Here is a 71,610-nt window from a genome sequence, read left to right as displayed (position 1 = left end):
GCAAAGGAAAGTCCCATCCGGACACGGGACGGAGTCTTCTATCTTGTATCTTCATAACCCAACAGTCTGACATATGCATATAGTCCGGCTGTCCGAGGACAAAGGGCGCGCCCTACCCCCTGGGCGCGCCCCCCTGCCTCGTGGGCCACCTGGTAGGCCCCCGATGCCCATCTTCTGCTATATGGTTTCTTTTTCCCTGGAAAAAATCATAAGGAAGCTTTCGGGACGAAGCGCCGCCGTCTCAAGGCGGAACCTTGCCGGAACCAATCTAGGGCTCCGATGGAGCTGTTTTGCCGGGGAAACATCCCTCCGGGAGGGGGAAATCATCACCAGCGATCCTCTCATCGAGAGGGGGTCAATCTCCATCAACATCTTCACCAGCACCATCTCCTCTCAAACCCTAGTTCATCTCTTGTATCCGATCTTTGTCTCAAAACCTCAGATTGGTACCTGTGGGTTGCTAGTAGTGTTGATTACTCCTTGTAGTTGATGCTAGTTGGTTTATTCGATGGAAGATCATATGTTCAAATCCTTTATACATATTAATACCCCTCTGATTATGAACATGAATATGATTTGTGAGTAGTTACGTTTGTTCCTGAGGACATGGGAGAAGTCTTGTTATAAGTAGTCATGTGAATTTGGTATTCGTTCGATATTTTGATGGGATGTATGTTGTCTCTCCTCTAGTGGTGTTATGTGAACATCGACTACATGACACTTCACCATTGTTTGGGCCTAGGGGAAGGCATTGGGAAGTAATAAGTAGATGATGGGTTGCTAGAGTGACAGAAGCTTAAACCCTAGTTTATGCGTTGCTTCGTAAGGGGCTAATTTGGATCCATATGTTTCATGCTATGGTTAGGTTTACCTTAATTCTTCCTTCGTAGTTGCAGATGCTTGCGAGAGGGGTTGATCATAAGTGGGATGCTTGTCCAAGGAAGGGCAGTACCTAAGCACCGGTCCACCCACATATCAAATTATCAAAGTAACGAACGTGAATCATATGAGCATGATGAAAACTAGCTTGACGATAATTCCCATGTGTCCTCGGGAGCGCTTTGCTTTATATAAGAGTTTGTCTAGGCTTGTCCTTTGCTATAAAAAGAATTGGGCCACCTTGCTGCACTTTAGTTACTTTGTTACTTGTTACCTGTTATGAACTATCTTATCACAAAACTATCTGTTACCGATAATTTCAGTGCTTGCAGAGAATACCTTACTGAAACCGCTTGTCATTTCCTTCTGCTCGTCGGGTTCGACACTCTTACTTATAGAAAGGAATACGATAGATCCCCTATACTTGTGGGTCATCAACGACCGGTCGAATTGACATGCAGAACGATGCTGCCAAACACGAAAAGCTGGTCGGGGACGAAGATGTCCCCGATGTTGATGCCATCTCCGATGATCAGATGAGCCATCGGTCCTTTAGCGATCCAACATCGGAACTCTCAATGAAAGCAGTGCCAAAACCGGCGGATCTCGGGTAGGGGGTCCCGAGTTGTGGATCTTGGATCAATGGGGAACAGGGGACGAAGGACACAATGTTTACCCAGGTTCGGACCCTCTCTAAGAGGGCAAACTCTATGTCCTGCTCGATTATATTGAAGTGTATAGGATGGTTACATAGTCAATCTACCATGAGATCAGATGAACTAAACCATAAGCAAGTAGGATGATGGTTATTGTTCTAGCCTCTACAGACTAAACCCTCTAGTTTATATAAGCACCAGGGGTACTAGGGTCACACATGGTCGGTAAAGGGAAATAAACAAGCCGAATTTTCTATCTTGACTTGGAGGACACACCAAGACTCTGAGGGTTTCCTGTCCGGACACGCGGAGTCACCTTGTAGCTCATAAGAAATAGGTTGGCGGCCCGAGGACCCCCTAGTTCACGACTCCCTCACACTCTACTCATGTTTACCGAAAAAGGCTTTCGCCCTGCTTTATAAATAAAGCAAACCGCCACAGAACGCACATACACAGACTAGTCCACACGCACACACCCAAGTCTCACATAAAAGTACATAGGTTCTGCTGAGGGCACAACTCAACAAGCCCACAAAAAGAAAAAGGAAACAAGGCAGCCGCCAAAAGGCGAGGAAGGTGCCTAATCAGGCTCTGGCGGCGGCGGCGACAGGCGGACGGCCATCGATCAGAGGTCGGCGATGAAGGCGGAGATGGTGTCACGGTCCTGGGGGTGGCTAAGCGGCCGCCAAAGCTGCAAGAAACTAGAGAATTTGAAGATTGCGTCAGTAGCTCGTCGAAGAGGGGTGTGTTGGATCACAAGCTTATTGCGGACCGTCCAGAGGGTCCAGGCTAGGACCCCAATCTCAAGCCACCTAATGTGGCGAGACGACACGGGGGAGTTCTGGAGTTCGGCAAATAAGTCGGGGAAGTTGTTGTGGCACCAATCGCCACCAACCACTTCCCGAAAGCACCTCCAAACGAACTGAGCAGACACGCGGGACAAGAAGATGTGATTCGAGTCTTCGGGGACACCGCAGAGGGGGCATGTTGTAGGGTCAAACCCTAGGAAGGATCTTTTCACACTTGGAGGGGGAAAGGAGGAAAACACTCAAGAACACGAAGAACACCAAGAACAAATCTCTCAAACAAACCCAAGTATCACATCCACTAAAGTAGCACACATGAGTTCCTCAGGATTACAAGATCAATACAAGGAGAGTAGCACTAGGTAAATTCTTCCCACAAGGTGAGGTCTTGATGATCTTCTCCAAGAGGAGGCCTTGATAATCCAATGGATTCTTCCCTAGGTGGGGGCTTAAGCTCCTAAGAGGAGGGGATACAAGGAGCAAAGGCTCACAATGTTTAGTCTAATCTTTTCTAACCTTCCAAATGGCCTAGGAGATAAGTATAAATAGGCTAGGGACGAAACTTAGTGAAAGAGGGGTACAAAGGTGTTGGGGAAACTGATCCACGAACACCTATGGGGCCGGCGGACCGGGCCCCTTTCGGTTCGGCGGGGGGTGGAGATCGCACGAAGAGCAGATCGAGGCGAAGCACACGAGCAGTTTACCCAGCTTCGGAGCTCTCCGGAGAGATAATACTCCTACTGCTGCTTGTTTGATTATGTTCTCTTCTTGCTCGAGAGAGAGAGAGTTAAGTGTTTTCTGGGTTCCGAACGAGTCGAACCCCCTCTACGTTGCACATGGGCCTCCTTTTATACGCTAAAGGGGTCACCGACAGGTGGCAACGCAGAGAAGGGTACAAATGTAAAAAGCGAGGTGGTTAGTACAGTTATTTGTACAATACACTCTACCTAACCCTGACGGCAGGGGACAAGGGAATTAAATGCCCGTCTGAGTCGCCCAAACAGCGCAGAAAAGGACCGTCAGGGGCGCCACCGTTCGCCATGATGGCGATCTTGTCATCTTTGCATGCCACTGTGCACCGCTGGCTGCACAGCCATCCGCCACGCGCACCTGGAAAGGCCTATAGAGCGACACGTTGGTGGAAGCGCTGGAGCGTGGGCACAGAGTGGCCGCCTGCCGCGGCAAGCGCCTTGCCGCGGCCGTTGTCTTGCCGGGCCCGGAAGCTTGGCGCCCACCGGGCCTCGAGATACCTTGGTTGGTCTTCCCGGCAAGCTCCTCTTGCCGGGGCGCGTGGCGCGTCGCGGCAAGTTCCTTCGAATGCCTTGGTCGGTCTTCCCGTCAAGCTCCTCTTGCCGGGGCCTTGTCTCCTTGGCTTAAATACTTTGTTCTTGAATGGCTCCAAGGGAACCACGGAGGACCTTGGCGGTCGCCCGGTAAGCCTTGCCGCGGGGCGCTGCAACTGCCCATGCACAAGTTTGGGGTACTAGGGTACCCCTATTCTAGTACACCGACAGGAGCCCCCGGGCCTGGGCCATACACGGTGCCGAGCGCTATTGGGCCAGGTCCAAGACAGGGCACGGGCACACGCGGACTGGGCCACGCCGAATCTCGCTCTGTATCCACCGCGCTCTCCCCTAACGGCACGCGTTGAATGCGGCGTCGTGGGAGAGATCGTGGGTGGTTCTTTATTCGGAAGGGCGAAACGTCCGCCCCGTCCCTCTTTATAAGCAGAGGAAACAGGGGCAGTTCGTTCCCCCTTGCTGGTTGCTACTACTCCATCTCTACAAACCTCCGCCGTTCCCCCCTTCTTCTCGAAGCCGAGGGAGCAGCGCTCCGCCCCCCATTGCCACCAGCATCACCAACGCCGTCGACCTCCCCCACCACCTCCGCCATGGCTCCGAAAGCCGACAAGGGAAAGGGCGTGAAGTCGGCCGAGGCGCAGCGGCTCGCGCCACTGCGGAAGGAGCGGGCGATCTTCGCCCCTCAGCTCGGCGCGAAGGAGCTGAGGGAGTACTTCTACCTCTTTTGGGCGACGGAGACGCGTGCGCATCCGCGCACGAGGGTACTCCCGGCCGCTGCTTCTGAACTGGCTCCAAACGGGTACCCATTCTTCGCGCTGTTCTTCTATTGCAGGCTCTGCCCGCCCTTCTCGGAGTTCTTCTGCGATATCATGAACACCTACGGCCTCCGCCTCCTTGATTTCACCCCCAATGCCGTTCTGACCATGGCAGTTTTCGCACATTTGTGCGAAAACTTTGTCGGAGTCCATCCCAATGTTGCCCTTTTCCGCCACTTCTTCATGCCTCGGGTCGAGAGAGGAGAGCCGCTTGCCGGAGGGATCGCCTGGATCTCGAGAGTCGGCAAGAAGGAGGCGTACTTGGAGGGTGAGCTTTGTAGAAAGTGGGAGGAGTGGAGAGCGGAGTGGTGTTGGATCGTCGAGGAGAATCTGCAGCCCTTCACCGCCGTGCGCCAAGCCCCAATAGTGCGCGGCAATGACTGGAGCAACGTGGCCCCGGAAGACGAGAGGCTGAAGATCGCCATCACTAGGATCCTTCGCCTTAGGCTTGCCGGGCTCACTGTAGGTGCTATAGGCGCAGATTTCCTTCGCCGCCGCATTGCCCCTCTGCAGGAGAGGGGGAGGCCCGCCTGGGAGTTCAAGAACTCGGCGGACATCATGAGGCTGCGGCCGGGCCTCAACTACAACTTCACCGTCCTGGAGCTGGATGCAATGCTTCTGGAGTTGTTCAAACGCGATCCCCAGCACCCATTCACGCTACCGAGGGGCGTAGTTCCATTGTGCAATAATTCTTCGCTTGGCCGGATCCGCGCCATGATGCCGTTGTGCAATTCACACAGAATCGTTCCAACTTGGCAAGAGCCTGCGGATGACGTCGTGCAAGCGTTCTTCGACAATTTGGAAGAAGTGCCGGTCCGCGCTGACGAGCAGAAGAGCCTCACCCGCGACACCACCGACGAGGAGCTGCAGCGCATCGCCACTAGGGCGGAAGAGGTTGCGGCCGCAGCTGCCGCGGGCGCGTTCGGGTTCACCATGGAGGAGGCGGAGGCGGCAGAGGCGGCAAACCTTGCCGAGCGCGCGGACTTCATTGGCGAGGAAGATCTTGCCGGCTCTGAAGCTGAGCCGAGCGAGGCGGGCGAGGAAGAGCCCAAGCCTTCAGAAAGCCTGCCGCAGGCGGAGCCCCCGGCCCCGCTAAGAAGGCGTCTTCGCAGGGCCGCGGACGTGGCGGGGCGGCAGATGGGTCCACAGCCGCCGAGCCGTGCGACACGCTCCACCGCGGCAAGTAATGTTGCCGCGGGAGCGCCTCACGCTGCTGCGGCAACTGGAGGGGGATCTTCCCGGTCGATCGCCACCGCTCCCGCCAAGCGGGCAAGGGATCCTACTCCTCCGCCTCGCCGCACCGGAGGGGAGCCGGACTTCGGTCTTTCCGCGCTCAGCTCCGATGAGGAGGAAGAAGAGTAAGTTTCTTTGGTGCTCTTGTAGTTCTTCAATCTTGCTGTTTTTATCTTGTATCTGACTTGCTTCAATCTGAACCCCTTTCTTTTCAGGATGCTGGCCCAGATGGCGGCGAAGAGGGCCAAGGCCGCGGTGATCGTCATCGAAGATGACCCCATCGTGTCAGCAGGGGGTGGGTCCGAGACCACCTTGACGGACCCGGCAACCACTCCTCAAAGTAGCCCCCAGCGCAGCCCCCAGCGTAAGATCAGAGTTAGCTTCCTGCTGTCAGGCGCGCATGAGTGCTTTTTCCCTTGCTGATATCTTGCTTGTTAACTTGTGTAGGAGCAGAACAGCCTCACCAGGAGGGCCCGGAAGCCGCTCCCGAAGCGCCGTCTGCTTCAACTACGCCGCCAAGGGAGGAGACCCCGGCAAGGGAGCGCTCTCCGGCAAGGGAGAACTCTCCGGCAAGGGGCAGCTCTCTGGCAAGGGACAGCACCAACGACCCTGCGGCGGCTGAGACCACAACTGCAGATCTTGGTACAGGCAATCCACTCGTCTAAGAACTTCCCTTGGGTTCTTCTTCTTCTGATCTTCTTCTTGCATATTTTCTTGACTTTTTCTTCCTTCTTCGTTCTTCAGATCCATCTGCTGTGGAGCCAATGGAGACAGAGGACGCCGGCGAGGAAGGCGCGCGTGGCAGCAACGGCGACGCCGCCGTCAACGAAGAAGGGGCCGGTGCTGATGAGCCCGCCGGCGAAGAGGCCGCCAAGGCTGCCGCCGCAGAAGCCGGCGAGGGGTCCGGCGATCGCACTGTCGGCCCTGAGGCCGCAGGAGCGCCAGGCGCTGCACCGACCGCCGATCCCTCCGCCGCTGCCGCGGAGCCAGGCTCCAAAGAGCCCCAGCCCGGCGCCTACTTGAAGGCCGGCGACGATATCTTCATCAAGCTACCCTGGGCGTCGAGCTCCAGGGTGCCGGTCGAGGGGGAAACTTTCGATGAGGAGCAGCTCGCCTCCGCTGGGCTATCGTTGGTCGACGCGCCCAGCAGCAGCAGTGGCGAGCCTGAGGAGGAGCAGCTGCTGCGGAAGCTGCTGTCACTCTACCGTGCCCGACAAGCCAAACTGGCTTCCCGGGAAGCACTTGTCGCGAAGGCGGGAGTGGACATGGAGAAGCGCGCGGAGGAGCTGCGAGGCCTCAACCAGGAAGCTCTCCGGTCCCTGGCACAGGAGCGGGAGAGACTCACAGAGGAGCGTACGGCCTTCCTTCTCGAGAAGGCCGAAGCTGAGGAGGAACAAAGGCTCGCTGCCGAGAAGCAGTCCGCGCGAGAAGGTGAGTTGGTGCAGCGGAAGGCCAACCTCGACAGCTACGAGGAGGAGCTTGCCGAGCGCGAGCAGGCACTTGGCGGGGCGCTCAAGGAAGCAAAGGACGTTGCCGCAACTGCAGAGGCTACCAAGAAAGAGCTGGAGGCGAAGGTGGAGCAGTTGGCGGCCAATATCAGGAAGAGCGGCGTGGAGCTCGCTGCGCTCAAGCGCGAGCGCGCGAAGGATGCTGCCGCCCATGGTGAGCTGCAAGGTCTTCTCCCTGAGAGGAACAAGGATCTCAGCGCCGCCAAGGACTCCAACGCGGACCTGGAGATGAAGCTGGCCACACTAACTCAGACGCTGGATGATGCCAAGGAGCGGGAGAAGACCTTGTCGGAGAAGGTCAAGGCCGACAAGGCGCTGCTGGAGAGCATCGCCGTTACCCAGAACTCATTCAGAGAGACTGTGGAGCACTGGACCGAGGGTCTGGTGAATATCGACGCAGTCATCGACGACGAGCTGGCGCAGCTGGGGATGGAGGACTTTGGGTATCCCTCCGACGAGAATCTCCAACCCAGCGCCAAGCTCAGCCTGTTCTTCAAGGGCGTGGCGACGGCACTCCAGCGGCTCCGGGAGAGGATCCCAAAGCAGCTGGCCGGCGAGTCGCATAGGATCTGCGCAGGAGTTCTCCAGAAGGTGCTGATGAAGGTGGCCTTCCGCAATCCAGGCCTCAGCTTCACCAACGTCCTCAAGTCCTTGCCGCCAGACGCCGATCGGGACGCGCTCAAGGCCCTTGTCGCACCCATTGTGGACAAGGTGAGCGAGATCAAGAGGGTTGAAGGCGATCGCGTAGACTAGGCCGCCCATGTCTCTTTCTCCTTGTCGCTGCTGGCCACATTATGAGACCAATCTGTTAGGGCCGCGACAAGTTTATTTTGTAATATAACTCTATTTCTGTTATCAATTGCTATGTTATTTCCTCTACGAGGTTCCTTCCTTTGTATGTTTTTACCCTACGCTTTTAGGGAACTTGTCGGCGTAGGCACCCGAGCCGCGAGCGCTGAGTGCGGGACGTCAGCAGCCTGCTGGCGGTGCCACTTCTGACAAGAAACCTTGTTGCGACTAGATGCAGCACACTTAAGTTGTTGAGCGGACTCGAAACAAAGCAAGGGCGCAACTAGCTACGAGTTGGTTCCTCCGCGCATAGGTTTTCCATACAAAGCAGGGTCGTTCGAGGAAAATAACTTAAAATTTTAAAACTAATTGCTCAAACTTTGGCAACTTAGCTTTTTTGTCGTTTGCTTCCCGGCAAGGCGAAACTTTGCTTGAACGATGCCTGGTCCATACCACAATCTCCTCCTTCCACCCCCCCAGCAAACTTGTGTGCGAGGGAACCTTCCTTTCCTTTGTTGAGAAAAAGAAAGAAGAGAAAATAAAGATATGGAGCCTTTCGACTCGTTATCGCTTATCGGGTGTAGGTGCTGCACAAAGTGTCAGATAAGGCATGCAAGAAAGAAAATAATGCATGAAATCGACAAGATGTGCGGAGCACATGGGGTTTATTTATGCACGGGATCTGCGCCCGGCTTTGTACAAAGGATTACATGCAACAGTGGCACGACTTGTACAAAAGGTGGTTGCCGGAACGGATTCCGGCAACCGCGCCCTACGGGTAAAACTTATGAAGATGCTCTATGTTCCAGGAGTTGCTCACCGGAATGCCATCTTCGGCCTCAAGGCGGACAGCGCCAGGCCTAGTGACTCGTTTCACCCGATAAGGGCCTTCCCACTTCGGCGTCAACTTGTTGGAATTCTTGGCGGATTGAACGCGCCGAAGAACAAGGTCGCCTTCCTCGAAGCTTCTGGCATTAACTTTGCGGCTATGGTAGCGGCACAAAGCTTGCTGGTATCGAGCAGCTCGTACAGCAGCCTGAAGACGATCCTCCTCAAGGAGCAGCGCACCATCTTGTCGCAGCCGCCCTTGCTCAAGCTCATCATAGGCGAGCACTCGAGGTGATCCGTATACGAGTTCCGTGGGGAGAACTGCCTTTGCTCCATAGACTAGAGCGAGAGGTGTCTGGCCAGTGGCTCGATTTGGCGTCGTTCTGATCGACCAAAGAACCACCGACAACTCCTCGATCCAGTTTCTTCCGCACTTGCGTAGCCTGTCAAAAGTTCTGGTCTTGAGCCCGCGCAGCACTTCAGCATTTGCCCTCTCTGCTTGACCGTTGCTTCTCGGATGAGCAACAGAAGCGAAGCGGACCTTGGCGCCAAGGTCTTGGACATACTGCATGAAGGTGCGGCTCGTGAATTGCGTGCCGTTGTCGGTGATGATCCTGTTAGGGATCCCGAAACGGCAAACAATCGACCTGAAGAACTTGACTGCTGACTGTGCTGTCACCTTCCTCACTGGCTGCACTTCCGGTCACTTTGTGAACTTGTCGATTGCAACGTACAAGTACTCAAAGCCCCCGACAGCTCGGGGGAAGGGGCCGAGGATATCGATCCCCCAGACCGAAAATGGCCAGGATAAAGGGATCGTCTGGAGAGCTTGAGCCGGCTGGTGTATCTGTTTGGAGTGGAACTGGCACGCTTCACACTTGGTTACTTGTGCAGTTGCATCCTGGAGGGCTGTCGGCCAAAAGAAACCTTGCCGGAAAGCTTTGCCGGCAAGTGCTCTTGCGCCAATGTGGTGGCCGCATATGCCTCCATGTATCTCTGCCAACAGCTTTTGTCCGTCTTCCCGGCAAATGCACTTCAATTTCACACCATTGAGTCTTCTTCTGTACAGTATGCTATCGACAAACTGGTACATACTTGACTGCCGGGCTACTTTTTCCGCTTCTTCTTGCTCTTCGGGAAGTTCTCCTGTCTGAAGGAAACGGACAATTTGCTGCGCCCACGCTGGAGCTTGTGGCTCGACAACAAGGACAAAAGGCACATCTGCTGCTGCGGGAACATCCGCTTCTACGGCAAGGACTTGCGACCCTGCCGGAGCGTGATGCTCCCCGGCAAGCTTGCCGGAGCAAAACTTGTCGGGAGCGTCTGCTTCAACGAAACAAACCATAAGGCTTGCCGGAGCAGACTGCCCCTCAGCATCCTTGGAGTTGATCTTGGGGACTTTCTTGGCGGCGGCTTCGGGGAGCTCTGCCGGAAAGTAGTCACCGGAAACCAACTTCCTCTTCTTGTTCTGTCCAGTTGATGGTGTTACAGATGGTTGAGTCAGCTTGAGCACAAAGATCCCTGGTTCCACAGGTAGCTTAAGCGCGGCGCACTTTGACAGGCCATCAGCAATGTCATTCTGAGCTCTTGGGACATGCTCCATCTGTAGGCCGTCAAAGTGCTCTTCTAGCTTTCTCACTTCATCAACATATGCTTCCATCAACGGACTCTGATAATTCTTGTTCACTTGGCGGACGACAAGCTGTGAGTCACCCCTGACAATGAGCTTCTTGATCCCAAGGTTTGCTGCGATTCTGAGACCGGCAAGCAATCCTTCATACTCTGTAGTATTGTTGGTTGCTTGCTCCTTGGGAAAGTGCATCTGGACTACGTACTTGAGGTGCTCTCCGGTGGGCGCGACAAGCAACACGCCCGCACCGGCGCCTCGCAGCGAGAAGGCACCATCAAAGTACATCAGCCACTCCTTGCTCGCTTCCTTGATGGGGATGCTCGTCTCTGGAATTTCTTCATCTGGTGTTGGCGTCCACTCTTCTATGAACTCTGCCAATGCTCTACTTTGGATAGTTGAAGTGCTCTCAAATTTGAGGCCAAAGCTTGACAGTTCCAGCGCCCACTCGACAATCCTGCCTGTCGCTTCCGGATTCTGCAGTATCCTCTTCAGCGGAAAGCGAGTGACGACCATGATCTCATGTGCTTGGAAGTAATGGCGCAGCTTTCTCGAGGCCATGAGGAGGCCGAAAAGCAACTTCTGCACACCAGAGTACCTTGACCTAGCCCCCTGCAAAAGGGAACTGACAACGTAAACTGGGCGCTGCACCATTCTCTTCTGCATCTTATCATGCTCCTGCGCAGATTCATCCTTATCGGGACCAGAGCTTGTCGGCGAAGCCCCCTGCTTGTCGCTGGATGCATCTGCCATGGTTGTTGGCTCATCATCTGCCTCCCTCTCCGCCACCAACGCAGCACTAACCACTTGATTGGTTGCCGCTATATACAGCAGCAACTTCTCCTGTGGCTTAGGTGCGACAAGTGTTGGAGTGGAGGACAGGTATCTCTTCAAGTCCCGCAGCGCAGCCTCCGCCTCCGGAGTCCATTTCATTGGACCTGCCTTTTTCAATATTTTGAAAAATGGCAGGGCGCGTTCAGCAGATCTAGAGATAAACCTGCTGAGAGCAGCCACACAACCGGCAAGCCTTCGTACATCCTTGACGCGCTTTGGTGCTTCGATCTGCTCAATGGCCTTGATCTTGTCGGGATTGGCTTCAATTCCCCGCTGAGACACGAAGAACCCGAGAAGCTTGCCGGAAGGGACTCCAAACAAGCCCTTCTCGGGGTTAAGCTTGAGGTTGATCTTGCGCAGATTTGCAAATGTCTCGTCTAAATCTTGAATCAGGGTCGCCCTGTCCTTGCTCTTGACCACTATGTCATCCATGTAGGCTTCCACATTTCTGTGCATCTGAGGTTCAAAAGCGTGGTGGACTACCCTTGCAAATGTTGAACCAGCATTCTTCAAACCGAAAGGCATCCGTACGAAGCAGTACGTGCCACATGGGGTGATAAATGTGGTTTTCTCTTCATCCTCTTCTGCCATGAAGATCTGATGATATCCTGAGTATGCATCAAGAAATGAAAGCAAATCACATCCGGCCGTGGAGTCAACAATCTGGTCTATGCGCGGCAAGGGAAATGGGTCTTTGGGACAAGCTTTATTGACATCAGTGAAGTCGATACAAAGTCTCCACTTCCCGTTAGCCTTGCGCACGACAACAGGATTGGCCAGCCACGTGGGATGGAGCACTCCTCCGACAAGGCCTGCTGCTTCCAACTTCTTGATTTCTTCCATGATGAATTCTTGGCGCTCCACTGCCTGTTTCCTGACTTTCTGCTTGACGGGCCGTGCATGAGGACAGACGGCAAGGTGGTGCTCAATTACTTTCCTAGGAACACCGGGGATGTCAGACGGTTGCCATGCAAACACGTCGACATTCGCCCGCAGGAAAGCAACGAGCGTGCTTTCCTATTTGGGGTCGAGAGTGGCACTGATGGTGAAGGTACCACCAGTGCCATCCTCCTTGGCGGACACCTTCTTGGTCTCAGGTGGAGCTGCCATCGCCTTCTTACACTTGCCGGTGGAGCTCGATGGTGCGTCCTCGACGGTAGTGCAGCACTCCGAAGAGGTGCGCTTGCCGGAGTGGGCATCAGAGCTCTTGCCAGACTTGGTCTTCGGCGGAGGGGGGGAGATCGCACGCTCCTTCCGCAGTGCCGCGAGCCGCTGCGCCTCGGCCGACTTCACGCCCTTTCCCTTGTCGGCTTTCGGAGCCATGGCGGAGGTGGTGGGGGAGGTCGACGGCGTTGGTGATGCTGGTGGCAATGGGGGGCGGAGCGCTGCTCCCTCGGCTTTGAGAAGAAGGGGGGAGCGGCGGATGTTTGTAGAGATGGAGTAGTAGCAACCAGCAAGGGGGAACGAACTGCCCCTATTTCCTCTGCTTATAAAGAGGGACCGGGCGGACGTTTCGCCCTTCCGAATAAAGAACCACCCACGATCTCTCCCACGACGCCGCATTCAATGAGTGCCGTTAGGGGAGAGCGCGGTGGATGCGGAGCGAGATTCGGCGTGGCCCAGTCCGCGTGTGCCCGTGCCCTGTCTTGGGCCTGGCCCAACAGTGCTCGGCACCGTGTATGGCCCAGGCCTGGGGGCTCCTGTCGGTGTAATAGAATAGGGGTACCCTAGTACCCCGAACTTGTGCACGGGCAGTTGCAGCGCCCCGCGGCAAGGCTTACCGGGCGACCGCCAAGGTCCTCCGTGGTTCCCTTGGGGCCATTCAAGAACAAAGTATTTAAGCCAAGGAGACAAGGCCCCGGCAAGAGGAGCTTGCCGGGAAGACCGACCAAGGCATTCAAAGGAACTTGCCGCGACGCGCCACGCGCCCTGGCAAGGTAACAAGGCCCCGGCAAGAGGAGCTTGCCGGGAAGACCAACCAAGGTATCTCGAGGCCCGGTGGGCGACAAGCTTCCGGGCCCGGCAAGACAACGGCCGCGGCAAGGCGCTTGCCGCGGCAGGCGGCCACTCTGTGCCCATGCTCCAGCGCTTCCACCAACGTGTCGCTCTGTAGGCCTTTCCAGGCGCGTGTGGTGGATGGCTGTGCAGCCAGCGGTGCGCAGTGGCATGCAAAGCTGACAAGATCGCCATCGTGGCGAACGGTGGCGCCCCTGACGGTCCTTTTCTGCGCTGTTTGGGCGACTCAGACGGGCATTTAATGCCCTTGTCCCCTGCCGTCAGGGTTAGGTAGAGTGTACTGTACAAATAACTGTACCAACCACCTCGCTTTTTACATTTGTACCCTTCTCTGCGTTGCAACCTGTCGGTGACCCCTTTAGCGTATAAAAGGAGGCCCATGCGCAACGTAGAGGGGGTTCGACTCGTTCGGAACCCAGAAAACACTTAACTCTCTCTCTCTCGAGCAAGAAGAGAACATAATCAAACAAGCAGCAGTAGGAGTATTATCTCTCCGGAGATCTCCGAAGCTGGGTAAACTGCTCGTGTGCTTCGCCTCGATCTGCTCTTCGTGCGATCTCCGCCCCCCCGCCGAACCGAAAGGGGCCCGGTCCGCCAGACCACAGCAGGGTGGACGTCTGGGATGTTGTGCTGCACGCTACTGAATCTCTGAATGTACTTGCACAGGGGTTCTCCTTCCTTCTGGGCGAGCAGATGAAGATCACTCTCTTGGCCATGAGGCTTGTGGCCGCCTGTGAAGGCGCCGACAAACTGATGGCACAGATCGGCCCAAGAGGATATGGAGTTGTCCGGCAAGTGCATGAGCCAGGATCTGACGTTGGGCTTGAGTACCAGCGGGAAGTAGTTGGCAAGGATCTTGTCGTCCCGTCCCCCGGCAGCCTGCACCGCAATGGTGTAGATGCTGAGGAACTTGGACGGATGCGCCTTGCCGTCGTACTTCTCCGGTACGTCTGGCTTGAAGTTCTTCGTGCTGGGCCACTGGACTTGCCGCAGCTCACGAGTAAACGCAGGGCAACCTACCGCGTACGGCAGATCGCCTGGTTCCCCTGGCGCATGCATGTCAACAGAGGGCCCAGCGCGCTTGTCGGATTGACGTCGCGCTTCTCTTTGGTGCTCGATGCAAGTATGAACGTCTTCTTGTTGTCGATCATGAAGAACTTGGCGCTGCTCGCGACGAGCCCGTGGATCCGACGATGCGGTGGAGTCGCTGTCGAGGTGGATCCGGTGAGTCGGCGATCTTGGCCTTCGGGGTGGTGATTGCATGGTGGTTGCACCTCCACCAGTCTCGTCGCCACCGGCTCGCGCCCGGCAACCCTGCCACGGCGGCGACGCGCTCGGCTGCCGTGGGGTGTCACCGTTGGCATAGCTGATGAGACTCTGAATGGTGGCCCTCCATTCGTAGATCTTGTCCGACGTCGGAGGGTAATCCAGGAGCAGTTGAGCTCGCGCCAAAGCTTCTGCCGGAGTGGCGGGTGGCAGTGGCGGACGGTGCGAGGAGCGGGATGTGCTCGGACTCCTAACTATGTTAGAAGGAGCAGTATCCCGTCCAGGCGACCGTGCCTCGCTCGCGCCAGCACGCTGGCGCGCATGCTGGTCTTGAGCGTCCCGGGATCCACTAGCTTGGTCTTGGCCTATCATGCGTATGGCACTGCGAGTGCCATGACGCTGTTGGTCCTGCGCCTCCTGAGATGGGCGCGGAACATGCACGGTCGCCGAGGTTTGTGCAGCCTTGTCCTTGGACCTGGCAGCATCATAAGCTTCCTCGTCGACGTCCATTCTTCCGCCGGCGTCCATTCCACCACCTGTTTGCTCCAACGGTGGCGGAAGTGACATGGACGGAGCGGCTGCCGCCGAAGTCTTCTTCTTCGGTGGCATGTTGATGAAGGGAATGAAGATCTAGCTCGTGTGAACGCCGGATCAGGTTCACACAATCTCGACGCCCCCTACCTGGCACGCCAAAGATGTCGGGGAAACTGATCCACGAACACCTATGGGGCCGGCGGACCGGGCCCCTTTCGGTTCGGCGGGGGGCGGAGATCGCACAAAGAGCAGATCGAAGCGAAGCACACGAGCAGTTTACCCAGCTTCGGAGCTCTCCGGAGAGATAATACTCCTACTGCTGCTTGTTTGATTATGTTCTCTTCTTGCTCGAGAGAGAGAGTTAAGTGTTTTCTGGGTTCCGAACGAGTCGAACTCCCTCTACGTTGTGCATGGGCCTCCTTTTATACGCTAAAGGGGTCACCGACAGGTGGCAACGCAGAGAAGGGTACAAATATAAAAAGCGAGGTGGTTGGTACAGTTATTTGTACAGTACACTCTACCTAACCCTGACGGCAGGGGACAAGGGCATTAAATGCCCGTCTGAGTCGCCCAAACAGCGCAGAAAAGGACCGTCAGGGGCGCCACCGTTCGCCACGATGGCGATCTTGTCAGCTTTGCATGCCACTGCGCACCGCTGGCTGCACAGCCATCCGCCACGCGCGCCTGGAAAGGCCTACAGAGCGACACGTTGGTGGAAGCGCTGGAGCGTGGGCACAGAGTGGCCGCCTGCCGCGGCAAGCGCCTTGCCGCGGCCGTTGTCTTGCCGGGCCCGGAAGCTTGTCGCCCACCGGGCCTCGAGATACCTTGGTTGGTCTTCCCGGCAAGCTCCTCTTGCTGGGGCCTTGTTACCTTGCCGGGGCGCGTGGCGTGTCGCGGCAAGTTCATTTGAATGCCTTGGTCGGTCTTCCCGGCAAGCTCCTCTTGTCGGGGCCTTGTCTCCTTGGCTTAAATACTTTGTTCTTGAATGGCTCCAAGGGAACCACAGAGGACCTTGGTGGTCGCCCGGTAAGCCTTGCCGCGGGGCGCTGTAACTGCCCGTGCACAAGTTCGGGGTACTAGGGTACCCCTATTCTAGTACACTGACAAAAGGACTAAAATGTCCCTAAAGACCCGTAGCCACGGGGAAGGGTCCGGGCACCCGGGGTGAAACCGGCCGGGCACCCGGACCGGTCAGGGGGCCGCGCCCAGGCGGGACCGGGCACCCGGGGTGAAGTGGCTGGGCACTCGGCCAGGTCAGGAGCAGGCGGGCGAGGGGCCGGGCACCCGGGGCTCCAAGCTCGGGCACCCGGGGTGCCTTCCAGCGGCTGACTCGGCATGGGCCGGGCACCCGGGGCCGGCTGGGGTGCAGCTCAGGTGGAGGCTGGGCACCCGGGGCTGCCACGGCCGGGCACCCGGGATGTCCGGGTTTTTTGCCCCTTCTCCTCCTTCTTCCTTCTTATCGTTCTCTCCTTCCTTCTCTTCTTTCCCTTGCTTCGTGGTCACTTGAGTCTCCGTCTTCTCCTTCTCACTATCATCCTCTTGGTACCTAAGCATGCACAATGTTTCCGATGATGGTAGAATCCAATTCTCATGTGAAACCGAACAAAACTCAAAGAGGAGAGAGTCAACCTCGTTTTCGATGGCGCGTGCACGTGCTCTTGTCATTGGGCCACTTGGTGCTTGCGGTGGTGATGAAGTGTCGGTGCGAGTAGTGGAGGGATGCTCCGCATCATCTTCCCCCCTTGGGAAAGATCCGTCCACGGATCATGTTCTTCATCACCATGGTACTTGGCCAAGTCTTTGACGTTGAAGATGTCGCTAATGTTGTACTTGTCGCGTGGGATGTCGACCTTGTAGGCGTTGTCGTTGTAGCGTGCGATCACCTTGAATGGTCCGTCGGCTCTTGGAAGTAGCTTGGACTTGCGTTCCTTGGGGAAGCGGTCTTTACGGAGATGTATCCATACTTGATCACCCGGTTGGAACACCATAGGAGACTTGTTGAGGTTGAGCTTGGAAGTGAGTCGTTGTACTTGGCGCTCGATCGTGGAATGTGTTTTTTCATGCATCTTCTTGAGGTAGGCGGCTCTTGCACTGCGTCCATGTTTGCTCGTTCTTGAAGCGGTAGAGGAAGGATGTCCAATGGCGACAAAGGGTTGAAACCGTAGACGACCTCGAAGGAGGACTTGCCGGTTGTAGAGTGTCTTGCACGATTGTAGGCGTACTCGGTGATGTGTAGGCACTCCTCCCACTCCTTGATGTTCTTCTTGATCAACACACGTAGGAGAGTCGCAAGCGTCCGGTTGGTGACTTCCGTTTGGCCATCGGTTTGAGGATGATATGCCGTGGAGAATAGTAGCTTGATCCCGAGCTTGGCGCATAGTGTCTTCCAAAAGTAGCTTAAGAACTTGACGTCTCGATCCGACACAATTGTCTTTGGCACGCCGTGCAACCTCAAGATTTCCCTACAAAAGAGATTGGCAACATGTCAAGCATCGTCTATCTTATTGCATGGGATAAAATGAGCCATTTTAGAGAAATGGTCCACAACAACAAAAACCGAATCCTTGCCATTTTGAGTTCTAGGTAATCCAAGCACAAAATCCATGCTAATGTCTTCCCAAGGTTGATGTGGAATAGGTAAAGGCATATGTAACCCATGGGATTGAGAGTGTGACTTAGCTTTGCAACATGTAGAGCACCGGTTGGTGAAGCGGGCAACATCGTGAAACATCTTGAGCCAGTAATAGTTCTTGGAGAGCGTGGCAAAAGTCTTGTCGCGTCCAAAGTGTCCCATGAGTCCACCTCCACGAGCCTCTTGCAAAAGGAGCAAATGAAGAGAAGAATGACCATTGTCGATGAGTTGTTGTACTTGCCATTGAATCTCCTTTGTCTCTTCGGGGTTGATGCGGTAGGGAGCCTTGTTTGGAAGAGGAGCACCGGGGATGAGGTCGATTCGATGCTCAATGCCACGAAGAGGAGGGAGACCCGGAGGTAGCTCATCGGGGAAAACATCCTGAAATTCCTGCAAAAGAGATTGAAACACCAAAGGTAGCTCGTGAGCGGTGTTAGTGTTTGGTTCTCCATCCTTGCACACAAGGACAAAGTGCATCACACTCAATGGGTTCTCACACACTTCTCTCATCTCACTTTTTGTGGCAAATAGTATGAGGTTTTTCTCTCTAGGCAAAGAGGCGCTCAAGTTTGGTTTGTGGCTCTCACTCACGTTTGGGTGGCTCACTTTCTCACTCTTCTCTCCATGATGGGTGGCTTGCTTGTCGGCTATCACTTGACTAGGAGACATAGGTCGTAGCACATATTCCTTCCCTTTCATCTTGAACCTATAGTGATTGGTACGCCCATTGTGGATAACACCATGGTTGAATTGCCATGGTCGACCAAGAAGGAGGTGGCAAACGGTCATTGGGACCACATCACACTCCAAAGTGTCCTCATATGCACCAATTTTGAAGGAGACTTGGACCGTATGCTCAACTCGGATAGTGCCGGAGTCACTTAGCCATTGAACCTTGTAAGGGTGCGGATGCTTCCTCTTGACCAATTGAAGCTTGGAGCATAGTTCTTCACTTGCCAAATTGTGGCAACTACCTCCATCGATGATGACCTTGACGGACCTTCCATTGATGTCGGCCTTGGTGTGGAAGATGTGGCACCGTTGGTCTTCTTCTTGGTGGTGTTGGAGCGTCAAGACCTTGGAGACCACGAGAGAGGGACTTGAATCATTGTCACAAAAGACTTGGTCATCTTCATCTTCGTTCACGCGCCGATGCATGGCCACGTGCTCAATGGCTTCCATTTCTTCTTCACTCATTGAGTCATATGTTCCGTCATCGTTGAAGATCATTGTTCGCTTGTTGGTGCATTGGAAGGACTTGTGGCCTCGGCCGCCACATGTGAAGCACTTGATTGAACTTGTCTTGACGGGATCATCGGAGGCGCCGAAGATGAAGGAGTCTTGGATTTGTAGGTGCTTTCCAGAGAGGACGAGTCGAGGAAGGTGCCACTTGCTTGGAACTTGACTTGTCGCCAGTACTTGTGATGCTCGAGTTGATGTAGGAGGTGCCGAAGTCGCGGGAGCTTGAGAGTAGGAGCCGTAGGTATTGGATGAGTACTTGGCGTATTTGAAGTCATCTTGCACTTGTCGCTCGGCCTTGGTCACTTGATGAACTAGCTCAAGAAGGTTGGAGTATGGTTGGAAGTCGGCGATCCGCTTGATTGGGTGGTTGAGGCCATTCAAGAATCATGCCATTGTTTGCTCGTCATCTTCCTTGACATTGGCTCGTATCATGGCAATCTCCATTTCTTGGTAGTATTCTTCCACCGTCTTGGTGCCTTGCTTGAGGAGTTGCAACTTCTTGAAAAGATCTCGAGTCTAGTGAGTAGGCACAAAGCGGGCTCTCATGACTTCCTTCATGGCTTCCCAAGTTGTGATTGGTGGTTCGCCTCTTGTATGTTGTCGCTCGATCACTTGTTCCCACCAAATGAGGACGTAGTCTTAGAACTCGAGGGAGGCCATGGCTATCTTCTTTTCTTCATCGTAGTTGTGGAGGCGAAAAATCTTGTCCACCTTCAATTCCCAAGAGAGATATTCTTCGGGATCATTGCTTCCGGAGAACTTTGGCATGGTGAACTTGAGCTTGCCGTAGCGGAGTTCTTCATCTTGATAGCAGTTGTGATATCGCTCTTGCCTTGGAAAGTCCTTAAATGCTCGTTCCTCATGATGTCGCTCTTGGCGTGCAGGAGGGTCTTGAAGCACTTGTTCCACTTGGTGTCGCTCTTGTCTTGGAGGAGGGCGAGGAATGTGCGCTTGGTTGCGCCTTTCTTGTTGTTCTTCGCGTCGGGCGGCTTCTTCTTGTATCTCGCGTCGAAGAGCTTCCTCTTGTTCTCGCAGTTAGCAGTTGCGGACTTCAATGTCTCTAGTGGCCTTGCGTAGAGCTTGTTGTGCTTCAAGTGCTTGAGCTTCATGGTCGAGGGCTTGTGCTTCACGTTGCTCTTGTGCTTGTCGAAGTGCATCACCGTCTTGAGGGGCTTGAGGTGGTACTTGTGGAGGTATTTGCTCTTGCTCCATTGCTCCATGAGGGACTTGGTGTCGCATCCGTTCACGTGCTCGAACTCGGTATTGTAATCCATTGCCATGGAATGGATTTTCTTGAGCTTGGTGATGATCATGTCGAGGAGGGCGAGCTCGTGGTGGACTTGCATCATAAGAAGAGTACTCCGAAGATTGCTGACTTGTACGGTAACTTGAGTGGCGCCATCTTGAAGAAGCCGATGAGGAAGATGGGCATCGAACGATCATGTTGCGGAGCTCTTCCATTTGTGTGTTGAATTTGTCGTCGATGTTTTGACGAAGGTCGGAGGCGAGTTGTTCCAAGCATTCACCCAATGCGACGTTTTCTTGATGAAGCGCTCGTTGCGCGATGAAGAAGTGGTTCTTGGAGACATATCCGGAATCATCACCTTGCTCCTCGAAAAGTGGGTTTGACGACGCGCTTGGCCTATCCATCATAACCAAGTGGGGTGAGTAGGAAAGTGAGAGAACAATACCAAAGTTACCTTCTCCAAGGATTGAAGATGTAACAAGTGTCACTCAATGTAATGCCACAATAGGAGAATTGGAACCGGGTTTTTTTCTCACACCTACACGTAAGAGGCTTATGGAGTAGCTCGGTTAGGATGGTGGCAAAATTTTCAAGCAAATGTTAGTCAAGATATCGATAAGGTTGAGAAGGTTCACAAAAATGCAAGTAAAGCAAATTGATCAAACCCAAAGGTATCACTAGGTACACACGCACAGAAGATAGATGGGATCCACACAACCAAGGAGTGAGCTCAGAATGTGCAACCACGGAAAATGCTCTTGTTGTGCGAATGCTCGAGAGACACTAGCTCGATTGCTCAAATGGGCAAGATACGCTTGTGCACCTACCTATGAGAGAACCGTGCCGTCTTCAATCCCAACTATGGTATATATGCGATGACCAAGATGATATAGGTATGCAAATGGCTCAACTCTATTGCTTACAAGCTCTTTGTTTCTCCTTTTTTTTGCTTAAAAGCTTTCTTCTTTTTTTCTATGCTTGATGCTCGAGCTGAGTATGATATGAGACAAGTATGTATGATATGCATGGGAGAGACTTATGGCACTAAGATGATAACACGATCACTACGGTGCACAAAAAGCGTGGCCCGGCAATTCTCAACTTGCTAGTCTCAATGGGTAAGCGACGCAAAGTGGCTCGGGCTATCAATGCAAAAGCAAGGTAAGGAGTAAGTGTCGTCGAGGTTACCATCCTTTCTTACGGTTAGCGATGAAGATGACTCCAAGTCGATGATGGTGACGAAGATGTCACACGCTCCTAAGTAGCCGAAACACCTTAGGAAACGGAAATGTCAACACAAAATCGGGCAAATGCGGAAGGTTGGTGTTTTTGTGATGATTTTTTGGATGGGGGTTAACGGTGGTGGTAGTGGGATGAGTGGAAGGGGGGTGTCAAGAGGTTGTAAACGAGCTAAAGAACACGAAAAACGGACTTGGGAGGTGGAAATTATGGCCAAAAAGGTGTTGGAAGCGGGCTGATTTGGGGGGTGTGGGCACCCAGGGGTGTGAGGTGCGGGTGCCCGGGGGTGGCTGGGCGTGGTGCAGGTGCCCGTGGTTCGAGGTGCGGGCACCCGGTGGTGGCCAATTTGGGCGAAAATCTTTGGGGAAAGGCCAAATTCGGTGGATTTCATGGTGGGAAGGGTGGGGATTGTTGGGGAGGGGCTAGACCCACTTGCCAAACATCAAATCCATGGACAAAAACAACCAAATCTCACAAGATCCAACAAATTGCAAGAAAATTTTTTGGGGCTATTTTTGTGGGGATTTTCGGATTTGGACGAAAAACAACAAAATCAAGCTAGAAAATGGGGGGATGGGACTCCAAGATGTGAATAAACCTTGCTCATGATACCAAGATGTTGTAGGGTCAAACCCTAGGAAGGATCTTTTCACACTTGGAGGGGGGAAAGGAGGAAAACGCTCAAGAACACCAAGAACACCAAGAACAAATCTCTCAAACAAACCCAAGTATCACATCCACTAGAGTAGCACACATGAGTTCCTCAGGATTACAAGATCAATACAAGGAGAGTAGCACTAGGTAAATTCTTCCCACTAGGTGAGGTCTTGATGATCTTCTCCAAGAGGAGGCCTTGATAATCCAATGGATTCTTCCCTAGGTGGGGGCTTGAGCTCCTAAGAGGAGGGGATACAAGGAGCAAAGGCTCACAATGTTTAGTCTAATCTTTTCTAACCTTCCAAATGGCCTAGGAGATAAGTATAAATAGGCTAGGGACGAAACTTAGTGAAAGAGGGGTACAAAGGACTAAAATGTCCCTAAAAACGCGTAGCCACGGGGAAGGGTCTGGGCACCTGGGGTGGAACCGGCCGGGCACCCGGACCGGTCAGGGGGCCGCGCCCAGGCAGGACCGGGCACCCGGGGCGAAGTGGCCGGGCACCCGGCCAGGTCAGGAGCAGGCGGGCGAGGGGCCGGGCACCCGGGGTGCCTTCCAGCGGCCGGCTGGGCATGGGCCGGGCACCCGGGGCCGGTTGGTCAGGCACCCAAGGCCGGCTGGGAGAAGCCCAGGAGAGGGGCCGGGCACCCGAGGCCTTGGGGCCGGGCACCCAGGGCCGGCTGGGGTGCAGCCCAGGTGGAGGCCGGGCACCCGGGATGTCCAGGGGTTTTTGCCCCTTCTCCTCCTTCTTCCTTCTTCTCGTTCTCTCCTTCGTTCTCTTCTTTCCCTTGCTTCATGGTCACTTGAGTCTCTGTCTTCTCCTTCTCACTATCATCCTCTTGGTACCTAAGCATGCACAATGTTTCCGATGATGGTAGAATCCAATTCTCATGTGAAACCGAACGAAACTCAAAGAGGAGAGAGTCAACCTCGTTTTCGATGGCGCGTGCACGTGCTCTTGTCATTGGGCCACTTGGTGCTTGCCATGGTGATGAAGTGTCGGTGCGAGTAGTCGAGGGATGCTCCGCATCAGGGCAGATGCCCGAGCCCGGGACATTCCGTTTGCGGACCTCAACCCCGGACGGAACCCGACCGCGAATCCATTGCCACATGAAGATCCGGATTTTCAGAGGTAGGCGAATGGACCACACTATCGAGAGGAGAACATGCCAGAGGGCTCCAGGCGCCAACGCACCTGGTTGGGCCCACCGTCCACCCTAGGCTCGTGCAAGGCAACGCAATCCAGCAACTCGCGCCAAGCAACAGATTCCGGAGGCCCAAATGGCCTTCGGAAGGCGAGACACCCTAAGTCAATAAGGACCCTCTCGACAGAGATCACAGGGTCAACAGCGATGGAGAATAGGCCGAGAAAGCGCACCGCGAAGGGGGCGTCACCAGCCCAACGATCAAACCAGAACAAAGTCACTGCCCCGGAGCCAACCGAGATGGAAGTCCCGATGCGGAGAACCGAAAGGAGCTGGACGACCGACTGCCAGAACTGGGAGCCGCCAGTTCGCTGGCAGGAGGCGAGGGGCTGTCCACGCAGATATTTGTTTTGGATGATGTCAAGCCAAAGACCGCCCATGCCTTGCGAGATGCTCCAAAGCCAACGGGAGAGAAGAGCGATGTTCATCCACTTAGAACACATAATGCCCAGGCCACCCTGCTCCCTGGGCTTGCAAATGTCCGGCCAACTGACCATATGATACTTCTGCTTGTCATTCTCGCCAGCCCAGTAGAAGCGAGACTCGACTTTGGCAATCTCCTTGTGCAGAGTCTCGTGGAGGTTGTAGAAGCTCATAAGAAACAAGAGGAGGCTGGAGAGGGAAGAGTTGATGAGAATAGTCCTGGCCGCCTTAGATAGCCATCTCCCCTGCCAAGGCTCAATGCGCGTTTGAAGCTTGGCCACGGTCGGGCGCAAGTCCATGACGGTGAGCCGGGAGTCACTAATGGGCGTCCCCAAGTAAGTCGTGGGGAAGGAGCCCAGACGGCAGTTAAGCCGGTTGGCAATGGCGATGCATTCCTCGGGCGGGTAGCCCATCACCATAACATCACTCTTGTCGAAATTAATCTTGAGGCCAGACATTTGTTGGAAGCATAAGAGGAGGAACTTGAGGTTGGAGATGTCCACCTCAGAGCCTTCCACCATGATGATGGTGTCGTCCGCATACTGAAGGAGGGAAATCCCGGACCCTCCGACGAGATGGGGGGTGATACCACGAATAAGGCCAGCCGCCTTCGCCTTATCCAGGATGGCAGCAAGGGCGTCGACGACCATGTTGAACAGGAACCGGGAGAAGGGGTCGCCTTGTCTAACCCCACATAAGGTGGGGAAGAAAGGGTCGATCTCACCGTTAATGTTAACAGCCATTCGACCACAGGAGGTCATTTGCATAACTCTGGTGATTCAGCGGTCGTCGAAGCCATTCCGGAGTAACACTTCCCGAAGGAAGGACCAACTAACAGTATCATAGGCCTTATGGAAATCGATCTTCAAGAAGACCGCCTTGAGGTGTTTGACGCGGACCTCATGGAGTACTTCATGAAGGACAAGGACCCCATCCAGTATATACCGGCCCCGGATGAAGGCGGACTGGTTGGGGTGAGTAATGCGATCTGCAAGCAGGGTCACCCTATTGGCGTACCCTTTCGCAAGAATCTGGAAGATCACGTTGATGACCGTGATCGGGCGAAACTGGCGAATGTCAGACGCGCTAGGCATCTTGGGGGTGAGGGAGATTATCCCAAAGTTAAGGCGACCGAGGTCAATGGCCCCAACGTAGAACTTTTCGAAGATGGCCATGACCTCAGGTTTAATCACGTTCCAGAAGGTCTGGAAGAACTTCACCGGTAGGCCATCGGGACCCGGCGCCGAGGTGGGATTCATGCCCCTAATGGCAGCCCAAACCTCGCTCTCGAAGAAGGGGGCCGTAAGAGCCGCGTTCTCCGCGACAGAAACCAGCTGAGGGCCAGACCAGCAGTCGGAAGCTAGGGAGAGGCCTCTCCTAGGAGCGGCAGAGAACAGGGACCTATAGAACCCATCAACGTGGGTCCGGATGTCGCGCGGGTCTTGAAGGAGGGTGGCACCGTCCCACAAGAGGGGGATGGTGTTGCGACGGCGGCGGCCATTCGCGATCGCCTGAAAGTAAGCCGTGTCCGCGTCTCCCTTCAATACCCACTTTTGGGCACCACGGATGCGCCAGTAGGCTTCTTCATCCGTGTAGATAACGGAGAGCTGATCTTCCAAGTCATAGCGGGAAAGCCACTCATCAGGAGATAGCCCTACCGCATCCGCGCGCAAGTCGAGCGCCTGAATGGAGGCTAACCGGGCCTTCTTACGCTCACGGAGGTCACGCCCCAGGTTTACTCCCCATCCCTTCATGAACTATCGGCCACACTTGGCGCAGAAGTGCCATGAATCAATGGCCGAGGGGGGACAGGGGTGAGGGTGAGCGCGGGCCTCCACCCAACGCGCGCCAATGGCCTCCACGAACCCGGTTTGGGAAAGCCAGAAGGTCTCAAACCGAAATCTCGGGGTGATCGGCGGGTGCTCATCGGCAGAGGATAGAAGGAGCGGGACATGGTCAGAGCCAATCCGGGTGATGGCGCGAAGGGAAGCGAGGGGACAACGGAGGTCCCAATCCGGGGAAACTAGGACCCTGTCCAGGATGGACTGGGTCGGGGAAGCCTGCCGATTGGTCCAGGTGAACCTGGCACCAATCCTATCAATCTCACAGAGGCCGAGATCGGCAATACAGTCATTGAACATTTGCATCCGGGCAAAGTTCACATTAGCATTGCTCTTGTCCTCCACAACACGGAGGAGGTTAAAATCACCTCCTACCACCATCGGGAGGGAGGCCGCAGAAATCTTCCGGTAGAGCTCCTCAAGGAAGGCGGCAGACCTGCTATGGTCAGCCGGCCCGTAGACTATGATGGCCTCCCACTTGAAGTTGAGGGCTCGCTCGAACAGCTCCATGCTCACAAAGAATCCCCCCGATCCATGCTGCCCACCTCAAAGGTGGCATCCTTAACGCCTAAAAGGATGCCCCCCGAGTGGCCGGCGCTCCCACTAGAAGGGAGCCAATGCCACGCGAAGAGGTGGGAGCTCAGATGATCAAGCTCAGGGAAGGAGAATTCAGAGCGCATAGTTTCCTGGATGGCGACAATGTTAATGTGTTCATCACGCATGTACTCCACTAGCTGGCGGCGTTGGCCATCATGGCTGAAACAGCGGATGTTCCAGAAGAGGGCTCGCATTAAGGCGCCATTGGGGGGCTGCTTGACCCCAAGACACGGGAGGCACTTTGGGCACGGAGTGCCGCAGTGCGGGAGCGGGTACGTCCGCGGACATCCGCCCCATCGAGCGGGAGAAGGCCACCGGTCCGCCTCGACGGCGCAGGGGAGGGGATCTCCCCGGCCGTGGGGGAGGGGGACAGGGGGCAAAAGGAAGGCAGCACGGGCCTCCGCAAGCCTCCCATCCAGAATCTCGCGGGCTCTAATGGTCTCGATCTGGACTAAGGGGGGGGGGCAGCTTCCCCTCTAAAGATGATGGCAGAGTCCGATGCGACCTTCGGGAGGTGGCCGAGGGGAACCGACTCGAGAGCAGAGAAGGAACAAGACGAAGCAGAGGGGAGGACTGCAGGCGTACCTGGCTCCAGGTTCCGAGCAGCAGTGCGGAGCTCCGCCCGTGCGGGTACGGGCAAAGCCGGACTACCCTCGGGGTGAGCAGCGTCCAACCGAGCGCTCCGGCGTGACACGGTCATCGGGGAGGAGGCCGAGCGCCCGCGGCGAGCGCAGGAGGAGTGCGGAGGGGGAGGCGGGGCGGCCAGCGGGGTGGTCACCCGGGCCTCCCCATCCGCAGCAAAGTCCGGCGCAGGCGGAGCCGGAGAGGCAGGCCCAACGCAGACAAGGAGCACCGGGGTCGGGGTCGAGGTCGGAGATGAGCACATCAGAGGCGGAGCAGGGACGGCGACAAGCGAGGCCGGTGCCACCCGAGGCGGCAGCGGAGGGGGGCGAGCACGGCCGGGGGAGGCAGCACAAACGTTGGGGGAGGAGTCGGAGGAGACGGGACCGGCACGGGCATCACGGTCTCCTCGGGGTCCGACACCGGGGCCGACAGGAGCAGGGCAGGATCCGGAGTCACTGCCGGGGGGAGATCCGACTCCAAGGCCAGCGCGACAGGAGCAGGCGGAGCAGGAGAGCGCGGGAAGGAGGCCGGGCAGACGACCAGGCCAACACTGCAGATGTCACTTGCCTCGGATGACGTAGTCGTGGAGTCCGACGGGCTGTCGAGAAGCGAGCCGGGGGCGGCCTGCCGACCCTGCCCGCCAGCGACAGGAGGAGGGGGGAGGGGGATGGGGAGTGGGAGTGGGAGTCCTCCAAACCCCCGTCCTCCTCCGACCGGTGGGAGCGAGCTCGATGACGACCGCGGTAGTCCCCGTCGCCCCCCGCATTGCCGCCAGGAAGGCCAACGTCAAAAGAGCGGGAGTAGCCGACGTGGTTGGGTGGCTCGGGGGAGATCCTGAGGTCGAAGCCCTGGTCGTTGAAGAACACTCGGATGGTTGCACGGAGCTTGGAAGAGTCGAGGCACTTGACCTTGACCCGGACCTCCTCCTCCTTGAGGAGAGAGAGCTCGTCAACGACCACCACCTTGCCAAGAATCCGGGACATCTGGCGGATGACGAGCTCAGACCGGGCAATGTCAGGAAGGCCGGCCACGAGAATCCAGGCGGTGTCCAGGACGGCCACGACCTGGGCGTCAAGGATCGGCTCAGAGATGTCGACGACGAGCTGGTTGAGGGCGAGGGTGATCTGGCCACTGCGGGTGGCGTATCCGTAGCTGATGGAGTCAGGAAAGACGACGGTGAAGATGTGGCCAGCGGTGGGGGTGACCACCTAGTCCCACTGAGCGCGATAGAGGTGGTTGAGCTCGGCCTCGATCATCTCCGGGGAGGCCACCCCATCGACCATCGTGACGACTGCCTGGAGGGAGGGGGAGGGGGGCAGCACATCAGGGACCTCGAGGTGGAAGAAGCCCAGCCCCTCGATGCCGTGGCCGTACATCATGAGCTCGGACACCACCGGACGGTCCGGGCACAGGAGGGCGGGGTGCCCAGGGTCTTTGCATAGGTAACAACACTGGGGTTGACGCATTCGACTTGCGAGTGGCCCTCCACCCCGCAATTGAAGCACGAAGAGCGGGGAAGGCCGAAGATGGGACCCGGAGCGGAAGAAGAGCCCGGAGCTGGAGGGGGAGGGGCGGGCTGGGCGCCACGCCCCGCGCCACGGCGCTTCTTCTTCTTGGCAGTGCCGGAACGCCCACGGGCAGGGCCCCCGCCCGGGACAGCAGCCGCGGCCGGCGTCGCGGAGGCCACCGCATGAGGCGGCACGTACCTCCATGTGGGAGGAGCCAGAGGCTGGGCGGGGGCGCGCGGAGAGGCCGACGAGAGGTCCGGGGCGGAGTGGAAGATCAGGCACGGCGGGGAGCGAGGGAGGGAGAGCGGCGCCGGGGGCGCCAGTCGCCCGAAGCAGCCGGACGGGGGGAGCGGGAGCGTCCCGCGCGTCGCAGCGACCCCGGGGAGCGGCGGTCATCGCGACGGCCCTCACGGAGGTCCCGCAGCTCGCGGCGGATCGCATCCGGCGACGGCCGGGGAGGGTCGCGGCGGTCGGACCAGTCGTCGGCACGACGCTTGTGTCGCACGCCGCCGTCGTCCCACTCCCGAGGCATCGAAGGCCGAGGCGCGGGAGGGGAGGGAGGCGGGGAGGGCACCGCACCGGTCGCCGGTCGGGAGGGAGAGGAGGGGGTGGCGAGCCGCAAGGGAGCAGGGGGGCTCGAGGAAGCAGGGGCGTCCGAGGAGGGAGAGGTGGCGGCAGGCGAGGGAACTGGGGGCAATGGGAGTCCACCCGGGAGTCAGATCGAGGGCACCGGAGCGCTGGGCCTAGGGCACCCAGGCATCCCAGCTCCCGTGGGCCGGCCCAGCTGAGGGGGAGGGGGCCCAGCAGGCGGGCGTCGAGGATGGGCCGGGCCGGGGCCCGGCACACCCGGCGCGGAAGGGTCCCGACCAAGCAGGCGGCGTGGACTGATCCCGCGTAGGGTTTCCCCAGCCGCGAAAGGCGCCGCTGCCACCGCCGGCGAGGCACTGGATCGAGCCGGCGACCTGCGAGATGCAGGGAGATAGGACTGGAAACGGAGGGCGGAGGAGCCAAAGGCTGCGATGAAGGGCCGGAAGGGCGACAACCGCCGCACCGGAGGCGAGGGTGCGGGCCGCTGCGAGCCGCGGGCGGCGTCAGGGGAGCCACCGGGCCGGCACCGGACACCGGACGGCACCAGGAGGAGCGGGCGTTCGAAGCGGCTAGCCACACCCCAAGCCCGAGCGCACCGGCAGCGAGCAGCCCCGAGCCTCAAAACCGCGCCTTGGCTCCAACCGGCCCGAGGCGAGCTCAAGGGCAGCACCGGCAACCGCGGCGGCCGCGAGCCGGTGGCAGAACCCCGCTCCTGTGGGGCTGAGCCACCGGCCCGGCTGGGCAGCCCGGTGCGGCGCGTGGAGGTAACGACAGGGAAGGTAGGGGCAGCTGGCGGAGGGAACGACGGCTCGTCGGCGAAGTCCGCCCAGCGCAACCGGGGGGCGGGGGGGGGGGGAGAGGGGGATGGAGGGGGTGAACGGCATCGGGGGCCGCAGCCGCCGGCGACGGCGGAGAGGACGGGGCGGCGGGAGCCGGGAAGGCGCAGGCGACTGGAGCACTGGCGAGGGCATCGGACGCCGCGGCCGGGGGCGCGTCGCCACGGGCGTCGCCAGGGGCCGCCATCAGCAACGTTCTTTCAAAATTCTCAGACATCAATATCTAGAAAAACACCATCACAAGAGTAATCCCTGCATGGTTTATCATGAAACTAGCATGGAATCTAGATCAGTAGCATAAGATCATCAATGGCCTTACGGAGAAATAGCAGGAGACGAACAAAGAAGAGGCTCTTGCTCCCATTATATGGTTTTGCCCCTTGCAGCCGGAGTAGTTACGAAGTAGTTTGAGTCCCTACTCATGTTTTCTCAATGCATCTCGGTCTCATGCAGGATTACTACACCATCTACTATCTTCCGTCCTTGCATGAAGGCCGTTTGAAATGGACGGACAATATGACCAGCTATTGAGTTTAACCTACTCGTAGCCACTCTGATGAAAATCTTAGAGCTAACATTAAGGAGTGGCATATGGGTCGGAACCGCTGAATCCATTCAGCCTCCTTAATATGAGTAATATCATTATTGCGCCGTCTTATCTTTGATTCAGACTCGGGGACTCAAATACTCGTCCGGGTACATAAGATGGAATTATGCAATTGATAAATCGTGTTTTGTAAGAATAATATGCGTGTATCTAACCAGCTGATTCAGCAAATATAAGCACTGACAGCAGTAGCAGCATCTAAAGCACTGCACCTGCCAAATTTCCTACGACTTGCAGAACAAAGAAGGAAAATTGCATTCTCTTATTCATGTACTGCTGTGAAGAGAAGCGGGGAAACCTTTTTACCAAACGAAAACGAAAACGAAAACGAAAGCATGTGCCAAAAACCCTCTCTAAAACTCTTTAGTCCCACTCGTCGCCGACGATGATGTCTTCCTCGTCTTTGGGTGGCCGGACGACGGTCACCACCTCCGCTGCGGCCTGGCTAATGCCTTCCTCCAACAACTTCTTGCCCCTCTCCACCACCAGCTTCCCTCCCTTCTCCAGCACGTATATCCCCTCGTCCACCACCTCCTTCCGTTTCCGGTCGGCCACCACCAGCACTCTCTCGTTCTCCGCCGACCGCCACGGCATCACCCGCCCGTCCGCCAACTCGATCACCACCGCCTCGTCGGCCACCGCCATGACGGGGGCCCAGCCCGGCAGCACGGCCCAGCGCGCCCACCCCTTGTCCACCTCCACGATGCCGAGGTCCGCGTCCGTCTGGCTCCTCCTCGGCGCGAGGTCCACGGCCTTGACGCCGTCTGTTTCTTTTACCACCGGCAGCAGCAGCACGATGGACGCCTCAGAGATCTCGCCGTACATGAGCCGCACCACCGGCACCGCGGGCCGTGCGTCGACTTCGGCCTCGAGCTCCTCCACCTCCTCTCCGGCGGCCTTCTTGATGGCCTTCTCAATCTCGAGCTCCACCCGCGCCCTGGCCGACTCGGTCTCGACCACGTCGAGCGAGCGCTCGAGCTCGGGGATGCGGTCCTCGTTGGCGATGGCCTCCCGGGACAGCCGGAAGCGCGCGTACGCGAGGCAGTCGCCGGCGGAGTGCCTGTCGAAGGCGTCCCATCCTTCGTCGCCGCGGCGCTGCGGGAAGTCCTTCATGGAGCGCGCGAGCTCGCGCACGCCCTTGGACTCGAGGCGCCTCTCGATGGTGTGCTTGGTGGCGACGATGCGCTGGCGGGCGTTGAGGAAGCGGAGCTCGTACAGGAGGTCGGGCCCGCCGTAGGAGTCGAAGTAGTGTAGGAGATCGTCGGGGAAGTCGTCGGAGATGAGGGAGTCGCGGACCTGGGAGGCGACGACGAGGCGGTTTTGCTCGACGCCGGACATGCCGGTGGCCTCCTCGATGGAGGCCGGGGTGAAGCCCTCGCGGGAGAGGGAGGAGATGAGGGGCGCGTACTCGTACCAGCGGCCCATGCGGTCGCGGAGCACGGCGAGGCGCTCAGTGAGGTCGAGGTTGCGGTAGTTCTCCGGCAGGGGGTTAGGCGGCGGGTGGAAGGGCTGGTACAGCTGGCCCGGCGGGGCCGTCGGTGGCGGGGTGCGGGGGAGCATTCCACCGCCACCGCCACCGCCGCGGCCGCCGCCTCCGCCGCTGCCAGGGAGGATGAGCTTGCCGCCGTTCGGGGGGCTGCCCCGGGGCCCACCGCCTCCGGGGAGGATGAGTGCGGCGATGGTGTAGGTGCATCGACGGCGGCGGTGGTGGGCGGTGGAGAGGGGCTTGCGGTGGCGCGGGCCGGTAGAGGCCGCCGGGTGGGGGTGGGAGACGGAGAGCATGGTGGTGATAAGGTGAAGGGAGGAGCGCAGAGGAAGCAGGGGAGCTTATCTCATCTGCTCTCGTCTCGGGGAGGGAATGGCAGAGGAACGGGGTTCGGTTAAGTCGTTGATTCGGGCCTGAACGCGCCAAATTCAACCGGTCCGCGGACCATCGCACGGCTCTAACCACCAGAACGGAGCCGATTACCGCCATAACACCGGGTTTTGGGGTCACCAGCATCCGCCTGGGAAGGCATTAGATCCGTATAAACTAGCGCGACCAAGACTAGTGCTGTGTGGCACTGCTCGCCGTCGCTTTCCCCCACCTCCTTTTCCCCACGCGGTAGCGGTACAAGAAGAATAAAGGCCTTGTGGGAAAAAAAAGACACTGAAAGCCCAACCCTCCCATCCTCTCTTCTCCTCTTCCTCCAGTCTCCCGATCTCCGCAGCAGTCGCGAGGGTTTAGAGCTCGTAGGGTTCACGCCTTGCGTTGTGCACTGTGCTGTGGTGCCAGGTAGGTTGTGGACTTGGCGGGCCTGGTCGCGTGCAGTGCGCCGTCCCACTCCCATGGCGGCGCCGTGGTGGGCGGCGGCGCTGGTGACGCTGGGCGTCGTAGGGTTGGCGGCGGGTCCCCGGGGTTGCGCCGCGCAGCCGGTGGTGCTGACCAGCTACGCCCAGCCCAAGCTCTCGCTCAGGCCCTACGACTGGACCTACCTGCGCGGTGAGAGATTGAGTCGCTGCTGCTGCTTGCTTGGGTTTAACCTGTTGTTACTATACTACTACTAGTATATTACTACTATATTAAAATAGTGTGACCGATCTGTGTCGCAGAATCCCTCTCTTCTTCGTTTTTACCTTTCTCCGGAGATTAAATGCTCGTTTGATACCAGATTCTGTGTGGTTTACCATTTCCTCGCGCCCCGACCCTTGGGCTGGGAGAATTTTCATGTGCCACGTGCCACGTGTTTGGGTTACTTGAATTTCGAAATTCAACGCCTATGCCTCTGGTTTTACTTTGCCTGCTCCACTGAGTGTTTGCTTGTTAGTAAATACGTATTTCTTTCTCATTGAGGAACAATTGACGCATATAATTCGTATTTGTTTTGACTCATGTATCTAGTAACTATACCTGAATTTGTCCCACGTGGTTTGATTTTTTTTTATCTTTGCTTTCCTTACTAGCAGTTGACTTGCCGGCATCATTTTCTTCTATCACCATGAACTTTGCAACCGACAGAGATATTGTAAGTGAAAGACTCTGGTCTTCTTCTGTGAGTTATATTACTCTACTTTTTTTCCTCACAATAATAGTACTGTAATTTGTTTATGTGTGGGTGAGCTATGCTGGCTTGTCTTCTCAGAGTGGAGTGGCAATGTTGGTGACTTAAAAAATGCTTCATCACTAGCAGACAGCAATACTAGCTGAACAATCAAGACATTATGTTCTTTTCATGCTCATCCTAGTTCACGTTATACATACGTATTTCAAGATGTTGAGACCGCTTATGTATAAAGGGCCTTTGGAATGCAGAGATATGAATAACATAGGATCGAGATATAATGGCTTGTTTGTCTCAAAAAAAGAAGAAGATATAATGGCTTGTTGAATGCTGCAGAAACGCAAACACATAAATTTACAAATATGGTTATTTAGAAATATGCTAGATGTAAGATTCTTTCCATGAGGTCTATGTTCGAGTTAAAATCCCTCCAAAATTCCTGTGGATCGAGCCATTCTGTAGGTATTTCACTGGATTCCTGCATGCTCATTCCTTTGTTCTAAATTAAAATTTCCTACGCCATTCCAATCCTCCAAAATCTCTATAATCGAAAAATGCCTTAAGTGTCCATCTACAATTTGTACATAGTCCAAATTTTTTTTATATCATGCTTTCAAGACAATGCGATGATGGAAGGGTGATCAATATGTTTTTTACCCCCCCCCCCCCCCCTTCCCTGTATAACATCGTAAATATTTTGTACACCATTAAATATTTATACACTGCCGGAGTCTTCCATACTGGCCTGTCTGGAATGGACGTAATATTTGTGTGGGCATCGGTATTTAGTTCAAATTTGTATGAAATACCGATGGACACACAAATATTACATCAATTTCAAGTAGGTCCTACAGTTTTCCATAAAATAATTACTGGTTTGGTTTAGTTTTACATTTGATAGTTAGTAGAACCTGAATGGTAGAAAAACACTGTAGCTGGATGTTTTGTATGTGCGGTGGTGATCGAATGAAACAAAAACACCTCTATGCTTCAAATAAAGCTAGGTAGTGATGCATCATGCATTCATGCATGACATTGTGAGCTGAAAGATTCTGTTTTTTGAACCTTTTAAATTTTAACAGCATTACTTGTTTATTCCCTATTTTTGAGCATAGGTGCAAACCGACTTATGCACAGCTTGTGCAATGTTTCTTTAAATAATGCAGCCCAGGGAGCACTTAAAAGATCTTCCGAAAAGTGATCTTGCTATCATCTGTTTGATGATTGCCAACCCTCCTATTCCTGATACATCTGATTATTATTTGGACAATTTATGTGAGTGCCATATACATTTTCTCATGTGATGACATACTTTACTACTTTATCTATTTTAACAATCTTGTATACCTACACAATTGCGGTGAACTAGTTGAAGATGTGCTATATACGGTTCATGACCATAGTCTTCAAACTGAAAGTGATCTAACTTGTACTAAAATATTGTGAAGCCAATCATATTTGATGCTATTATTTTGCTTGAAAGTCCATCACGAATTTATTGCAATGAGTGAGAAAATTAAAACAATGATGTAACAGGTAGATAAAAATTTCAAGATACTGCAGTTATGAAAAGTGAAGGCTGAAGTAGCTAAGATGCTAATAAAGTGGTGTGTATTTTTCTTCCATCTGGATAGCTATATCTTGTGCTGCCATTTTTCTCGGGGAAAAAAAAAGAGGAGCATATTTGTGCTGCCATCTAGTCTGTAGTTTTTCTGAAACAGTAGCATGCCACTTGTTTCTTCTAGATGAGGAGTATATTTGTCAAAAAGACACTGATTTGTAAGCATTCTTCTAGCAGGTTAGCTTTATATGTTCTTTTGATCCTAGCCTAATATTTCGTTTTTACTTAACTTTCTGATTAAACTAATTTTGACAGGAAGGTTCTTTATTGCAGTATCAAACTTTCTTGCTGTTGGATCTTTTGGCAATACGAATAACCAATCAAATCTGGCTCAGTGCATACCATTTCAGAAGAACACAACTATAGTGTTAACAAATGGCCAGGTTAATTATCCTGATGCTCTGACAGTCTGACTTACAAAGCAATATGTCGCAGGCCCTTGTTTGTAGTAGCACAACAACTGCAGCAATGCTACCAAAGATGTAGGATTGGTAGTTCATGTTGGGTTACTTGTACTATTATATATATATATCGCCATCACATGTAAACTAATGGTGACATTTAGATGTTCACCTCTCCTAGTACAGAAACAGGTTAAATAATGAGGAATGCGAATTTTCAGTAGGATTTAATGGCACTTGATCCAATTCAAGTTTCAGTACCACCAAGTAATGCCTGCTCCTGCCATTCTTGTTGAATCCAGCCATGCTATGTGCTAGCGGTCCTGTGCTTTTTCAAGTCAAGTTTCAATTATCGCCTGTTGACACCATATTTAATATTTACTTGTGTTATCCGTTAGCATTGTATGAAAAATTCTCAAATTGCTTTATTTTCTAGAAATATTCACCTCCTAGACACACTGGTAGTCCGTTGGGGAACTAGAACTGAGTCTAGTATGATTACTCAATGTAGAACATAATCTTAAATAGAAATGTCAATAGTTTCTTGCATGCTTCCATTTGTTGAAGACTTGAAGTATTACCCAACAACAGATTAAAGCTTTTTACCTGCTTGGTGCATCTGGCTCATTATGGCATATGACATATTAGAACCATTAGGTCCTCTGACTTTGAGACCTAGTTTGTGCAAATTTAAGATCATAAATTGCAGCCCCCGTCAAGTCCACAGCATAGGCATGTGGAGCCTCCACCAGAGGGGGGATGTCGAAGTATGCTCACCTTTCCGTAATGGCTTAAGCTTTTGACTGAACTTCTTGGTGCATGAAGCAAAATACCATGGACCGGTAATCTGTAATCTCGTGTAACACTGCAGGGTCCAAATACATCTTAACTTTTGGTTTCTATCCTTGCTTTGCCCAAAAGGTTTAACCTTAGCATGGGTTGCTCCTTTGGCGTTACTTGCACATTATTCAGCAATAGGCTTAAGCTGGTGTAGCACCGAGTATCCTAATTTTAAGTGCAAGGGATTTACGTTATCTTCTGATGTATTAGCTATACACCATATTAAGAAATTATGAGGACTTCTAATGTACTGGCCTTCGGTATGTGCAGATATCGCCAGGGATTTGGTACATTGGTTACTTTAATGGCCTTGGACCTGCTCGCACACAATCAAAGATGGTACGTTCAGTCCAGATTAGGGCATGCCCTGTGCTGCATAATTATTAACTTTATAATTCCGCCATGTGGCATAATTACGTAATGCACAACTTGAATCTTGATAATTATACCTTTTCAGATTAGCCGAGGGAGAGCACTATCAGTGAGCACTAGCATTACGGTAGAAGGATGTCCTACTTCAGCACTATGGGGACCCTACTGCAGCCAAACTATTGAAACTATTGCTTGTTCTCAGTTTTCAAGATATAACAACTCAAGAGATCTTCTAGGTCTGACTATCAATACCCGCAAAATATTGAAAACTAAAGAAAATACTAGACGTACCAGCTTCTTATCAAGGTCGAACCATCCAATAGGACATCAACTCGAGTCCAATGGTACTAGCGTAATGGGAGTGGAGAATTTGATCACTTGTGCCATTTCAAATGACTCACTATGCCTCAGGCAAGGCGATATAAAGTTTTACTTCTTGGATATAGTCAACCAAGCACTGCAATTTGAAATTACAGCTACAAATTTTAGATTATCCCAAAGTGCATCCTTAATCTGTTATCTGCGCTGCAACGCCTTACCTCAGAGAGATTGGCACGATTATTCAGGTGATATTAGCAGTGCTCCCGTGGTTATAAAGCTGCCAAATATTGGACGATGGTATATCGCAATTGAGATTCTGAACAAAACACAGATGAGAAATACAACCGCACCTATGCTGGATACAATTTGTTTCTCATTTGATTGGCAAGTAACTGGATGTCTGAACGGAAAAACTGGAACCAACTGTTCATGGGAAGCATATGTGCTACAGGTAGGTTGAGTAATTGACAGAGATGCACATTCTGTATGATTTTTAGTGCATACACTTCCATCTTTTAACTGGATGTCTGAAGGGGAGCCTTGGCACAGCGGTAAAGCTGTTGCCTTGTGACCATGTGGTCATGGGTTCGAGTCCTGGAACCAGCCTCTCGCAGAAATGTAGGGAAAGGCTGCATGACGTGCACCGGGCTGCCCTTTTAGCCTTGTACCTAACTACCAAGATAAACATAGCCGTGGCAAAGACTGGGTCGATCTTTGTGTTGGCCAGTTAACGGTGTAGTGGCAGCTAAATAATGGTGCCTACCTTCTTTAAAACTGTAGTGGGTTTACCTCTTTCCCTTCTGTTACAGCATCTTTGAAATAAATGAAATTTTTAGTTTGCCTAGAATCTGTTTAATTACTGCCGTGCAGGCTGATGTGTTACTTTCATGGTAATTCCTGTCTTTTGGTCATGAAAATTATGCAGTAAATGAATCAAGGCAGAATGATTAGTTCGAGAAGCTAAACAAGAACAAAATAGTTACTTATCACCAACATTTGTGGGATTAGCCAATGTTGTAAATCTCACTGCTTAATATCAGATTAATGTTGAATTCGAAAATGTCATATATTTTTTAATGCAAGGAGTACTGGATATACATCCTGGACGTTATCCAATAATCTCATGTGCTTGCATTTATTTTTTGCAAAGTAGATTTTATTTATTATGGTGCTGCAAATCTCAACGTCTCCTGTTGAGATAAAGCCAGCATGTTGCACCCAAGGCGGGACACTAGATTGATCTCTTAATTTTAGTTATTACTGCAATTTAAGACTTTTGAGAGTGGTATGTGCACTCTTTGTTTTTATGAACTTCACTTCTTAGTAGGCGTCTTTATTAATTACATATTGTTTACATGCAGAGAGTTCCTAAAAGAAATCCTTCTGTTCCTTTTGAGTCATATTATGTTCCTACTGATGAGAGGGCATTGCTGGAATATAGTCACTTCTCGCTCGAAAAGTTCTTAACCAACTCATCCTTTGAGCAATTTTCATGGACTTATTTCTTTTTGGATGTTCCCCAAGGTTCAGCAGGTGCACTTATTCATGTCCAGCTAAAGTCAGATAAAGAATTGAATTATGAGCTGTACTCAAAATATGGTGGTCTACCATCAAATGATAGTTGGGATTATTACGCAAGCAGGACAAGCAGCAGTAACGGTTCAGTATTCTATTCGCTACAGAATTCCACGGATTCAGACATGGATCTATCTATTTTCTATGCCAAGGAGGGAACTTGGTGCTTCGGAGTCAAGCATCCAAATTATACTTCAAATTCTCAGACATATATGTCTATATCTCTTCAGGGATGCCATAGAAATTGTAATCAGAAAGGTGTTTGTCATGCTTCAGTTGATGAAAGCGGGTTAACATTCTACAGGTAAATAAATCCTCAAGGTTTCCCCTGCTATTTGGATGCATTTGCATTTGTATGCCCTGTATATGTTTGGTACAGTACTTAACAAAAAAAAAGTAATTGTTTCTAGCTACTGTGATAATTCTTAAAGATTTGTTTCTTCTCATTCAACAGCTTCTGCACGTGTGATCGTGATCATGGTGGGTTCGATTGCAGTGATGAATTAGTTTCACCTAATGGTAAGTCTCATGTTTAGTTTTGAAATTTCAGTGTGCCAGTGATTTTACAGTAGAAGATTCTTCTCCATATAAATGATGAACAATACTTCAACCAGCTACTACTGTTAGTAGTCAATTATTGATGTAGTCTTTTGACTCATTTCCTCGGCAGTGCATTTTATATTTATCAAGAGAAACGTTGAAAATGTGCGTATGAAATTCTTCAATCATTTAAACATTAACATGGGCTATGTTTGGGCACTCTAAGGTAACTGATTCTTAGGAAGTTTGCATTCAATAAAATAATATGTACAAGTAAGCAAGTAGCCATACAGTAGTGTAATGTTACTGAAATAATATGTACAAGTGTCAAGTAAGCAAGTAGGCCAAATGTTTCCTACCATCCAGTGGCAGTTACCTTCATGTGAGTTTTGTATATTGTATGTAGAATCTGTCAAACCAGAGAGTATGTACGTGTAGTATGTAGTATGTAAGAATGTTTTGGTAGTATATATACCACTTTTTAGGTAGTATTTTTGTATATTATTTTATACATACAAATATGAAGGTCCTCCGCCGACGACGCGCCAACGATTTGTTAAAAAATGAACTGGAGGGAGTGAGGTGGGCTGGACATACCAAATAATTGGTGCCCAACCAAACGCGCAGCGATGTCTGGTGAACGACCAATATTTTGGAAGGGCAGCTCATGGATCCCATCCAGACAGCCCCATAATATATCATCCAATAAAGAAACGGTTTGATGTAACCAGTAGATTCTTATTATGTGCCTCACTCTAGTTCCGAACGCTGTCCACAGAATACTCATAAGTTGATGGCAACAAAATGAAAACTTGCCAGATGTAATTTTTTTTTTCTCGAGCACACATATGGCTGAGTTTCATTTTGTAGAAGAAGGCGTCAAAATGACGCAAGGTTTACAAATTGAAACCAAAAGCAAAACGCAAAAAGGTAACCTAGGCGAAGCAAAAGAAAGAAGTAAACCCAAAACCTCTAAACTGTTAGAACCAGACTTGAGGTAGAGAGGGTGAGCTGAACACGGGAGAGTTGGTTTAGCTCCAGCGAGCATCCACAGCTTGGCTTCACACAGGATCAAGTCAACTAAAGCTGAGCAACCAGGTGTGGCGCCATTGACGACGCAGTCATTGCGCAAGGTCCAGCTGTATAGCTGACTATTCAGACTGTAATTATCTTGGCCAGTAAGTCTAATCCATTTTCTTTTATCTGATTCTACAATGGACTCGCATGTTGATAAACTGTGTTAAGTGAACTTCATTTGAGGATCAAAATACAAGAAATAATGAACCAGCATGTGCCTAGTTGTCGGCATATCATGGTATCAATGCAATTGGAAATTCTTAACATATCAATGCAGGCTGCAGGTTATTTTCAAGGAGAATGTGTTACTTTATGCAATGAATATCACCCTTTTGACAAGTTGTGATGCATCATTTTACATCTATGCAATAAATTATTAAAATTCTGTATAATATTGGTTATATCTAAATGCAGGGCACATCAGGCAGTCTGTCTTTCTAATCGCATCAAATGCTGCAGCAATTTTACCTGCCTTCTGGGCCCTCCGGCAAAAGGTATACTTGTGCTTCTACTAGCATGATGGACTGAAAAAAACCCTCAATAAGTATGATATTTTGCCTACTGGTCCGCGGTTCTTCCCTTTCTTCAGTGAGGGGGGATTAGCCAACAAAAAATGTGCCTTTTTGGAAAATAGGGAAAAACTTCTGGACATTCGTTAAACCATTTACTTAAATTTGATGACCTAGATATCCACTTTGCAGTTTTATGGATCCTCAATGCAATTTACTGTTTTATTTACATCTATCAGCTGGTGTAAGGAAACTGTCTTATCATTTGGGGATTATTTGTAGTTCATTAGTCACTACACAGAAGTGCTATCTCTGGTTGAACATAAAATTGTTGAATGACCTGTCAGATTTTGAATGAAGGCCTTTGTGCGGTCAGTTGTCTTCATCTCATTTTCAAAACAAGCATCTTATGATCCAATAGGAATATATACACGACTACACGAGTAAAGTATAAAGTTTCATGTTGAACTATGAGGCAAAACATTCTGCAAGTTATGGAGTTAGGGAGAATAACATGATTGTTAACTCAAATAGATGTAGTAGGTCCCAAATGAGAAATGACTGATAAGCTGCTAGATTGTCTTACTGCAAAACCGTGCCTAAACTAGTTCCATATTATTATATCTTGATATTTTTAAAATATTCTCCACATTCAAAAAGCTAAATTTGAGTTTTCTTTTTATATAAACGGAGTAAATTTGCTCAATAACATGGTAACCTTTTTCCCATTGCCACCTAGGCGTTCGCCGAATGGATTCTTTACACGTCTAGTGGAATTTCTAGTGCTTTGTACCATTCATGTGATGTGGGCACCTGGTGCATACTATCTTTTCGTGTATTACAGGTAAGATGCTCATCACATACTGCTAGTTTACATATCATTGACATTTATTGGACCAAGTATCATGGCCATGTGTATTATTATTCTAATACGAGGTAGACCACCTTGCACCTTCTGGTTGACAGTCAACTTCAGTTTAGGAAAAGGTCCAAGAGGAACACGAGCATAATTTATAAGTTTACATGTAGTTGCATCCAATGAATCTGTATTTTTAGCATGCAGGCCCTCGGTGCATGAACTCGTGCAATCATGTATACCTAATTAGTTTACATAATAACATTGATGTATCCTAACGTATAGGCTTCTACTGTATCATAATAACATCGATACAACAACAACAACAAAGCCTTTAGTCCCAAACAAGTTGGGGTAGGCTAGAGGTGAAACCCATAAGATCTCGCAACCAACTCATGGTTCAGGCACATGGATAGCAAGTTCCCACGCACCCCTGTCCATGGCTTGTTCTTTGGTGATACTCCAGTCCTTAAGATCTCTCTTTACGGACTCCTCCCATGTCAAGTTCGGTCTACCCCGACCTCTCTTGGCATTATCAACACGCTTTAGTCGTCCACTATGCACTGGAGCTTCTGGAGGCCTGCGCTGAATATGCCCAAACCATCTAAGACGATGTTGGACAAGCTTCTCTTCAATCGGTGCTACCCCTATCTCGTATTTTTCATTCTGGACCCAGTCCTTCCTTGTGTGGCCACACATCCATCTCAACATGCGCATCTCCGCGACACCTAACTGTTGAACATGTCTCCTTTTAGTCGGCCAACACTCAGCGCCATACAACATTGCGGGTCGAATCGCCGTCCTATAGGACCTGCCTTTTAGCTTTTGTGGCACTCTCTTGTCACAGAGAACGCTAGAAGCTTGGTGCCACTTCATCCATCTGGCTTTGATTCGATGGTTCACATCTTCATTGTTATCTCCATCCTTCTGCAGCATTGACCCCAAGTATCGAAAGGTGTCCTTCTGAGGCACCACCTGCCCATCAAGGCTAACCTCCTCTTCGTGCCTAGTAGTACTAAAACCGACCTCGTGTACTCGGTTTTAGCTCTACTAAGTCTAAAACCTTTTGATACGCAATTTTTTTATTTAATGCAATCCTAATAAATTGAAAGCTGATGGATGAAGTTGGAAGTAAGGAACATGATGGCAGTTTCGTTGTGACAAATAGAAGTGAATGCAGCATTATTTTTCCTGGTTGATGCTAGTGCACCCTTTTTCATGGCGATTAATTGGTTTAACATGGAGGGACAAGCATTTTATAGTGAGGTACTGTTATGGACCTTGGTCCAAAACAGGGGGATTTGGGAAGAATTAAGGTCCGAAGACCAGAGGCAGGGCTTCTACCTGTTATGGAAGAGAGGCTTTGAGGCTTATTGGAATCTTTTGATTTTTGATTGATTGATTAATAAAAACTGTAGCACACTAGTCCTTCATGTAGGATGACTAACTTGATCCACATGTTGCAAAGATAATTCAGACCTAAGGTCTCTCATGATCTAGCAGATTTCATGTCCGTGTACATCATATGCAGCTATACTACTGCAACTATGTACCACCAGTCATATCCAAAGAACCCCTTTGGGATACCCACAATCTTGTAGATGGCTGTAAGCAAGATACACTTTGTGCACTACAACCCGCTGTATACAGTGGATTTTTTCCCCATTGTTAGATGGTGTTTCAGTGGACAGTAAAACCTCCTTGCTGGGAGGAGCAACATCAAGAGATCACGCAAGTACACAGGAAATGTCTCTCTCAGTACAAACTTGATAAACACATGAAATGCCTCTCTGAATACAAACTCTCATGACATTGTTTCTCCAATCATGAATTTGCTAAAACTAGTTCATAAATATTCCAAGCATCAAGTATCGGATCCTGATACATTAGAAATAAAAACAGCCCCATAAAATGAGTGCCTTCCACAAATTTCAAGTCCAAAATCTTGCAACAAGTTGTCACAGCAAATGTAGGCATCATCCATTGTGCTCCTTGACCCAATATCGCCCATGAGAAAACTGAAAAGTCAATGTCGATTAGTGATCATCCGCAGAGCAATAACATCAGTGTCAGTTAAAGGATCAACAAATTGAAGGAGAGAGAAAAAGACAGAAAATGCTGAACCAAACCATCCATTGACACATACACAAACAAAATTAGAGTTCATTGACATATTTAACAACATTTGGCACCATGAAAACAACATTTGCGGGGCTGCATGCATGATGCATCACTCTGATGCAGAGGCCGGGGGGTGATCCTCCTTTTCTAAAAAAATGAAAACAACATTTGCAAGAGAGGCGTCTGCCATTGAATAAACTGAGGCAAATAAGGTATGGTATATATGTGTATTCCTTTCTTTTAGTTTGAAAAAACAATTCAAGAAACATTAGACTAAACCAAATTTAAGGATCCAGATTAGCACTTTCCATTTTAAATGTATGTTCCCTGTGAAGACACAAGGCTAAATCCAAAAAACTCAGAACAAAAACATAAGTAGAAAATATATGCAGCATCTGAGATGAAAAATATATGATCTTTTACAAAAAGAACAAAAAACAAATTACCAAGATTTGCTACAACTGCGACATCTGAGAACACAACTGTTGAAATCTCCTTTCATTAGATAATTAAGTAATTAAGCACATGAAGAACTGCATGCTGTTAATTAACATGGAAATGATATACAGGCTGCAGCACAGCAGTCAACACTCGCCCGAATATCATAACCAGGAGAACAAATTTTAGAAATTCAATCAGATGTACAAATTCTTAGTAACAATTTTCACTGTCATTGTGTCTTCCATCTTGCATTTTTTTAGAACTTCCCATTTTGCAGCTAGGACAATAATTTGTTTGGGGTTGTATTTTACGCCCAGTTTGGTCCCAATACCAGACTTCCAAACGGACCTTAACAGATACAGCTGTATGCAAGTAGTTAATAAACTACAGAAATGCTTAAAAACTGACACCAGATTCTTAAGATTTCCCAGCGAACGCCCAGAATTGCCATGCGAAAACAGATAAAATTGCCATGATGTTGCAAGGGATTTGCCATGCTCTAAAGCAAAAATTGCTGTGTAGTACAAAAAATAGAAAAATTGCCACGCTGCGCAGAGTAATTGACATGCATTCGATCGGTATCTGCGGGTCCTAAGGGCGTTCCCTGGGACTGCTTAAAAAACTGACGTTCGCTGGTTAGTGGTGTCCATCAACTAACTCATCTCTATCACACGCCATCCTTAATGGGCATAAATGTTGTCCCAGCCGGCCATAGGGTCCATGCCCATCTGACCTTAACATGCCAAAAGTCCAGTACAAACCTACTTACAAGTGGTCGAGAAAGTTCTCACCACAGAACAATTATATGCGACCTCATGTGCTCCATCTGTTGAGTTAACCTTTATAGTACCCTTTGGGAATCTTGATGTCATGATTGATATATTCATAAAGCATAACTAACGCAGTTCTCTAGCAGGCCGTGTATTCTAGTACAGATGGGTTAAGTAGATTTAGAGTAGAGGAAAACTGGGAATGCAATGCCTTGGTTGTATGGTATAACACTTTACCTCTCACCTCCTAGGAGGCTTGTTCTACCTTTTCCATGAATGAAATGCAAAGGTCCTTTGCGTTTTCTCGAAAAAAAAAATCATGTCCTTTGCTGTTTTCTCTGTTCAGCCCGTACACTGTAAAATCTCCCTGGCCCACCCTCCATGACCTCTTAATAGTGTTTACGGCCATCACAATTGTGGGCCTTATCAGCAAAATCACGTTCTTGCGATATTTGAGCTAAAGCCGACAAAATGTGTGTCGCATAACAAGTTTTGCTTGTTTGAAATGCTTCTGATACATCATTGGTCATGACCACTGGACTGTCTTGCTTCAGTTTTTGGACTTCTGGCTTTCATTCATGGCTGTTGTTGGTACATTCATATATATGGCTACAATTAAAGAAGCTTCAAAGCGAGCAATGCATACTGGTGTGTTTATTCTGACAGCTATTTTAGCTGCAACTGGTGCCACCAGGTATGGAAGTCACTGCTTAGTTTTCTTTGATCAAGTATCATGGACACTGGGTGCATCAATGTATGATAGTTACCATCTCAGATCTGCCAATATTGGTATTGTCGTTGCTATTGGTTCATTTGGCCTGCTTATTGGATGGATATTGGAATTCTCTACCGCACGAAGATTTGTATGCTGCTCGTGGCGAATTAACCTCAATGTGCCCCATAGGTGTGCTTGCATTCATAGTTTCATGAATATATGTCAGCAGCTAATTTTTGTATCCTCTGTATCTTAATTTCACATGCACACATCATGCTAACACTGTTGTGTTTAGGTTATAGCAATCGCGTCTCCATTATTTCCTTTGGTTGGCTGATGCATTTTTCCTATTGCTGTTCTTTCTTACAGATGGCCAAACCTCGCGGCTTTGTTCTGGAATACTCTGGAGATGCTGAACAAGCGGTTCCGTTGGCTGTATTTACTTTTTGGTTTCATCACATTATCTTTTGCAGCTTTAAGCTGGAAGCTAGAATCAAATAGTAGCTATTGGATTTGGCACAGGTATGGAATCATTTCTTCAGTATTGAAAATGCCACATTATGTATTTTTTGTACAAGTTGTACTAAAGCTGCGACAAGTAATATGGATCGGTGGGAGTACTAAGTTTTGCAAGAGCACAATTTGTAGCATGATGTATATCATCTTGAAGCACAAAAAATACATTTTGAATATAGAGCGAACGCACTCAATTACCGAAAAAGGCTTTCGCCTCGCTTTATATATAAAGCACCGACCGATCACAACCCAGATACAAACGCACGCCAGCACAACACACGCACGCACCCAAGGCAGGATACAACGGCGCCGAGCGCAGCAACACTACCCCTAGTACTACAAGAGCAACTGGAGTCCTCAACCGTGAGCATGCCACCGCGAAGAGATGAAGCCGCCTATGACGAACCGTGTGCTCCAAGGCGGCGCCTTCAGGAAGGTTACGACACTAGAGCGCCGCCACTGCCCGACCCGAGGATCAGAGTTTCCCTTGGAGCAACACGACGGATAATGAGAGCCGCGACGACGCCTTCAAGAAGGGAACGAGCTTCGCTGCCGCCGGTCCATCAGCGGATAGATCAGGTTTTCACCCGAGCCAACACTCACCACCCCAGCGACCACGCCGCCCACACGACCATGGCCATCGGGCAGCACCTAACCACGGGCTCTGCCCATGAGCACCGCAGAACCACCACCAGGGCCGCCACCCCGGCATCCCAGACCCTGACACCACCTTGCTCGAGACCCACCGCAACCCCAACCAAAGATACGGGCGGAAAGGGCCGCCTTTCGCACCCCTGAGCTGCCCCCAACGCCAAAACCCAATAGGTCGGCCAAAACTGGCCTCCATCGACCCGTCCGGGGCACCGGGCGCGAGACGAGGTCGGTCCTGCTGCCGGGTGCGAGACGAGGCCGGTCCTGCTGCCGGGCGCGAGAAGAGGTCGGTCCTGCTGCCGGGCGCGAGACAAGGTCGGTCCTGCTGCCGGGCGCGAGACGAGCGATGGACCATTGTCGGGGGAGGGCCGAACCTTCGACGAAGGTAGCAACTAGACGACGAGGAGAGGACCGAAGGTCAAAACTGGCCGCCTACAGACGAGCCGACGCCGGAAAGCCAGCCGCCGTCCCAGCCGGCCTGCCGAGCTGCCATGATGCCGACACGACGAATGGAAGCCTCCACACCGAGAGAGCCGACCCACCACGCCGCCACCGCCCACAGCCGGAGCAACAACCACGCCGAGCCGCTGCCCCAACCCGCGCCGCCCACCCACCACGTCGGCAAAGCGGACACGCACCACCACCATCACAACACCAGCGCCACTGTGCCCTGGCCAGGTCCAGCCGGAGGCCCCCCCCACCCCACCGGAGTAGACGGACCCCAGCTGCAGCGCCACCACCTAAACACGGACGCCGGCCTCCACTGCCACCGCCAACCACCACATCGACCTGATCTGGGCCGGGGGCCAGATCCGCCACCAGGACGATCCAGGGCGCCGGATCCCCACGGGCTGCGCCAGAGAGGAAGGAGGCGGCGCCGGCCACCAGAACGCCAGAGGAGGGGAGGGAGCTGAGGCAGGGCCGGCCCGACGGCCGCCACCATCGTGCAGAGGAGGGACGCCCCGCGACGGCCCCCATCTGCGCGCGGGAGGGAGCAGCCCCGCCGCCGCCAGCGCCACGCGGCCTTAGGCTGGCGACGCCCCCGGCGGCAGTGAGGGAGGAGGGCAGGGCGAGTGGGGCGTGGGGAGGCGGCGCTAGGGTTCCTCCCGGGGGCGCCCGCGGGAGCGCCTCGGGGAGGGAGGGGTTTGTTCGGAACTGTACCATGCACTCAGTTGAAGAAAGTCTGCTTTTGTACCAGCACATTTGATGTATATTCTTATCCTTACTATGAACGAACTAAGGTGAAAATTGTTTTCTCTGCAGTATGTGGCACATAACTATCTACACATCTTCATTCTTCTTCTTATGTTCAATGCGTGTCAACACTACGAACCATAGTCCGGAGACAACCTATGAGTTGACGAGGCAAGATACCTTGCCAACGACAGAGTCAAGTCAGACCTAAGGAATATCGGGAGAACTGTGCTCCATACCTTCTGGTGGCAAAGTAGAGATCCATGGACAAAGGTCTAATCTTACTACAGCGAAGAGCTTGATACCAGATTCTTTCTGGCAGGATATGCATGTGCAAGCCTCATTATACTGTAAATTTGCACGTATATATATGGCTTCCGTGCGATTTGGGATGTAACGCACAATTATTTGAGGGATATTGGGACTACATGTAAATTGGTTGTCACCTGCATCACATAATAATTGTAGATAGTATGGTGCAGGGAAAACATTGATTGACCTAGGCAGATCACTCGATTGGGTGTCACAGCTAGTCGGATGATATAGGTGGAAAACAAGTAGGCAAGGTTACCCAGGTTCATGCACTCTCGGTGGATGTAAAACTCTATTTCGTGCTTGATTGTATTGATGGATGGGGTGTACAAAGTACAGGGATGATCTTGGGGTGTGTTTGATTGGGGAACCAAATGCAATGTAATGAAATGGTTCCATTCCAGTGGACCGGGTCGGTTTCATAATTCATTCTAGTGTTTGGTAGTAGGCAAAAAGTATAATGGGTTGGTTTCGCTCCCGTATTTGGTTAAAGAGTTGTAATGAAAAGTAGAAAGCATAAAATTTGAATTTTTGTTTGTAATTTCAAGACAAATGATATAATGTTAGCCTGCCTCAAATTAATTGTCTTGGATTTGTGTAGACATGGATGTACCTAACACTATCTGTATTTAGACAAATCTAAGACAATTAATTCGGGACGAAGGGAGTATATATGTTGACAAGCATGACACATTATGGGAATGTTGCATGAAAAACAAAATAATTCCTATGAAACAACTAAGATCTGATCTATGAAGATGCTAGCAACGGGAGATCTATGAAGATGCTAGCAACGAGAGGGAAAGTGAAAGTGCAACTAATCCTTGAATGGTTTTGGTAATTAATAACAACATATATGTCATTGATCTAATGAACATTGATGATAGATTTGAAAAAGATCAATGATTGGCATGGCATGGACTAATGGATGTGGACCCCTCAAAATGTGAAGAACAAGATGTGGATACCCCAAGACTCTACATTTTTGGTTTAGTGATCCAAGATCACATTGAGTCCCTTAGGAAAGCCAATACTATTAAAAGGGGGTGAGGTATTGTTGATGAGGTTGTTGCTCAAAGTGCTCAGTGATATTGCTCCAAAAATCCTCAACCACTTTCCCACAATCACATCTGTCGAAACCCTAAATCATCATTTCGGTCCCATCGATACTATCTACCCCGGACTCATCGAGATGATCATTCTATTGCCACAGCCAAAACCCTAACATTTCAGTCCGACCGAATTGGTCTCGGTCTCACCGAGAAGGCCTTGCCAAGTTTCTGTGATGAAGTCGCTTCGTTTCGGAATCACCGAGGCAAAATGATCAGAATTACCGAAGTGTGGCTCTACCCTAGCCATTGCACTTCGGTCTCACCGAGATGATATAATCGGTCTCACCGAAAACGCTAACGGTCAAGTCTTTTGCACTAGTCGGTCTCACCGAGATTTTCATATCGTTGCCACCGAGTTAGGTCAAAGACTTGTAACCGTTGGATTTTTGGTGTTGCCTATTTATACCCCTCCACCACCACTCACTCTCAAGAGAGAGCCATCAGAACGAAACACAACTTTCACCATTCATTTTCTGAGAGAGAACCACCCGCTCATGTGTTGAGATCAAGAGATTCCATTCCTACCATTTGAACCTTGATTTCTAGCCTTTCCAAGTTGCTTTCCACTCCAATTCTTCTCCTACCCAAGCCAAATATGTGTGAGAGAGATTGAGTGTTGAGGAGACTATCATTTGAAGCGCAAGAGCAAGTAGTTCATCACCAACACAACATCTATTACCTTTTGGACAGTGGTGTCTCCTAGATTTGTTAGGTGTCGCTTGGGAGCCTCCGACATGATGTGGAGTTGAACCAAGAAGTTTGTAAGGGCAAGGAGATCGCCTACTTCGTGAAGATCTACCCGAGTGAGGCTAGTCCTCCGTGGACGGAAGCCATGGTGGAATAGGCAAGGTTGCTTCTTTGTCGACCCTTCGTGGGTGGAGCCCTCCGTGGACTTGCGCAACCGTTACCTTTCGTGGGTTGAAGTATCCATCAACGTGGACGTATGATAGCACCACCTATCGAAACCATGCCAAAAATCATCGTGTCTTCATTGTGTTTGAAATCTCCAAACCCCTCCTTTACTTACATGTGCAATGTTTTACTTTTCGCTGCTACACTCTTAGAATTGCATGTGTAGGGTGATACTTGACTTGCTAGAATTGCTAAAATATGCCTACATCTAAAATTGAGAAAATGTTAGGTTTTATTTGGTCAAGCAGTCTAATCACCCCTCCCCTCTATACATACTTTTGATCCTACAAGTGGTATTATTGCTTTGGTTTTACAACCTAGGAGAGTATGGCGTCTAGTAAGGGAAACTACCACTGTAGAGGTCCATATTTTGATGGTACAAACTTTGTTAGTTGGAAGCATAAGATGAAAATGCATATTCTTGGTCATAACCTCGCCGTTTGGGCTGTTGTTCGTATTGGCTTGCAAGGTGAATTCTTTGAGGATGGTAGAGAATCAGATCATGAAGTAACCACGGAAAAATTGAAGATGTTGCAATACAATGCTCAAGCTTGTGACATTCTCTTCAACAGTTTGTGCCCTGATGAGTTCAACAAGATTAGCCGCCTCGAGAATGCAAAGGAAATTTGGGATACTTTGGTTGATATGCACGAAGGTACCGAGTCCGTCAAGGAATCCAAGTTGGATGTGCTTCAAAGCCAACTTGACAAGTTCAAGATGAAGGATGGTGAAGGAGTCGCCGAAATGTACTCTAGGCTTGCTCTCATCACAAATGAGATTGCCGGCATAGGAAGTGAAGAGATGACTAACAAATTCATCATCAAGAAGATCCTTAGAGTCTTGGATGGAAAATATGATACCGTGCGCACATTGATCCAAATGATGCCCAATTACAAAGATCTCAAGCCTACAAAAGTCATTGGAAGAATTGTTGCTTATGAGATGTCACTCAAGGACAGGGAGGAGCTCCACAACAAGTCAAGTAGTGCATACAGAGCTTCAAGTGAAGCTCCTACAACTTTAAGTGACAAGCATGTTGGAAATATGCCCTAGAGGCAATAATAAAGTGGTTATTATTATATTTCCTTAATCATGATAAAGGTTTATTATTCATGTTATAATTGTATTGATCGGAAACTTAAATACATGTGTGAATATATAAACAATAATAAGTCCCTAGTAAGCCTCTACTAGACTAGCTCGTTGAAGCCTCTACTAGACTAGCTCGTTGATTAAAAGATGGTTAAGGTTTCCTGACCATAGACATGTGTCATCACTTGATAACGGGATCACAACATTAGGAGAATGATGTGATGGATAAGACCCATCCGTTAGCTTAGCATATGATCGTTCAGTTTATTGCTACTGCTTTCTTAATGTCAAATACATATTCCTTCGACCATGAGATCATGCAACTCCCGGATACCAGAGGAATACCTTGTGTGCTATCAAACATCACTTCGTAACTAGGTGATCATAAAGGTGCTCTACAGGTATCTCCGAAGGTGTCTGTTGAGTTGGCGTGAATCAAGATTGGGATTTGTCACTCCGTATGGCGGAGAGGTATCTCTGGGCCCTCTCGGTAATACAGCATCACAAGAAGCTTGCAAGCAAAGTGACTAAGGAGTTAGATACAAGATGATGTATTATGAAACAAGTAAAGAGACTTGCCAGTAACGATATTGAACTAGGTATAGAGATACCGACGATCGAATCTCGGGCAAGTAATAGACGAAGGGAATTACGTATGTTGTCATAAAGGTCGACCGACAATGATCTTCGTAGAATATGTAGGAACCAATGTGGACATCCAGGTCCCGCTATTGGTTATTGACCGGAGAAGCATCTCGGTCATGTCTACATCATTCTCGAACCCTGTAGGGTACGCACGCTTAACGTTCGTTGACGGTATAATACTACATGAGTTATGTATGTTGGTGACCGAATGCTGTTCGGAGTCCCGGTTAAGATCACGGACATGACAAGGAGATCCGGAATGGCCCGAAGGTAAAGATTGATATATAGGATGAAGGTATTCGGATTTCGGAAAGGTTTAGGAATGCACCGGTTTACCATCAAAGTGCCGAAAGGGGTTCCGGGAGGCCACTGGTAGGTTATACCTACTTGGTGGGCCTCATGGGACAATGAGGGAGGCGCACCAGCCCACAAGGGGGCTGGGCACGCTCCACCTCCCCTGCCCACGCGCCAGAAGGAAGGAGGAGGTGCCCTAGGGCAGCTGCCCCCCTTTCCTTCCCCCACGCACCTAAGATGGAAGGGGGGCGCCTAGGCAGGCGCCTAGGGCAGCCTCCGGCCCCCTTGGGGCACGCCGTAGGGCTGCCTCCCCTCCCCCTCCACCTATATATATGAGAGGAGGGGAGGGGGCGCCACACCATGAATCCCCAAGCCGTGTGTTGGCGCCCCCTCTCCCTCTAGTTCATCCTCCGCTCTAAATCTGTTGTGCTTTGCGAAGCCCTATGGAAATAGTTTCACTACCACCGTCATCACGCCGTCGTGCTGCCGGAGCTCATCTACTACTTCGCCCCTCTTGCTGATCGAGAAGGCGAGGACGTCATCGAGCTGAACGTGTGCTAAACGCGGAGGTGCCGTGCGTTCGGTGCTTGATCGATACGGATCGTGAAGTTGCACGACTACATCAACCGCGTTGATAAACGCATCCGCTTAGCGATCTACAAGGGTATGTAGATGCTCTCTCCTCTCGTAGCTATGCATATCCATGGATAGATCTTGGCGTGTGCATTGAAATTTTTTTGTTTTCCATGCAACGTTCCCCAATAGTGGTACCAGAGCCAGGTCTACGCGTAGATGGTATGCACGAGTAGAACACAAAGGAGTTGTGGGCGGTGATGTTCATATTGCTTACCACCTATGTCTTATTTTGATTCGGCGATATTGTGGGATGAAGCGGCTCGGACCAACCTTAGATGTCCATGTACATGAGACCGGTTCCACTGACTGACATGCAACTTGTTTTGCATAAAAGTGGCTGGCGGGTGTCTGTTGCTCTCACTTTAGTTGAATCTAATTTGACTACATCGGTCCTTGCAGAAGGTTAAATAGCAACTTCATAATCACCGTTGTGGTTTTTGTGTAGGTAAGAACGATTCTTGCTAGTTGCCCGTAACAGCCACGTAAAACTTGCAACAACAAAGTAGAAGACATCTAACTTGTTTTTGCAGGGCATGTTGTGATGTGATATGGTCAAGACGTTATATGATATATGTTGATGTATGAGATGATCATGTTTTGTAATAAGTTCACGACTTGCATGTCGATGAGTACGACAACCAACAGGAGCCTTAGGGTTGTCTTTAATTATTGTATGACCCCCGTGTCAATCACTTAGCACCATGTAATGGCTTTACTTTATCGCTATGCGTCAGCAATAGTTGTAGAAGCAATAGTTGGCGAGACGACCCCGACGCAATGGTGGAGATCAAGGTGTCGTGCTGGTGACGATGGAGATCATGCCGTTGCTTTGGAGATAGAGATCAAAAGCACAAGATGATGATGGCCATATCATGTCATGTATTTTGATTGCATGTGATGTTTATCCTTTATGCATCTTATTTTGCTTAGAACGATGGTAGCATTATAAGATGATCCCTTCACCTAATTTCAAGATAAAAGTGTTCTCCCTGAGTATGCACCGTTGCTAAAGTTCATCGTTTCGAAGCACCTCGTGATGATCGGGTGTGATAGATTTTACGTTCACATACAACGGGTGTAAGATAGTTTTACACATGCAGAATACGTGGGTTAAACTTGACGAGCCTAGCATGTACAGACATGGTCTCAGAACACTGGAGACCGAAAGGTCAAACGTGAGTCATATAGTAGATATGATCAACATGGAGATGTTCACCATTGAAGACTACCCCATCTCACGTGATGATCGGACATGGGTTAGTTTATTTGGTTCATGTATCACTTAGGCAACTTGAGTGATGTTGATTTAAGTGGGAGTTCATTAGTAATTTGATTATTTGAACTAAAACTTATCATGAACTTAGTCCTCATAGTTTTTGCAAATCTATGTTATAGATCAATGACCCATGCTACCGTTCCCTTGAATTTTAATGCGTTCCTAGAGAAAGCTAAGTTGAAAGATGATGGTAGCAACTACACGGACTGGGTCTATAACTTGAGGATTATCCTCATTGCTGCACAGAAGAATTATGTCCTTGATGCACCGCTAGGTGACAGACCTACTGCAGGAGCTGATGCAGACGTTATGAACGCCTGGCAGGCTCGATCTGATGACTACTCGATAGTTCAATGTGCCATGCTTTACAGCTTGGAACCGAGACTTCAAAAGCGTTTTGAACGCCACAGAGTATATGAGATGTTCCAAGAGCCGAAGTTGATTTTCAAGCTAATGCCCGGGTTGAGAGATATGAAGTCCCCAACAAATTCTTTAGCTGTAAGACAGAGGAGAATAGTTCTGTCAGTGAACACATACTCGGAATGTCTGGGTACCACAACCACTTGACTCAGCTGGGAATTGATCTTCCAGTTGAGAGTGTTATCGATAGAGTTCTTCAGTCACTGCCACCAAGCTACAAACGCTTCGTGATGAACTATAATACGCAAGGGATGATGAAAACGATTCCCGAGCTTTTCGCGATGTTGAAATTGGCGGAGGTAGAAATCAAGAAAGAGCATCAAGCGTTGATGGTTGACAAGACCACTAGTTTTAAGAAAAAGGGCAAGGAAAAGAAAGGGGACTTCAAGAAGAATGGCAAGCAAGTTGCCGCTCCCGTGAAGAAGCCCAAAGTTGGACACAAACCTGAAATTGAGTGCTTCTACTGCAAAGGAAATGGTCACTGAAGCGGAGTTGCCCCAGGTACTTGGTAGATAAGAAGGGTGGCAAAGTGAACAAAGGTATATTTGATATACATGTTATTGACGTGTTACTTACTAAGCTCATAGTAGCGCCTGGGTATTTGATACTAGTTCATTTGCTCATATTTGTAACTCGAAACAGGAGCTGTGGAATAAATAAAGATTGGCTAAGGACGAGGTGACAATGCGCGTCAGAATGGTTCCAAGGTTGATGTGATCGCCGTCGGCACACTACCTCTACATCTACCTCTGGTATTAGTTTTAGACCTCAATAATTGTTATTTGGTGCCAGCGTTGAGCATGAGCATTATATCTGGATCTTGTTTATTGCGAGACGATTATTAATTTAAGTCAGAGAATAATGGTTGTTCTATTTTTATGAGTAACATCCTTTATGGTCATGCACCCTTAGTGAATGGTCTATTCTTATTGAATCTCGATCATAGTGATACACATATTCATAATATTGACGCCAAAAGATGCAAAGTTGATAATGATAGTGCAACATACTTGTGGCACTGCCGTTTAGGTCATATTGGTGTAAAGGGCATGAAGAAACTCCATGCGGATGGACTTTTGGGATCACTTGATTATGAAGCATTTGATACTTGCTAACCATGCCTCATGGGTAAGATGACTAAAACTCCGTTCTCCTGAACAATGGAGCGAGCTAATGACTTATTGGAAATAATACATACCGATGTATGCGGTCCGATGAGTGTTAAAGCATGCGGCGGGTATCGTTATATTTTGACCTTCACAGATGATTTGAGTAGGTATGGATATATCTATTTGATGAAACACAAGTCTGAAACATTTGAAAAGTTCAAAGAATTTTAGAGTACAGTGGAGAATCATCATAACAAGAAAATAAATTTCTACGATCTGATCGCAGAGGTGAATATCAGAGTTACGATTTTGTCCTTCATTTAAAACATTTTGGAATTGTTTCACAACTCACGCCATCTAGAACACCACAACGTAATGGTGTGTCTGAATGTCGTAACCGTACTTTATTAGATATGGTGCGTTCTATGATGTCTCTTTACGATTTGCCTTTATCATTTTGGGGTTATGCATTAGAGATAGCCGCATTCATGTTAAATAGGGCAACATCTAAATCCGTTGAGACGACACCGTATGAACTATGGTTTGGCAAGAAACCTAAGTTGTCATTTCTTAAAGTTTGGGGGTGCGACGCTTATGTCAAAAGGCTTTAGCTTGATAAGCTCAAACCCAAAACGAAGAAGTGTGTCTTCATAGGATACCCTAAAGAAACTATTGGGTATACCTTCTACCACAAATCCGAAGGCAAAACCTTTGTTGCCAAGAATGGGTCATTCCTAGAGAAGGAGGTTCTTTCGAAAGAAGTGAGTGGGAGGGAAGTAAAACTTGATGAGGTAACTGTACCTGCTCTCGAACTGGAAAGTAGCACATCAGACAAAACCGTTCCCGTGATGCCTACACCAACTAGAGAAGAAGCTAATGATAATGATCATGAAACTTCAGATCAAGTTACTACTGAACCTCATAGGTCGACCAGAACACGTACCACACTAGAGTGGTACGGTAATCCTTTCGTGGAAGTCATGTTGTTAGACAATGGCGAGCCTATAAACTATGAAGAAGCTATGCCGAACCCAGATTCCGATAAATGGCTTGAGGCCATGAAATCTGAGATAGGATCCCTGTATGAGAACAGAGTGTGGACTTGCCCGATGATTAGCAAGTCATTAAGAATAAATGGATCTTCAAGAGGAAGACAGACGATGATGGTAATATCACTGTCTACACAGCTTGACTTGTCGCAAAAGGTTTTCGACAAGTTCAAGGGGTTGATTATGATGAGACTTTCTCACCCGTAGCGATGCTTAAGTCTGTCAGAATCATGTTAGCAATTGCCGCATTTTACGATTATGAAATCTGGCAAATGGACGTCAAAACTGCATTCCTTAACGGGTTTTTTAAAGAAGAGTTGTATATGATGCAACCATAAGGTTTTTCCGATCCTAAGGGTGCTAACAAAGTGTGCAAGCTCCAGTGATCCATCTATGGACTGGTGCAAGCACCTCGGAGTTGGAACATACGCTTTGATGAGGTGATCAAAGCCTTTGGTTTTATACAGACTTACGGTGAAGCCTGTATTTACAAAAAAGTGAGTGGGAGCTCTGTAGCATTTATGATATTATATGTGGATGACATATTGCCAATTGGAAATGATATACTTCCTCTGTTTTAGTTTACAAGTCCTGCATGTATACCTAGGTTGCCAATTTTATCATCCTAATATAAACTATATAACACAAAAATTATAGCATTTGAAAATAGAACATTTGTAATATATGACTTGTATTAGGTTGGTCAAATTGACGATCTAGGGGTATGTGCACGCCCTGTAAACTGAGAGAGAGGGAGTAGAATTTCTGGATAGCATAAAAGGATATTTGAATAATAATTTTTCAATGAAAGACCTCGGTGAAGCTGCTTACATATTGGGCATCAAGATCTATATGTATAGATCGAGACGCTTAATAGGACTTTCACAAAGCACATACGTTGACAAAGTTCTAAAGAAGTTCAAAATGGACCAGTCAAAGAAAGGGTTCTTGCCTGTGTTGCAAGGTATGAAATTGAGTCAGACTCAAAGTCCGACCATGGTAGAAGATAGAGAGAGAATGAAAGTCATTCCCTATGCCTCAACCATAGGTTCTATAATGTATGCCATGCTATGTACCAGACCTGATGTGTGCCTTGCATAAGTTTGGCAGGGAGGTACCAAAGTAATCCAGGAGTGGATCACTGGACAACGGCCAAGAATATCCTGAAGTACCTGAAAAGGACCAAGGATATGTTTCTCATTTATGGAGGCGACGAAGAGCTTGTTGTAAAGGGCTACGTCGATGCTAGCTTCAACACATATCCGGATGACTCTAAGTCGCAAACCGGATACATATTTATATTGAATGGTGGAGCTGTCAGTCGGTGCAGTTCTAAGCAGAGCACCGTGGCGGGATCTACATGTGAAGCGGAGTACGTAGCTGCTTTGGAAGCAGCGCATGAAGGAGTCTAGATGAAGGAGTTCATATCCGATCTGGGTGTAATACCCAGTGCATCGGATCCAACGACAATCTTTTGTGACAACACTAGAGCCATTGCCTTAGCCAAGGAGTCCAGGTTTCACAAGAGAACCAAACACATCAAGCGACACTTCAACTCCATTCGTGAAAAGGTCAAGGATGGATACACAGAGATTTTCAAAATACATATGGATCTGAATGTGGTAGACCCATTGACTAAACCTGTTCCGCACGTAAAACATGATCAGCATCAAGACTCCATGGGTGTTAGATTCATTACTATGTAATCTAGATTATTGACTCTAGTGCAAGTGGGAGGCTGTTGGAAATATGCCCTGGAGGCAATAATAAAGTGGTTATTATTATATTTCCTTAATCATGATAAAGGTTTATTATTCATGCTATAATTGTATTGATCAGAAACTTAAATACATATGTGAATACATAAACAAATACTAAGTCCCTAGTAAGACTCTACTAGACTAGCTCATTGATCAAAAGATGGTTAAGGTTTCCTGATCGTAGACATGTGTTGTCACTTGATAACGGGATCACATCATTAGGAGAATGATGTGATTGGCAAGATCCATCCGTTAGCTTAGCATATGATTGTTCAGTTTATTGCTATTGCTTGCTTAATGCCAAATACATATTCCTTCGACGATGAGATTATGCAACTCCCGGATACCGGAGGAATACCTTGTGTGCTATCAAACGTCACTTCATAACTGGGTGATCATAAAGGTGACCTACAGGTATCTTCGAAGGTGTTTGTTGAGTTGGCGTGAATCAAGATTGGGATTTTTCACTCCGTATGACGGAGAGGTATCTCTGGGCCCTCTCGGTAATACAACATCACAAGAAGCTTGCAAGCAAAGTGACTAAGGAGTTAGTTACAAGATGATGTATTACGGAACGAGTAAAGAGACTTGCTAGTAACGAGATTGAACTAGGTATAGAGATACCATTGATGGAATCTCGAGCAAGTAACATGCCGATAGACAAAGGAAATTACATATGTTTTCCTAAAGGTTCGACCTATAAAGATCTTCGTAGAATATGTAGGAACCAATTTGGGCATCCATGTCCCGCTATTGGTTATTGACCGGAGAAGCGTCTCGGTCATGTCTACATCATTCTCGAACCCGTAGGGTCCGCACGCTTAACATTCATTGACGATATAGTACTATATGAGTTATGTATGTTGGTAACCGAATGTTGTTCGGAGTCCCAGTTAAGATCATGGACATGACGAGGAGATCTGGAATGGTCCGAAGGTAAAGATTGATATATAGGATGAAGGTATTCGGGTTTCCAAAAGGTTTTGGAATGCACCGGATTACCATCGGAGTACCAGAAGGGGTTCCGGGAGGCCACCGGTAGCTTATACCTACTTGGTGGGTCTCATGGGCCAAGGAGGGAGGCGCACCAGCACAAAAGGGGGGCTGGACGCGCTCCACCTCCCCTCCCCGCGCGCCAGAAGGAAGGAGGAGGCTCCCTAGGGCAGCCGCCCCCTTCCTTCCCCCACACCTAATATGGAAAGGGGGCGCCTAGGCAGGCCCCGGCCCCCTTGGGGCGTGCCCTAGGGCTGCCTCCCCTCCCCCTCCACCTATATATATGAGAGGAGGGGAGGGGGCGCCACACACTATGAATCCCGAAGCCGTGTGACGGCGCCCCCTCTCCCTCTAGTTCATCCTCCGTTCTAAATCCGTTGTGCTTGGTGAAGCCCCGCGGAAACAGTTTCACCACCACCGTCATCACGCCGTCGTGCTGCTGGAACTCATCTACTACTTCGCCCCTCTTGTTGGATCGAGAAGGCGAGGATATCATCGAGCTGAATGTGTGCTGAACGTGGAGGTGTTGTGCGTTTGGTGCTTGATCGGTACAGATCATGAAGTTGTACGACTACATCAACCGCGTTGATAAATGCTTCCACTTAGTGATCTACAAGGGTATGTGGATGCTCTCTCCCCTCTTAGCTATGCATGTCCATGGATAGATCTTGCGTGTGCATAGACTTTTTTTTGTTTTCCATGCAACTTTCCCCAACAAAGCAAGTATCCAATGAGGAATTGAGCCTAATGGTGAAGAACTTCAACAAATTCTACAAGAACAGAAACAATGAGAGAAGCTCCAACTCAAGGACTATGAGCAAAGATCATCAAGTCCTGATCGAAATTGCTACAATTGTGGAAGATCCAGACACTACTCCAATGAGTGTACGATACCTCATAAGAAAAGAGAAGACTCACCTAGAAGGAAAAGTAGAAGATATGAATCACCTCATAGAGAGAGAAGGAGTAGAGATGATCGTTATGAACGAAGACCTTCTCAAAGAAACAAGGAATCAGAAGGTAAATACAAGTCAACCAAGAGCTACTCTAGAAGAATACATCAAGCTCATGTTGGTGAACGGGTTTCCGGTTCCGACTCCGACAACCACTCCGAGAGAAGTTATCACTCCGACTCCAACTATAGTCAAGATGAAGGTGTTGCCGAACTTGCTCTAGTATCATCCAACTCCCATGACTTATTTGATTCACCATATGAAGGAATTGGAAGATGCTTCATGGCTAAAGACCCCAAGGTATCACATCCCGAGTATCTTGATTTCAATAGTGATGAGGATGATTTTCTAGGTGATGATGATTTGCTTGTTGATAAAACTAGTAATGTGTGCTATAATGAACCTGGTAGTACTCATGATAGTCAAGATGAAACGAATTACAATGTTAAGAAGGAGATTGAGCGTCTAACTAAAGAACTAAACACTCTTAAGTTGGCTCATGAAACAACTCAAGAAGATCATAGAGAGCTTCTAAGAACTCATGAGATGCTTCGAGAAACTAAATTTAGAGCAAGAGCGTGAGCTTCTTAAAGCAATCGATGATGATCTTAGAAAGAAGAGTTCTTCCTACATTGCTAAAGATCTCCTCTTGTCTACTTTTATGCCACAAGTTAAAACTATTCAAGCTAGTAACAAGAGTATGAAAGGTTCTTCATCTAGTAGTAACAATAACGATGCTAAATCCAATATTGTTGCTTCTAGTATTTCTCTTGATTCCACTAATGATTCTCTTAGCCAAGTTACACTTGAGCAAAAAAATAGTTTATTGAAGGGAATTATAGAGAAAGGTGTTACAAGAGTCTTGCCGGGAGTAAGCAATTTGAGGAAATTATACGCAAGCAAGGAACACACCGGAAGAACCAAGGTATTGGTTTTGAACGAAAGTTCAATGACAATGGAGTTGAATGGCAAGAAGATCGATATCCCAAGATGAAGTTTGTTCGTCAACAAGAGAAGTATGATCCCACTTATTTTGAGGGAACACAAGCTCAAGATGATCTTCCACCACAAGACCACAATCCAAAAGGCAAGGACAAGCTTCAAGAAGAGATTGACTCATTTGAAGAAGCACCTCAAGCCATGGTCAAGTGGGTTCCAAAGACTTCATCAAGCTCTACTTCATCAAGTTCAACCACAACTCAAAGGATTCCCATCAAATTGATGTGGATTCCAAAGAAGAACTAGAGAGTTCTTGAGGGTGACTCCGCCAACAAACTTCACTCACATTCTTTTTGGCAAGAACTTGTGCAAACAACTTCATCATCTTGCACTAGTTCATGGAGTCACAAACCCTCTTGTTGGTAAGACAAGGGACAGTGTATTCAATGCATTCATGGACATCATTATATGTGTACTACACTCTATGTCTATGGATATCCTTATATGTTCCTTGTGGGACTAACCCTTGTAGGTATTGAAAGTGCCGAAATCCAAAGGATTGCTCCCAACTCTTGATGACCCTCAACATTGAGCATCCACATCTTCAACATCTACATGAAGTCATCATCGACAAAACCCAAGGTTAGTTCTCCCTCCTGGGGGATATCACATCTAGGGGAGCTTTGCTCTAAGATTTGAGCTAAAGCAACTCTAATGGTGTGAACACATTAATGCTTTATGTAAAAGTGGTAACCCCACTTGTGTTTAAACGATGAGTATGACCTATGATAAAATGTTCTCATTTGGATCCTAAGTCAATATACTCATATATAGATGACTATGTCATCGCCCATTGCTTTGATAGTTGCTAGAATTGGTTGTGCATGTTTGACACATATTCCATTTGCTATCTTATTGTATGAGCATGTTGGTATGCATGTTTTCTTCATTCAAGGACATCCATTTGTTGTTTTGTTTGCCTTGGTTTTTCTGGCCAAGTGGATGTACAAGAATGCCTAAGAACCTTCTCTAGCTATCTATCTCAACTCATCTAAATTCATTCATGCTATATCACAAAAGCTTGAACAAGTCTCCTTCGGACCTTCCGGCTGAGGAGCACTCGGAGCCACCATTCTGACTAGGGTTGGCCTTCAAAACCTTCTAAGTGCTTTTCGATTAGACCAAATCACAACCATCTGGTCCCACCGAAATCACTTGGACTGATATGTTCTTTTCATCTCGGAGAGACCGATTTGAAATGCTCGGTGTCATCGGGTTGCAGTACTCATAGCAGTTACTCATCTCGGTGGCATGATCTGTTTTGCTTGGTCTCACCGACAGCTCACAGGTATATATACTCGTGCGGACCATATGTTGAAGTTTCTCAATAGTTACGTCTCCCGCACCCTGTCGCTGCCATCGCCCGTGGTCTCCGGATTCTCTTCATGTCTCCAACACCCTCACTGCTGGACTCCATCGCTGTCAACGACATTCTCCTCCACCGTTGCCGCTGTAGAGGATCTCCATTGAGTTAGGGTGAGTGATACGTATCCATCGTATCTACTTTTCCTAACGCTTTTGCTCTTGTTTTGGACTCTTATTTGCATGATTTGAATGAAACTAACCCGAACTGACGCTGTTTTTAGAAGAACTACCATGGTGTTGTTTTTGTGTAGAAATAAAAGTTCATGGATTTGGACAAAACTTTTTGGAGAATTATTTTGGAATAAATAAAGAACATTGGAACCAAGACCCACTGGAGGGGGGTCCCAGCTGCCCACAAGACACCAGGGCGCGCCACCCTCCCTCTGTCACGCCCTGGTGGGTGGTGGGGCCCACGAGGCCCTACTGGCCCTAATTCCGACGCTATGAAATCCTATTTTTCTAGAAAAATAGGGGAGAAAGTTTCATTGCGTTATACGGTACGGAGCCGCCGCCACCTCCTGTTCTTCATCAGGAGGCCAGATCTGGAGCCCGTTCGGGGCTTCGGAGAGGGGGATCTTTGGTCTTTGTCTTCACCAACCATCCTCCATCACCAATTTCATGATGCTCACCACCGGGAGTGAGTAATTCCTTCGTAGGCTTGCTGGACGGTGGTGGTTTGGATGAGATTCATCATGTAATTGAGTTAGTTTTGTTAGGCTTGATCCCTAGTATCCACTATGTTCTGAGATTGATGTTGCTATGACTTTTCTATGCTTAATGCTTGTTAGTAGGACCCGAGTGCCATAATTTCAGATCTGAACCATTTATGTTTTTACCATTATATCTATGTTCTTGATCCGATCTCGCAAGTCATATGCACCTATTATGTGTTATGATCTGTAAACCCCAAGGTGAGAACAATTGGGATACTTTCTGGTGATGACTATAGTTTGAGGAGTTCATGTATTCACCATGTGTTAATGCTTTCTTCCGGTTCTCTATTAAAAGGAGGCCTTAATATCCCTTAGTTTCCTTATGGACCCCACTGCCACGGGAGGGTAGGACAAAATATGTCATGCAAGTTCTTTTCCATAAGCAAGTATGACTACTTATGGAATACATGCCTACATTATATTTATGAACTGGAGCTAGTTCTGTGTCGCCCTAGGTTATGACTGATATATGATGAATACCATCCAACGAATTCACCAATCCAATGCCTACAAGTTTTTCACATATTGTTCTTGCAAATTTACTATTGCTATTGCTATTGCTACTGTCACAACTGCTACGAAATTATCACTACTGCTGTTACTGTTACCGTTATTGTCACTATCACTGCTACCAGTTTCAAACTATCATACAACTGTGCTACTGATCAGTTTGTTGCAGATATTTAATCTCCAAGTGTGGTTGAATTGATGACTCAAATGCTAATACTTACAAATATTCTTTTGCTCCCTTTGTGTCGAATCTATAATGGGTTGAATACTCTACCCTCGAAAACTGTTGCGATCCCCTATACTTGTGGGTTATCAGTGAGATTCGATCCCCTAGTGCTTCAACTTCTGATTCAATGCACCAGAGTGTTTTGCGCCTGCAAATTTCCCATAGATTGAAAGTTCTATTCCAAAAAAAATCGTAGAATTAGATTTGAGTCGAAAATTTTAGGGTTAGGTTTGCGCAGAAATTATCTCGGAATGACCAAACGGAAAGAATCGGAATCACCGATTTGGCCTCTAGCCATTGCATACTGTACGTCTCAGTGCCACCGAGTGGTATAGATCGATGAGCCCGAGCCTGAAGTTTTTGTAGAACCCTAGCTTGTCGAAGAGACCGAAACACATCTTGGTCCGACCGATAGTTTGTGGCCTAGTCTCTGTAACAGCTTTGGTGCTACCTAAATCGGTGAGTCCGAAATCATTTATGTGAAAACCTAAAACTGAAGTCTTTACTCAATTTTTTTGGCAAAATGCTGTGCTTTTTTTATGCTCATCCATTCCACTCTACCCCTTCTACTTCACAGGTGCAGTGTCAGCAATGTCAGATGCAACTGACAACCAGAACATGTTAGAGGAGCAGAGTGTTGACTTGAGTGTAGGTTCAAGTCCTGAGGACAATAGTTTGTACGAGGGAGAGAGAAGCTCTCCAGACTTGCCAAAGGCAGCCACCAGATCCAAGAATAAGAAAAGTTGTGATGATGAAGATGAGGATTTTGTTGCAGGAGAGGAAACATCAAAGAAGAAGAAAGTGGTTCTTGCAAAAGACTATGGGACAACTGCAAGCACCAAGCCATTTGCTAGCTCCAAGGAGAGAACAGCTGTGAGGAAGGTTCATGTGTCCAAGAAGGACAAGATCTCTGAGGAGGAGCCAACCAAGAAAAAGAGGGTGAGGAAGCATTCAATTCAGGTGACCTTCAGACCCACCTCCATGAGGAGAGATGACATGCCAGAGTAAGAGTAAGAGGAAGAGCCTGCTACAAACCCACCTCCTGCCAAGCAACATAAGCTCATGGCAGATGCCATGAAGAGTGCAGCCCCCTCCAAGTCCAAGCCTAAGGAACCTACTTCCAAGACAAGAGGGAAAACAATCAGGAACCTCTCTGCTGCTGGAAAGAACAAGGCCCCAGTGCCTGAAAGAGAAGAGGAAGAAGAGGATGCCCAATGCTTATGAAGCTAAGGCCCAGATTGCTAGAGCATAATGATGCTCATCCAGTTGCCGAGAACATGAAGGAGAGAAAGGACAAAGGTCTGAGGAAATGGAGAGAGGCAAACCCCTACTCCATCAGAAGGAGGACATCAGTTGATTATCACCTCCACGCCAAAGGGCAACAAGATTTTTATGAGACAATCTTGCTTGACCAGAAGTCCATTGTTAGTGACATGAAGTGGGTGGACTGGAAGTACATTGATAATCATGAGGACAACTTCCCCCATGTTCATGAGGACTTCAGGACCATTGGTATTGATGCATTCATAGGGAAGAAGCTGACTTCATAGAATGATGAAATGATCATGCAATTCTAATCTACAGCTCAATTCTATCCAAATGGAAGTATAGCCTGGATGACTGAAGGAGTGAGGTACCAATCTAGTGTGCTTGAGTGGGCCACATTTCTTAGTGTGCCCGAGGCTGATGAGAATGACATAGATGTTTATGCTAAGCCAAAGATGGATCACAACTCCACGGCCAACATGTACACTAAGGTACCGGAGAAGTACAAGGAATCTCATAAACTTTGCTCAGTCTATTTCTTGTTAGCAGAACTTGCTACCTCCAACACTATCATGAGGCATACTGAGGGAGTCCTGGACTAGGGGGTGTCCGGATAGCCGAACTATCACCATTGGCCGGACTCCAAGACTATGAAGATACAAGATTGAAGACTCCGTCCCGTGTCCGGATGGGACTTTCCTTGGCGTGGAAGGCAAGCTTGGCGATAAGGATATGTAGATCTCCTACCATTGTAACTGACTCTGTGTAACCCTAGCCCTCTCCGGTGTCTATATAAACTGGAGGGTTTTAGTCCGTAGGACGAACAACAATCATACCATAGGCTAGCTTCTAGGGTTTAGCTTCCTTGATCTCGTGGTAGATCTACTCTTGTACTACCCATATCATCAATATCAATCAAGCAGGAGTAGGGTTTTACCTCCATCGAGAGGGCCCGAACCTGGGTAAAAACATCATGTCCCTTGTCTCCTATTACCATCCGCCTAGACGCACAGTTCGGGACCCCCTACCCGAGATCCGCCGGTTTTGACACTGACATTGGTGCTTTCATTGAGAGTTCCTCTGTCTCGTCACCTATAGGCCCGATGGCTCCTTCGATCACCAACAAGGACGCGGTCCAGGGCGAGACTTTTCTCCCCGGACAGATCTTCGTATTCGGCGGCTTTGCACTGCGGGCCAATTCACTTGGCCATCTGGAGCAGATCGAAAGCTATGCCCCTGGCCATCAGGTCAGATTTGGAAGTTTGAACTATACGGCTGACATCTGCGGAGACTTGATCTTCGACGGATTCGAGCCACAGCCGAGCGCGCCGCACTGTCATGATGGGCATGATTTAGCTCTGCTGCCGGACCCCTGGAGGCCGCACAAGAGTCCGCTCCGACCCTTAGCTCGGAGCCGACTGCGCCGATCGAGGATGGGTGGCTGGACACCGCCTCAGGGGCTTCTACCTCTACGGTGATAGAGCCAAATACCGACCCTGTCCCTTGTGAAGCTCGTGACTCCAAGGTGCCGGACTCCTCTCCGGACCCCGGACCTTCCGCGCCCCTGCCAATCGAATCCGACTGGGCGCCGATCATGGAGTTCACCGCTGCGGATATCTTTTAGCACCCGCCCTTGGGCGACATCCTGAATTCACTAAAGTCTCTCTCTTTATCAGGAGAGCCCTGGCCGGACTATGGTCAGGTAGGATGGGATGCGGACGACGAAGAAATTCAATGCCCGCCCACCACCCACTTTGTAGCCACTGTCGATGACTTAACCGACATGCTAGACTTCGACTCCGAAGACATCGACAGTATGGATGACGATGCCGAAGACGACCAAGAACCAGCGCCCACAGGGCACTGGGAAGCCACCTAGACTCACGATGTATACATGGTGGATACACCTAAAGGAAGCGATAACGAGGAACAACGGGACGCCGTGAAGGATAATTCCCTCGAAAAGCAGTCAAAACGGCGACGTAAACGCCGCTCAAAGCCCCGCCTCGACAAAGACAACACGCATACAGACCCAGCCATAGAACAGGGCAAACTGGTGGACGACGAACATGCCCTCGAGCAACTATTCGAACAGGATAACTTGGATAGACAACCCGTCCCCGACGAAGACAACTGTCCGGACGATCTCACGCCGAACACATCGTTGGAGCAGCAGAACCTCCACAAAAGTCTTATCGCCACCACACGCAGTCTGAAGAAGCAGAAGCGGAAGCTCAAAATAGCGGAAGACGCACTCGGAATGAGATGGAGCAAGGTACTCAACACCGCAGACAAATACGGCAATAGTCGCCAAACAAAGAGCTACCCGAAGCGCAAACTTCTGCCCGAGTTTGACGAAGAGGCCGTAGAGCCCCCACGGTCCAAGAACAACGAGACCGCCCGGTCAGATAGACGACCACATGACAAACAAAGAGCGGCAAGCAGCGCCGCACACAAGCCGACACGCGATCCGCATAAAGATCCGCGCCAAAAGGATGGCCTAGTCAGGTCTATCTACGGGCCAAGAAAGGAGGCTCTAGAAAGCAATACAACACGTCGAGTATTCGAACATCACGGCACACCCAAATACAGGGGAGCCGCTCACCCCATATGTTTCACCGATGAGGTGCTGGATCATGAATTTCCAGCGGGATTCAAGCCCGTAAACATGGAGGCATACGACAGAACAACAGACCCTGGAGTCTGGATTGAGGATTACATCCTGCATATACATATGGCTAGAGGAGATGACCTCCACGCCATAAAATACTTACCCCTCAAGCTCAAGGGGCCAGCCCGGCATTGGCTCAAAAGCCTCCCAGAGAATACCGTTGGAAGTTGGGAAGAGCTCGAGGATGCGTTTCGGGCAAATTTTCAGGGGACTTATGTCCGCCCTCCGGACGCAGACAATTTAAGTCACATAACTCAACAGCTCGGAGAGTCACCCCGCAAGTTCTGGAATAGGTTCCTCACCAAAAGGAACCAAATAGTCGACTGTCCGGACACCGAAGCCTTAGCAGCTTTCAAACATAACGTCCGAGATGAATGGCTCGCCAGACACCTCGGCCAAGAAAAGCCGAGAACAATGGCCGCACTAACAAGCCTCATGACCCGCTTTTGCGCAGGAGAGGATAGCTGGCTGGCAAGATGCAGCACCAGCGACCCAAGTACATCCGAGGTCAGGGATGGAAATGGGAAACCACGACGCAGCAAAGACCAGCGCCGAACCAAGGGAAATAGTCCGAAGAGCACGACAGTGAACGCCGGATTCAAAAGCTCTCGACAGAACAACAAGCAACTGCCTTTTAAGGACAACAGCGATGAGCTGTCCAACCTAAACAAAATCTTGGACAAAATATGCCAAATCCGTAGCACCCCCGGGAAGCCTGCAAACCATACCCACAGAGATTGTTGGGTCTTCAAACAGTCCGGACGACTTAACGCCGAACACAAGGGGCTCGACACACCAACTGAGGACGATGACGAACCCCACAAGCAGAGCAACAGGAAACAAAAGAATTTCCCACAAGAGGTCAAAACAGTAAACTCACTTCAAGTGACAACAGGCAAAAATAGAGCGGCGCCCATTAAAGTACGCGCCACAGGTCCACCCCAGTGGAGTCCCGTCATTGGATGTCAAAACCAATCACTTTCGACCATCAGGATTACTCCGGAAGTATCCGGAACGCAGGATGGACTGCTCTGATATTCGATCCTATAATCGATGGACTACAATTTACACAAGTCCTAATGGACGGTGGCAGTGATCTAAACCTGCTATATCAGGATACAATCCGCAGAATGGGGATAGACCCAACCAAAATACACCATAGCAACACTTCCTTTAGAGGAGCGATGCCAGGCCCATATGCCCATTGTACATGCTCTCTATCATTAGAAGTTGTGTTTGGCTCATCCGACAACTTCCGTCGCGAAAATTTAGTCTTCCACATCGCCCCATTTAAAAGTAGCTATCAAGAACTATTGGGACACGAAGCTTTCGCCCGCTTTAACGCAATACCGCATTATGCATCTCTTACACTTAAAATGCCCGGTCCACGCGGCATCATCTCATTAAAAGGGAAACCTCGAGCGTTCCTTGAATACAGAAGAAAGTGAGACTGCCTTGACAGCCACACATTAATCCGGCTTTGCTGATCGAAGCACCTAAACAGGTCATTCAGACCCCGGACACGGTTAGGTGAGTCCGGCGTAAATAAACAAGGGGCTTACTAGCCGCGTACCCCCTTACAAGGGGCTGCACGCATGTACAATAAGAGACAATAAAGCTCAATTTTATTCATTTTTTGAATTATACTCTGTTTATACATTTTTCGCACGATCCTTTTTTCCAACTAAGTTCTTGTCTTTTACAGATGAACACTGTGCTACACCCATCCAGGATACGGCACAACGGAGACACAGGCGCAGACGTGCAGTAGGGACCCGTTGCAAGGATTCTTTTCAGATTAAGACCCTGCGTAAACCTTTCTTACTGTCTGTTGTTGATACACATCCCCCGGTTTCTCACTATAACCGAGGAGGAGGCTGGCGTTTTGGCATCGGCCGCGTCAGAAACTTTTTGCACGTACCTGGACACTAGGGGCTTAGGGCATTGTTCTGTCCGTTTTCATAAAGACCGAATACCTCAGGAGTGTTCTGCGTCTCGAGTTAGGCCTTATATGCATCAGCTCCAAATCGTGTCTTTGGTCAAATGTTGGGTTTGCCTGGCTCCTGTGTTTTGCTGCCTTACGTTCCGCTCTATCGGCTAACGCGGCACCAGGAGAACTACTGCGATTTTGCCCCGGTTCATCCAGGTGAGCACCTCAGTAGAGAAAGCCGAAAACTGACTGTCATGATGCAGCGAGAGACTGGTCAACCACTCGATCGACCACGGGAATGTTTAGAATTCCTCTGCTTTAACGAAGGGCCATTTCCCGGTCAGGCACATACGCGCCCTGAATTCAGAGAGAGCGGTGCCCCTAGGGGCTATATAGTAGCCCCACCATCGAACTCCTATGGCTAAGTGAAAGTGATAAAGCATCATAGTCCAGTTGCCTAGTTTGCTATGCTATCACCTCCTTCACAGGACCAAGACGTTGGATTAAGTGTGAAAATGCACTTTTTTTTGCGAACACCCCCGCACTATGTGCGTGGGGGCTGAAACCGAAGACTGCCATCTTTTAGGGTATATACACATATACATTAACGGCCGCACAGGAGGTATTTCAATACTTGAACGCACAAGTATAAAAAGCCATTATATTATATTTGCAACATGGTTTCACAAATCATACATTTCACTTGAACATAACATTTTTCGAGCACTACGTCTCTATTAAACGAGCGCCCTGCAGGACTTCCTCAAAATAGTGCTCGGCAGGTACTCGGCTTCTGCCCGAATCCTGGGACGCAACGTCGGTGGCCTTCATCTTTGTCCAGTATGTTTTGACACGGGCAAGAGCCATCCGTGCACCCTCTATGCATGCCGACCGTTTCATTGCCTCAATATGCGGCACCGCATCAAGGAACTGCTGCACCAAGCCAAAATAACTCTTCGGCTCGGGCCTTTTCGGCCACAAATGAGTCACTACATCCTTCATGGCAAGTCCGGACAACCTATTCAGCTCATCCCATTCGGCTAACCGATCGGTTAATGGAAGTGGACGCTCTGGACTATGGAACTGCGACCAAAAAAGCTCTTCCATTCCGTGATCCTTTTGGCCTCGGAAGTGTGCGACCGCGTCTGCGACACTAGCCGCCAAATTCAGATAAGCATCCTCCGCACCCCACAGCTGGCCCAACTGAGCATACTTCGGATCCGTGAACTTCCTCCGTAGAAGAAAGGGCTTTCCAGCCGCAATATCCCCGGCTTGACGTAGCTCCTCCTTTATAGCTCTCATCGCGGAGAGGGCATCCTTGGCTTTGGCGGTGGCCTTCTTCAGGTCCTCTTGCTCCGCTTGGTGTTCTCTTTCAAGAGACTCGCAGCGGTCGGTAGCATCCTTCAGCTTCCCGGCCATTTCGACCATTTCCTCCCTGCTTCAGTAGTGAGCAGCCTGTTCGGCTTTTAGC

At 49.8% G+C, this 71,610-nt stretch overlaps 2 protein-coding genes across 5 annotated transcripts; one reads left to right on the top strand and one right to left on the bottom strand.

Moving 5' to 3' along the window:
- Nucleotides 1-30,429: 30,429 nt before the first annotated feature.
- Nucleotides 30,430-32,226, bottom strand: LOC123119513 (rubisco accumulation factor 1, chloroplastic). Its single transcript, XM_044539346.1, has one exon. It carries the CDS (start codon nucleotides 32,115-32,117, stop codon nucleotides 30,699-30,701), a length of 1,419 nt encoding a protein of 472 aa, XP_044395281.1. The 5' UTR covers nucleotides 32,118-32,226; the 3' UTR covers nucleotides 30,430-30,698.
- Nucleotides 32,227-32,421: 195 nt separating this feature from the next.
- Nucleotides 32,422-48,808, top strand: LOC123119496 (uncharacterized). Of its 4 annotated transcripts, none has more exons than XM_044539314.1 (14): nucleotides 32,422-32,817; nucleotides 33,282-33,340; nucleotides 34,543-34,651; nucleotides 35,271-35,380; nucleotides 36,509-36,577; nucleotides 36,696-37,382; nucleotides 38,293-38,810; nucleotides 38,961-39,025; nucleotides 40,538-40,617; nucleotides 41,372-41,476; nucleotides 45,375-45,514; nucleotides 45,596-45,724; nucleotides 45,905-46,057; nucleotides 47,966-48,808. In XM_044539314.1, the coding sequence occupies exons 1-14, from the start codon at nucleotides 32,664-32,666 to the stop codon at nucleotides 48,105-48,107; spliced, it is 2,520 nt and encodes an 839-aa protein (XP_044395249.1). In that variant the 5' UTR covers nucleotides 32,422-32,663; the 3' UTR covers nucleotides 48,108-48,808. The 4 variants fall into 4 exon arrangements, with proteins under 4 accessions (XP_044395249.1, XP_044395264.1, XP_044395257.1 ...); XM_044539329.1 differs by lacking the exon at nucleotides 32,422-32,817 and adding an exon at nucleotides 34,913-35,174 and having other exon boundaries at nucleotides 33,276-33,340; XM_044539322.1 differs by lacking the exon at nucleotides 32,422-32,817 and having other exon boundaries at nucleotides 33,276-33,340; nucleotides 35,253-35,380.
- The last annotated feature ends 22,802 nt before the right edge of the window (nucleotides 48,809-71,610 follow it).

Source organism: Triticum aestivum, chromosome 1B, assembly GCF_018294505.1.
Source record: "Triticum aestivum cultivar Chinese Spring chromosome 1B, IWGSC CS RefSeq v2.1, whole genome shotgun sequence".
Classification (NCBI taxonomy): Eukaryota; Viridiplantae; Streptophyta; class Magnoliopsida; order Poales; family Poaceae; genus Triticum; species Triticum aestivum.
Note: the sequence above shows the minus strand (reverse complement) of the source record. Positions and strands in the feature narration are given on the sequence as shown.

Coding starts and splice junctions, on each gene's coding strand:
- LOC123119513 (XM_044539346.1), bottom strand. CDS start 32,117: ATGCTCTCCGTCTCCCACCCCCACCCGGCGGCCTCTACCGGCCCGCGC.
- LOC123119496 (XM_044539314.1), top strand. CDS start 32,664: ATGGCGGCGCCGTGGTGGGCGGCGGCGCTGGTGACGCTGGGCGTCGTA. Junction 38,811..38,960: donor AGCGGGTTAACATTCTACAG/GTAAATAAATCC, acceptor CTCATTCAACAG/CTTCTGCACGTGTGATCGTG. Junction 40,618..41,371: donor TCTGGGCCCTCCGGCAAAAG/GTATACTTGTGC, acceptor ATTGCCACCTAG/GCGTTCGCCGAATGGATTCT.